This window comes from Toxotes jaculatrix, chromosome 21 (assembly GCF_017976425.1).
Source record: "Toxotes jaculatrix isolate fToxJac2 chromosome 21, fToxJac2.pri, whole genome shotgun sequence".
Lineage (NCBI taxonomy): Eukaryota > Metazoa > Chordata > Actinopteri > Toxotidae > Toxotes > Toxotes jaculatrix.
The window spans coordinates 6,130,125-6,191,072 of record NC_054414.1 but is presented as its reverse complement, the minus strand read 5'-3'; the positions used below and the strand labels follow the sequence as shown (position 1 = coordinate 6,191,072).

General features: G+C 40.6%; 3 protein-coding genes and 1 pseudogene across 9 annotated transcripts; 1 reads left to right on the top strand and 3 right to left on the bottom strand.

Moving 5' to 3' along the window:
• Window positions 1–1,203: 1,203 nt before the first annotated feature.
• Window positions 1,204–6,050, bottom strand: lrrc18b (leucine rich repeat containing 18b). Of its 3 annotated transcripts, none has more exons than XM_041066459.1 (4): window positions 5,057–6,050; window positions 4,292–4,367; window positions 3,163–3,424; window positions 1,204–2,432 (listed from the first exon to the last, which is right to left on the bottom strand). In XM_041066459.1, the coding sequence occupies exons 2-4, from the start codon at window positions 4,309–4,311 to the stop codon at window positions 1,986–1,988; spliced, it is 729 nt and encodes a 242-aa protein (XP_040922393.1). In that variant the 5' UTR covers window positions 4,312–4,367; window positions 5,057–6,050; the 3' UTR covers window positions 1,204–1,985. The 3 variants fall into 3 exon arrangements, with proteins under 3 accessions (XP_040922393.1, XP_040922394.1, XP_040922395.1); XM_041066460.1 differs by having other exon boundaries at window positions 3,163–3,421; XM_041066461.1 differs by lacking the exon at window positions 5,057–6,050 and adding an exon at window positions 3,751–3,785 and having other exon boundaries at window positions 4,292–4,358.
• vstm4b (V-set and transmembrane domain containing 4b) lies at window positions 6,045–44,403 on the bottom strand. Of its 3 annotated transcripts, none has more exons than XM_041066457.1 (15): window positions 44,385–44,403; window positions 30,149–30,202; window positions 28,942–29,049; window positions 28,710–28,747; window positions 27,460–28,461; window positions 27,059–27,146; window positions 26,127–26,217; window positions 25,761–25,916; window positions 23,577–23,984; window positions 16,023–16,076; window positions 15,663–15,770; window positions 15,543–15,576; window positions 15,276–15,400; window positions 14,150–14,214; window positions 6,045–13,397 (listed from the first exon to the last, which is right to left on the bottom strand). In XM_041066457.1, exons 8-15 carry the CDS (start codon window positions 25,810–25,812, stop codon window positions 13,272–13,274), a joined length of 972 nt encoding a protein of 323 aa, XP_040922391.1. In that variant the 5' UTR covers window positions 25,813–25,916; window positions 26,127–26,217; window positions 27,059–27,146; window positions 27,460–28,461; window positions 28,710–28,747; window positions 28,942–29,049; window positions 30,149–30,202; window positions 44,385–44,403; the 3' UTR covers window positions 6,045–13,271. The 3 variants fall into 3 exon arrangements, with proteins under 3 accessions (XP_040922391.1, XP_040922390.1, XP_040922392.1); XM_041066456.1 differs by lacking the exon at window positions 44,385–44,403 and adding an exon at window positions 32,663–32,733; XM_041066458.1 differs by lacking the exons at window positions 27,460–28,461; window positions 28,710–28,747; window positions 28,942–29,049; window positions 30,149–30,202; window positions 44,385–44,403 and having other exon boundaries at window positions 27,059–27,174.
• On the top strand, window positions 36,708–46,065 carry LOC121200946. 3 transcript variants are annotated; one of them, XM_041066452.1, is made up of 4 exons: window positions 36,708–36,846; window positions 36,926–37,030; window positions 37,540–37,584; window positions 38,435–46,065. In XM_041066452.1, the coding sequence occupies exon 4, from the start codon at window positions 38,568–38,570 to the stop codon at window positions 44,883–44,885; it is 6,318 nt and encodes a 2,105-aa protein (XP_040922386.1). In that variant the 5' UTR covers window positions 36,708–36,846; window positions 36,926–37,030; window positions 37,540–37,584; window positions 38,435–38,567; the 3' UTR covers window positions 44,886–46,065. The 3 variants fall into 3 exon arrangements, with proteins under 3 accessions (XP_040922386.1, XP_040922387.1, XP_040922388.1); XM_041066454.1 differs by having other exon boundaries at window positions 36,752–36,846; window positions 36,929–37,030; XM_041066453.1 differs by lacking the exon at window positions 37,540–37,584.
• A 1,143-nt stretch (window positions 46,066–47,208) lies between these two features.
• On the bottom strand, window positions 47,209–49,728 carry LOC121200947 (annotated as a pseudogene).
• Between the last annotated feature and the right edge of the window lie 11,220 nt (window positions 49,729–60,948).

Genomic DNA, 60,948 nt, shown 5'->3' with positions numbered 1-60,948 from the left:
GCACAACTTGCCTGGAACAAGTTGCACTGCCCCCAAGTGGACAAAAAAAAAAAGATTAATATAGGTTTAAGAAATTTGCATGATAATAATAATGTCAACTTAATTTTGAATTTAGCTGGATATTTTTAAAAGCCATTCAGCTAATGATGGACGCACCATGGATGTCTTAAAATGAATGTGGCCATTACTTTGTTGTACTTTAAATGACACAAATAAAATATTTCCCCACGTAAAAATATAAATGGTAGAAGAATACTGACTTGATGGAAAGTCCCACAGTGACTTTCCATCAAGAGCTCCAGGTTTCATTTCTAATAATGTAACAAAGTCCAAGAGCCCTCTATCTCAGCCAATAACGGCGCCTGGGCCATGCAATCAAAATGAATTAGGTTCTATTTGTGGCCATGTAGCTTTGCCTCTACAGCGTTTCTGTTTCATTCATTGTGCCTCCCTGTGTGTGTTTGGGTGATTGATGCCCAGCGAGAGAGTGGGGGGATGGAGAGACCGATGGAATGGCTGAGCGAAAAAGCAGCGATAAACAAAAAGACAGCACATCTATATATGTGTGCATGTGTGTGAATTGATTTTCAATAGTTCTGACCGTGTCCATGAGTCCAGGAACACTGGGCAAAGAACATTAGACTGTTCAGCTGTGACGGACCTCCAGCTAGCTGCAGGAGCCATTTAAATAAAGATCACACTAACAAACCAAGTGGAAAATAGCACCATGAAAAATAAATGAATACACACATACATACATTCCATAAAATTGATGCTGTTTAGCTATAAACACAATAGCAGAAGCAGCAAGTACTAACTATAACATTGTCTGTTCAGCAGCATGTTTTGCGTGTTGTAAATGGTTTAACTGTCACATCCATCACAATCTCAACGCTCAGGTTTATTTTTTAAGAAGGAGCATGCTGCTTTCTGTCCTTTACATTTGCCTATAACACTCGGTCTCACAGTATGGCTGAGTCAATACCAGGCGGGTATTGCACCTTAATGAGTCTATCTGCTGAGATCTTAATCCAGTCTACTCAGCACTCTTCAGCTCAGCGAAGTGGTAAAAACAGAATGACATAGACCTCTGAGGTTATTCCGTTCTCAGATTGTATTGACTTTCTGTGCACGTATTAAGGCAGATGACAGTGGAGTGAAGAAGAATTGATTGAATTGTGACCTGGTAATAAGTTAAAGGGGAAAAAACAGAGGGCAGAAGCTATAGCCTTCATCCTCTGGGCTTAGCGAAAGCAAGAGCCTTTTTTTTTTTTTGTTTGACTAGAGTAAAATTTTAAATTTGTCCTAAATGTTTCAGAAACTCATAGTGGTAGAATTAATGCTGCAGTTTAAATGTAAAAACAAAAGAAATCCAGATTGAATTTGTAGTTATTTACAGAATAGTGATTTTAATCAGGTAGGATAATAATGAATCAGTGGTGCTTCACACTGCTCTGACTAACATAACATACTTCACTTCCTACAATGCATTTAAAATCTGCATGTGTCACAAATGAAACCACCGTAAATGAGAAGATCAGGGAAGTGAAGGTTTAGGTAGGTTGTCTGTGATCAAAGTGGCCCACTGGATGTTCAGCTAAGTTATTTTAATATTATTTTTAATTTTGATAGTTCAACTATAAGACTGTGAAACTGTGTTCACAAGTGACCATGTCCCTCTGCTGTCCTTCAGCCCCTTACCAGCTCCATAAAAGACAGCTCATAATAACATATATAGTACACTGTATCTTACACCTGTTTGATGATCCTGTCTGTGAAAACAGCAGATGGTGCTGTGGTGTAAGTTAAAGCTGCTCAGTTTATGGGTCCTGTACAGTGTGAAATCATCCCAAGTGTTTGAGTTTATGGAGAGGAAAATAAAAGGAGTAATAAATAACTATGTGACATTTCATATATGCTTTGGATGAATGTGTGTGTTTTTTTTTTAAAGTAAAACTATCTCTACATCTCCCTGTCTCCCTTAGTTACCAGGTGAGGCCCAGGCTGGGCTCTTCGCTTTTCACCACATCCTCCATCTTCTTCCTCTCTGTTTGGCACTTACTCAGGCAGTCCTCACACAGGAAGCTCTCTTTGACCAGGTAAAGCCTCTCTGTTACCATTATTGACTCATGGCTGGGCGTCTGCTCAGTGAGGATGGGGTTCCTGTCCAGGTTGACCTTCTCCAGTTTGTTCAGCCTGGAGAGGCAGACGGGGACGCGGGTGAATCGGTTGTCAGAGAGGCCGATGTAGCGGAGCTCCTTCAACGCTGCAATGGAGGTGGGAAGAGCCTCCAGCTGGTTGACACCCAGATTCAGCGTGTGGAGTTTCTTCAGCAGGCCAAGCTCGCTGGGGAGGCTTGTCAGACGGTTGTTAACCAGGTTTAAAACCTGCAGGTTCTGGAGACGGCCGATAGTCACAGGGAGCTGCTCCAGCTGCAACACAAACAGGGACACATTCTGTAATAGACGACAAAACCATTTCATGGAATTTGTAATCTACTTTTTCTTTCATCTTACTCTGAGTTCTTGTGGCACATATTTCGAAAAATGCATTCATCAAGTATCCACAAACTAAAAACGAACCCACAGAGGCCCACAGCTCATTTTTTGCCTTCTGTTACACCGCCACTTGGGATAAATATGGAATCCATCTCCTGCATGTAACATTGTGTGGCACAAAATAACACAAACCATACAACTATTAAAAGATATGTCTCATGACCTTCAAAGGCCCCAGGACACCAGTTCCATTGCACTAGACTAAGTAAAAAATAAATTTCAAAATAATAATATTTATTAACAATAATAATAATAATAATAATAATAATAATAATAATAATTGCAAATAAGTACAGTGTTTCCCTTGATAGGTCAGCCAAAGTCGAGCCAATCCTGATCCTGATTCTTAGATTTGACAAAGCTCCTTCAGAGCCCCGGAAACAACAGACCTGGTATCACTCCACATGACAGGTAAACTGACCTTTATGTGTAAAATTGATGCAATGCTCCTTTAAATAAAACCCTGGTTCAGTGTTTAATAGAAGAGGTTACAGTTTTGTTAGTATTTTGGTTCAAGTTTTACACAGAAACAGTGACAAGATCTAATAAATAAACCACAGATGCTTCCTGGAGCTTCGTTTTCTCAGCTTCCTGTCATACTTACGTAGTTGCTGTGCAGATCCAAAACACTGACGTTGATGAAACAGTCAATAAAGTCTGGAATCTTTCCAATCAGGTTCCTGCTCAGGTCCAGTTCATCCATGTCACACAGCTTCTGCATGCACTTTGGCACCGTGGTGAGCTCCTTGAAACTGAGGTCCAGACGTCTTTTACCGTCCAGCGTCAGCTCCACACAGTTCTGAGCCATTTTCAAGGTGATTGTCTTTCCCTTAGACTGTTTGCTCTTCTTTCCTTTGGCCATGCTGCTGCAGGGAGACAGAAGACACAGTGGACAATGACAGAGTCTGTAGTTAACAGTGTTCAGCACCGTGCTGTGACAGAGGAGCTGACAGCTCAAACCAGCCAGCTGTAACAGTAGACAAAGTTTTACCTTTCTCCCGAGATAAAATATGCATAACATTATCACCCATTGTTCCATGACAAAGCAGATTAACTAACACTTTGCGGGGGCTTTACTCCACTGTAAATACACTCAATGAACAGTACTGTTTGAAAGTGTCAGAATAATTTTCATTTTGGAATATTTTTTCTTATTTAGAAATTAACAATCAAAGAAACTCCTTTTCCTTACCAGCATTAACAAGTTTGCTCCTTAAAACCAGTGCACTGAATCCCAAGAAAAAGACAAAAAGGATTAAGAGTCCAGATACTGTGTCTTTTGTCTGTCTTCCTCTTCGGCCTGAGGACAGTAAACTACATCAAAACGCCCCCAAAGAGAGTTGTAAATAAAGACTTCAGTCTGACTGTAGCTGTTCGACAAGGAAGGAGCTGACATGTTGAGCAGTAGCTGTCTGTCAGACACGTTGGAGTTGTGGCCTGGACTCACTTGACTGAACATGGCATTTGTTTTCATTTGTTCCCAGGCAACTGTTGTGTGAGCTAAGCTTTCTGGCTGGGAGCAGCTACGGCAGGACACTTTGTTCCTCTGGTGTCTGTACTTAGAAGTGATTTTAAAAAATTACAACAACTGTTTCTAGGCTCTTTCTCTTTTAAATAAAAATGATATGACAATGTGTCAGTGTTGCTCACCGGCTGTATACGGCAGTGGAGGATATGATTTTCCTGAACAGACTCAGGGTTGCCAGGTGTCTAAAAAAAGCAGTGAGACTTACCCTGCCTGTCCATGAAGCATTTTGTCTGGGTCTCAGTGGAAGGTTTCCAAGGAAAGTTCAAAGATGCTCAGAAAATCTGATGAGAACAAAAAAAAAAGAAGGAAAATATTAGATTCTGGTTCTTTTTCTTTCCTCTGAAAGGGCCAAATTAAATATGATAATCTCTTTAAAAAATAAATACTTGTTAGAAACACCATAAACTGACTGAATTTTATTCTCAACAACGCTTGTCCAAACATTTTCCTCCAGCAGGCATTGAAAAACTGTGCTGAAACCCCACACATTACATAACGATACAATATACTGATAATGTATTGAAATGTCACACAAAAGAGAGATTTAACCTTTGACCTTTAATTCCAACTTCGGTGTTTGTAAATAGTTTTCCAGTCTGACCCATTTCTCAAGCTTTGATATGATACAGCGGTCACACGGCTGCAATGGTATCTCCCTCTCTCTCTCTCTCTCTCTCTCTCTCACACACACACACACACACACACACACACACACACACACACACACACACACACACACACACACACACACACACACACACACACCACACACACAGACTTCTGTCAGCAGTGAGTATAGTGTATCACATACTGTAGTCTCACCTCAGACATTACTCAGCTGTGACATGACTAAATTTAGTCTGATGCATTTCATATGTTGCACTTTCCCTTTGTGAATATCATGCAGTAACTCCGACCTGCCAGTAGGTGGTGTTATCTCTGCATAAATCACAGCATCATGTTGCTTTACCTCAAAATCAGTGCAGTTCCCAGTCATCCTTGAAACAGACATCCCTGAAAAGGCTGCAGGGCAAAACATCTCTGAAATCAGATTTCTTACTGCTGTTTAGGAAAAATAGAAATACATTTTGTGAATCATCGTCCAATAAGGAATAAGGAATAATAAAGAAAAAAAGAGAGAAATGTGAGTAGTTCAGGCATATGATGTTTGTTACCACATTAAGAAGAGAATATCATGTGCATATAAACACTGACTTGAATCATTGCAGTAAATACGATCATGCTACAGGAAGAAGAAAATCTGCTTGGATTTGATGTTAGACTCCTCTGTGGCCGTGGTATTGTAGAGTGGGGAAAAAGTGGCCACAAAATGCTGTATTTTTTTGTAATGTTAAACTACAGACAAACCCAAACCCCTTTTACTTCCCAGCTTTTTTGCCCCTGTCTTCCAGTCATTTATTTCTCCTGGAACAGTGGGCGACAGCATGATATGGTCTGTTAGCCTGAGTCATTTCCCTCTGCAGTGTGATATACAGGTCGGGAGATATGCAGGTCACACTGGAGGAAATGGTGCTGACCTAATTGAGTGAGGTACTGTACACAGCAGTTCAGATTACGTCTAATGACGAGAAATGTGAGCAGTGTGTGTGTGTGTGTGTGTGTGTGTGTGTGTGTGTGTGTGTGTGTGTGTGTGTGTGTGTGTGTGTGTGTGTGTAAATGCATGTACAAGCAATTGTGAGCTTGACAGACTTGGAGAGACAGGGAAGAAAAGAAAAGAAAAAGAGATTTAATTTCAGAACATATGTAGTTTTGATTTATGAAATAGATCAAGAAAATGTACAAAGGGGCAGCAGTTTGTCTAATGTGATGAAGTGTTGTGTAATAAAATATTACAAAGTACTTACAAAGTAGCTAATGACAATAGATATGATAACATTTCAGTATGAAATTTATCAAATTCTACTTATTAGGTTGCGCACACACACACACACACACACACACACACACACACACACACACACACACACACACACACACACACTTTCATGTTACCCAATGTTCATTCATGTTACTAATTTTTTTTTGCTAAAAGAAATGAACCATTTAAAAAATATGTTTGGTCCATCATTCATCCAATTGTTTAATAAATTACATGATATAAAAATGTATAAATGTTGGTCTCCTTCTAAAGGAAAACAAAGGAATTTGTGTTTTTAAACACACAACAATGTCCATATATAACTGCTTACATCTACTTTATAGTGTGTGACATACATTTAATATTACTGTATTATATTAAATGTATGTCTTCAGTTTATCAAAGAGAGAATCAAACATACAGGGACAGAAACAGCAGCAGATAATCAAAGATATATAGAAATACTAATAATAAGGACAACCCCGGCACTGATGTCATGTGTCTACATCCCGGTATTTCAATTTACTAACTTAACAGCAAGGATTTCCTGTTTCAGTTATTCATTTCCTTCCTTCCTTCCTTCCTGTCGTCTTTCTCAGCTGCTAGACAGCATTTTCAAACATCTGCCTGTTGGTCACCAGCATGGTTTCACACATAAACACATCATCCATGAGTCTTGTTTCAGTTCATATTATTACTAATACATTCATAATAAATGTCTCTAAAGTTTCCTGCTCAGACTTGTGAGTTGAACTTGTTCACTTTTCCCAGTTCATGATATAACTAAGCTTTGGTAAAAGCCTTAAATGCCCTAAATGGTTTTTATATGATTCAATAACATGGTTAAAAACTAAACATAGCACACTGACCAAGGTTGGAAACATTTAGCTGGAAAGGCTGATGGTGTTTGTCAGGTTTAACATCGTCACTTCATATATAACAAATTATTGTTTCTGTTACCTGCAATGGATTGAAATAACTTAACTGGAGAACAGTCATCTATAAGTTTCTAGTTGGGGAAAACAAACCAGAAATTCAATTCACTTCTTAACATCCACTAAATCCCCCTGAGCCAGACACTTGATTTGAAGTTTGGAAATAAACTGATACTGGACAGAAACCACCACACTGACCAGAAATGCTTATTTCTGTCCAAACCACAAAAAGAACAGAATGGTCACATTGCATGCATGGTGGCAAATCGTCACTGAATGCTATTCAGTTTTGTTGTGGTGGCATGTTTTCACTTCATGTTTTCATGTTTTCACTTCCCTTTAAAACTGCTGCACAAGACCAGTCTGTGATCAGCACAGGGAAACAGTTCCATGAGCTACAGAGGACACTAAATAAGTGTAACTGTATGAATTGTTGCTCAGTCATCCTTTACAGGATGCAGACAGCATGAAAAGCAACACATAAATCCAGGCAGAAGGAAGTGTCTTTATCCCTCTCAGGATCAGATAAATGGGATGAACCACAGCGCTGAGTTCAGGCTCCAGGATTTGTTACAGGGACTTTGTGATTCCTTCCTTTCCAGCGTGCTTCTGCATACTTTGTCTTCTTTATGCACTACTGTTTAGGCCTTCTAATTCAAAACAAGGCCAAAGCTGCTTTTGTGCAGAGATGAGTAATAGCTTGTTGGACATGTTTAGGAAAGCTGGCACCACGGGGGCAGAGGCATTCATGTGTTTATCTAAGCTTTGAATGGATGTGGCTTTTCCTTTCGTCTAACTATGTGACTGTTGTGTTGTTTTTGCTTCGGGGCTGGAAGTTCAAAGAACTCCTTTCCTTTTTATCCACGTCTCACTTGGGGAACAGGGATCTGATGAAAAACTCACTTAGCGTTTGAGAAAGTGTTTCTGAGTAAGTCAGTCGTGTGGTAGCTGATGAATGTGTTGACTGGATCGGGATTTGTTTTATTGGCGCTGTTTACACAGAAACGTCTGGCTGTTTCAGAGCCTAAATCAGAAGCCATAAAGTCATCAGTCATTGGGTATGAGGCTTCAATCATTTCCAATCATTTCCACTAACTTGCCTGTTGTTCAGTTCAATTTAAAGACTGTAGTCACTGACTATGCAGATGTTATGGTTTTAATTAATTTCACTTCAGTGCACACAAGAGCCAGTGAATGCATCACTGTTCTCTTGTCTGCAACATCCCGTGTTCATTCTGACTGTCTTCAGTTCAGCAGTATATCAAGTCTGTCAGCAGTCTGAGCTGTCATGTACAGCTCAGTACAGTCACAATATCAAAGTTTCAGTTGCTCGTCGGCCTTTCTTTCTTTCTTTCTTAGATTGACCTGAATTAATAGAATAGATTTTCGGCCACTTGGGAGCAGCACAGTATCTGTAAACCACATGTTTGACATATTATAACCTCAAAAAGACGGCAAAACAGTTGTTTATTTCCATATTGAGGAAACATGGAGCTGTCAATGTCTTTTATAGTTATTTTGCTCTCCACCAACTCCTGAAGTAAATATCTGGGTGTTGAGTAGGTAAATGCTCCACCATGTTCTCTAACTACTTGCTAATTTCTTCTGTTTGCAGTTTCATTCCTGCTGCCTCCACACTATGAGAGCAGTGAAAGTGGATCAGAATCCCAGAGACTTACTCCTAAAAACCAGAACAACAAGCTAAAAGGCACTGAAAAGCTGGCTGTCCAGAACTGAGGGGATTCCTCCACAGATTTGTTTCCACAGGTGACACCTTTCACTTTACTCTTTAAATTCCATTAATATACAGATACTCAGTTTTATGAAAAATACAATCCACATTGAATTACAGCCACAGGTCACAGTTTAAACTCCATAGTCAGGGGGAAACCTCTTTCTGACTTCACTGGCTTTATCACTGACATCTTTGCACCCCCACCACTCTCTCCTCACTGGCTGTTAACAACCCTGAAAGCCATTGTAGTATGAGATCATCCTTCTGGGGAGCTCAGAGGGGTGACAGGCAGCCAGCCGGTGAGCCCGAGACTGGCTGTTTCTCATTAGCTCTGCTCGGCCCACAGTTCCACTGAGCAGCAGAGTGAATCATAGCACTGAGAGATGACAGTCATGCTTGCTGCAGACTAATAAATCCTGTAATGAAATGCCCCATCGGTTACTGCACGTCTGTCAAACACATCCAAAGCGTGAGACGAAGATAAAAAAGCTGCTGGATTCAAAACAAGAGCCAGGCTGTTGGAGTTTCCAACAAGCTGTGATGAGCTATTATGTTTTTTTTTTCTTATGCATCTCACTTGCATTACAACTTCTGCCAGTTCTTTTTTCTTTAACATCAGAAACTCCAAATGACATAATCAACTCTGATTTTCTAGAGACAGATGCCAGCTTTAAAAATTATATTTTTAGGAGTAAAAAGGAGTAAGCCTGCCTCCCTCCCCATTTTCAGAGCTACTTTATTTGTTACCATGCAGGAACAGAACGAGGAGAAAAAGCCTTCCTGATGTTTTCTTTCCTCGTCATCCTCCAGGAACGTGGAAAAACACAAGCAGTCTCCTCCAAATTTATGACCGGACCAACACAGTATGTGTTTTTAACCTCACTGGACACACTGGACAGTGAGAAACACAGGTTAACTTGAGTAAATAGCTGCACAGGCCAGTCGAGCTCTTCTTTTGAGTCTGCAGTTTGTTTCTCAACAACAGTCCCACAGTGCACTTGACTGTGTTTTCTGAGGGCCTGCAGGCACTGCCCCAATGGACCCGGGTCAAGACATGACCTTAGAGCTCTGCTGTGTACTTACAGAAGGAATCACAGAGGACAAGGTCAGTCCCCCGACATGGACTGACCGTTCAACAGTGGACAGTGGATACAAGTTGCTTATGGGACATCCAGTTTGGTGCTTTACTCTAATTCCTACTTCCTGTGATTTCCACTTGCTGAAGTCTTTCATTATGTTCTTTTTTGCCCTGAGGCCAGCGTAGCTATGCATTACTGTAACCTCACAGGATATGATGGTTGTAGACTGTGTGTTTACTATGCATTGTATTTTCTATGGACTGACATGATGGCATGCACACACACACACACACACACAAGGATTTCAGCTCTAACAATAGGTTTTGTTTGGCTGTTTTGCTGGTGACATCAGTTGTTTCTTTTTGAGGAAGCGTCTGCAAAGTCTGCTGCTTTGTGCTCAGACAAGCAACTAGCATCAATTCATCCCACACCAAAGAGTCTATCTGCCTTTCTTTTCCCCACACAAAGGGGGAATTTCTCCTTTTAAACCATCTTTTCCTCCTTTCACCTCTTTCCTTTTAAACAATCCCACCCAACAATCAGAATTCTATTTACTTTACTTATTATAATTTGTTGCTTTTGTACCACTTCCCCCAAAATCAAGTTACCTACTGACCTGTGTTTTCTTTGTGGGTGAGACAGTTTTGTAAAATCTCTGGGGTTCGTTTTTGTCTTACGCACACAGGGAGCTTTCCCCTCTCTTTTCCTTTCGAAAATAATTTGGAGGCTGCGAGTAAACTAAACCCAACATTTAAATCTCCCCCTCTCTCATTACTGCGCCTCCCCTGCCACAAGACTAGCTGACACCCATCCAGGCTCCTAGATGCACCCCTCTCACGTCTACTTTTTATGCCAACATGGAGGAGAAAACCAACTAGGACTGGGAGATCTGAGCTGAATCACAGCATAGATCCTCCTAACAATCAGTACATATTAATAGCATGTGGAAGCTTGAGGATCACAGTTTTGTAGGATCTTCTGCTGTTGGGTTACGGGCCCTGAGTGCAAATATGATATATATATCAGTCAGATATGTTTAGTGGTTGAACTAGGACCATACTTCTTTCATGGAGTTAACAGGGCATAGGACAAGTAGGAGCCCAGCTATGTTACTGTAATATATATACACACAATATTTCAGCCTGGACCACAGCAATGGAATATTTTCATCCAAAGAACCACGCGGCTAGCATGGCTAGGAACAGCTTTCTGGCAGCATGCTGCTTACATCCACTTTTACAGCATATTTATTTCACTTACTGAAATGTACAAAATGAACAAGCGCAGAAAAGCGGGAATGTTGATGAATGCAGAGGTCAGTGGTAGGCAGAGAGAGAGAGAGAGAGAGAGAGAGAGAGAGAGAGAGAGAGAGAGAGGAACAGAGAGAACAAGAGAGCAGAGGCACCATTCACACATGGTTCTAGTTAGAGGACTCCCATTAAGGACAGTGTGGTCTGGAAGAAACTTTACATTTCACAGTTTAAGGGCATTTTTAAGACACTCCTACCCACCACTGAAAGGTCACTTTCAGTCATTTTATATAGGGATAATGCACACTGTGCAACTGAAATGAACAGAAGAGGACAACAATGGAAAATTGGAATGCTAACAGATGCAGAGGTCAACAGTGGCATATGATATACACAGTGAGGGGAAGGAAAAATGTCCAAGGCAAAAGCTGCAAGCTTGCTGTAGGATTTTGTTATAAATTTGCAGTGGCAGATGGAAAACTTTGTCCTGTATTGCATTTGTTGGGCTTCTTCAAGTGACAGGCAGCTGTATTGTTCGTCAGCCTTTGTGCTACAACGACTGATTGAGGCTACAATCATACATCTCTATATCAAAAAGACAAGGATAATCTGTCTTTTTGGTGACAGGAGACGGAACCAAAAGACAGATCCACTGAATTTTATGTGCAGATTAGCTGTGAGCTAGATAACCATAGTTGATACCTACTTTCTTAGAAATTGGTTAAGTAACTCTGAAGCAAATACCACATATAAGTTCATTCTTAAATGTTCTACATAGGAGTCAAATTATTTTACTCGAGTGACTATATACGCTCTCAAACTACCACATTATTTGCAAGTTTAGCTGATGTTTGACAACTGAAAACAGGGCAAAACACCACTTGAAGGTGGATTTCAGAGGGACTTAGGCAAGAATGCTGAAGAAAGTGCGACTTCTTCACTGGTAGGGCTCCATCTGCATGGGTAGCTCCACATAAGATAGTGGAAGTCTTGGGGGAAGGGAGGGATCCGGTGCCTTTGTGTCTGGGTTTCAAGTTCACTGTTTAAAAAACTCTCCTTTGCTTTTTCCATGCCTGAATCCAGAGGATCATTAAATGGAAAAAGAGTCCTAAGCACTTTCACGCTAAGATTCATGGAAAGTGAGAAAGCAAGGAGACCGTAGCAAAGGTATGTTGGATTACAGCCGATATGGCCTCTGGCTCTTATCTCATCTCAAGCAACAAAATCACCTTAAAATTTTACGTAAACTGTGACTTACATAAATGTGTAATAGCCCAAACACAGGTCTTAGTTTGTCCCTGTTTGTGGATCAGGTGTCACAATTGTTTGCAGCTTTTTGGATTTGCAGTATGTGCCTTTGTGTGTGATCCTAGAGGAGTGAGTGTTGAGCCTAAATGCAACTCCACCCTTGCATGTATGTATACATATGTGTGTGTCACTAACAGCCTGTTAAGTTGATGTTGGCACCAGATGAAAGGGCTCGCATGGTCTCACATACTTGCCTGTGAGGGGGAGGTCGGGGGGCTAATCGCTACTTTAATATCAACTCTGTGGAGTTGTGGTCATTATAAACTGCAGCCTGACACACAAAAACAGACAGACTGAACACAGATGTTGTGAGGCAGATAATGCTGGGAACACACTAGAAGTAAATCACATTTGAAAATGCAGTGGTTCACATTCATAACAATGGATGTCTCTAATTTATTTAGTCTCTTGTTCATAAATCTGCTTACTCTCGATGGGGTTTCCCACAATTCACTGTTTAAGTGTGTGTTAAAGAAATGCGAAAGAGGATATCACAGGAACCAGTATGTTGCTATATCATTATATGAAGCGCAACACTTCCACTCTTTATGCTAAGCTAAGCTAATAATCTGCTGACATCACATTGCAAATATTGACTAAAGCATGTTAGATATAATCAGACAGGCTCAGATTAGCCTTGTAAATTCAAATCTTGAGTCTCCCTTTTGACTGTGATGATGGATAAATCTGATGTAAATCAGCACTGTAGTCTTCTGTTGTGTTCCCAGTTTGAGCTACACAGGATACAAACGTGTGCAAAAAAGAAAAATACCACCAGTATATAAAACGTTTCCCTTTTGCACCTTGGTCTCACATAAAAGAAAGTTATATCAAAGTTCATATAAAATTATATCTACAATTTTGTTATAATTTTGAGACGTTACACATTTTGTCCTTCACAAACCATCTGAATACAAAACAATACAGACTATAAATAGACAACCCTTTTTACATTAGACACAGTTACTAGTGGTATGTGTGTGTGTGTTTGTGTTTCTTTCATAGCTGCTGCTCTCCGAACAGTATCTGAGCGTACACAGTGCCGCTACGTGATGCCTTGGTTTCTGGAATTGGTTTCACCAGATCCAACTCTGCGTAGGTCAGATTCTCCTCCACTATCCTTGGCTAGAGATGTGGAGACAGAGGAGGGAGGAGGGAAGAGCAAAATAATGATGGAGGTGAAGGGGAATGGGAAGTGGGAAGGGAGGGAAGTGGTATTGGTGGTGAGAAAAGGACAAGGAAGGTTGGGATAGATTTTTATGCAGAGCTCCATTAAGTTAATTACAGGACTGAAGATGCTGTAGATTTATCCTGTTTGCTCAAATGACATTGCAGTGTCAGATATGAATACTGACAAGAACACTTCGAAACTTCTAAACTCTCTTTGGTTTTCTTCTGATTTACAGCTTCGGTTTGGTAAATGTGAGCAGGATGCGTGCAGACATCACCTTACAGGACTTCTGGGTTGAGGCTGCCAAAATTCAATTACTTCATTTAGAATTTGGTGCCATTAAAATGCCAAGTTGCCACTGAGCCATTTTATTCCAGTGACAATTATGAAAATTAAACCTGGGTTATGTGGCACATTTTATGACACTGTCTGGTATTTTTGCCAGGAGGCATTGCTGTCACATGTTGGCTGCTCTTCAGTATATTTTAGACAACAACAATGGCACGCTCACTAGGAATGCCTTGCTTTCCTTGCGTGTTTTAAGCTAAAGGTACAAATGTATGTGTACTATTAGAAAAGTTTTCTCCAAAGTGGAATAAACTACATGTACATTTAAGTTACAGAGGCATGAAAACAGGTAAAATGATTACTCGGTAGGTTCCTGATTACTTGACAACAATGAAGGAAAGGAATGGATGGTGCTCACCAACACAACTTTCCTTGGCTGTGGTTTTAAAAGTTTGGGTTTCCTTGTTTTGTCTCCAATGGGAGCTGTGGGGACAAAACAAAAGTTAGTGGTTTTGCAGAGATGTGTTTATCAAATATAATGTATATATTTATGTGTACAACAAGAACCAGACCTCTCCATCACAACCACAAACTTAACAGATGCTCCCCTCCTTCACATCATCTTTAGCCAGACAATTGTGAGGATAATAGGACATGTATTTTTATATTAACCCTGGATTAGAAAACTATGTGTCATATGAGAGGGGTTGCCTCCATAGATGAGCCCACAAAGAATTATCACCCAACCTTGTAGTTCCTCTCAGCTGTTACAGCGTTTTGGCTTCTTTTAGGTAATTGTTTTGGTTTTATGGCCTGAAACTAAAAAGAACAGTTGGACATTTTGGGAAATACACGTATTCACCTTCTGACCTGAAGTTAGATGATACCACTGAAACCAGTGAGCTTAACTTAGTTTAGATGAAGACTGGCAACAGAGGGAAATGGCTAGCCTGGCTTTTCCAGCGCTTCCAAAGCTCATTAATTAACATGTTTCATCGGGTTTGCTTCAGCCATACAATGACATGTGAGAAATGTTTGCCTTTTTACAGGGATATGAGCTTGACTTTTTTTTTTTACTTTTTATGCTAATAGTATGTCAATACAGTGTGATGATAGGATGGTAATAAAGTCACTATGACTTTTTAAAAAAAAGTCTTTTGCTTTCAGTTAAAAACGATGATACATTACACTCCACATGCTAATTAAGAAGTGGACTTGGTGTGACTAAGCTGTGGTTTGTTAGGGGTGAGAAAGTTTTCCCAGTCAACTTCAGGAAACATCCTCATAACTCCAGAGTTTATATGTGGAAGCGGTGGATGTCGACCTCTAATGCCAGCATGTCTTCATGTTTGGAAAGCCACACAGAACAAAATGAACCAAGTGTAAACCTCAGTTTGGACCGATGCTGTTTCTGCTGGTGTTCTTTATGGAAAATAAGTAAAATATAAATACATGTAATTACAACTTAGAGGAATTATAATCTGCTTTCTTTTGAGAAAACCTTTCACCTTTTGCAACATGTTTAAGACCACAGAAAACTTTACCTTTGGCTGGTATCTCTGGTGGTATCTCATCTTGATAGTCTCTGCTCCTTTTCTTCCTGTACCTCCTCTCCTTCTGAGGCAGTGCAGGAGACACACTAACCACACTGGTAACTGTCTCTCCTGAGCTAAAGTGAAAATAGATTACAAGAGGTTCAGTGCAGTAAAGAACACCTGATTGCTTGTTTGCTTTTTTTTTTTTTTTTTGGTTATTAGGAATTATAAAAGAATTTTATTTAAATGTGAAGCTGCATTGCCCTAAAATCTTACCTGTTCTGAGGGCTTTTAACAAGGTGGTAATTATCTGCAAAGATATAACACATTTAGAAACGTAACAACTGGTGCAGTTGATGATTATCAGTGGGGAGTGATCTTGACATTGCCGCTAACCTTTTAATCTCTGCTTCTTCTGTATGTACTGGCAGGTTACCGTCACCGTGAACATGCACATGCACAACAGGCCCACTGAGCAGATCAGCACTGCACACAGGTACACATCTGAAACACACAAACACGTACACACACACACATTAGTCCACCAGCACAGCAGCCTCGTGCCACTGCTTCACTGCACACAAAAATCTGAAGGAAAAAAAAAAAGTACATGAAATGCTGAGCTATTTAAGGCACTGTAGTATATCCTTTGGGCTGGGTTATTTTTGCCTGCCAAGGACGATACAGTGCCAGTCCACCACAAACACACACATACACTAACACACTCAGACACACACTAAAAATACGACGACTTACCTTCAAACAAGCTCCACAGGCTTTCTTTGGCCTTGGTGGCCGGTAGGACATGCACTGCATGGAGAAAGAAAGAGAGAAGAGAAACATGTAAAGTCTGCAGTCATCACTGTGGCTTCCCTGCTGCCTGATTACACACCGGCAAGAGTTTAAATAAAGCGAAGTCTAGGAAGACAGAGAGGCGAGGTGGGTCTCCTCCCTGCCTGATCCGGTCTCAGATTCACTGTCCAAAGTTGAGAAAAAGGCTAAATAACTCATCCACATTAGAGCAAAAAGTTGGTTTAAAGATATGCATCACTGTAAACTTTTACCTCACATCCACCCGTTCTTTGAGCCCACCCATCTCCTTCACCTTCATAACAAACTGTTGTGGTAAAAGAGGGCAGCCCTCCTCGGGGGACATGCTTTTTCTATCTGTGACGCCAACAACATGAACATTAAAAGGCTGCCAGGAACATTCAGATCATCGTCTTTTTGATTTACCGGCCGTCAAGTTTCCCTGTTTGCCATGACAGTAAATAAAGAAATATGGAGAAGAACAACATAAAACAAACACTGGAAAAACAAATAGCTGGTCTAATTTACATTCTTGAGGATGCCTCAGTTGCTTGTATTTTTTTTAGAAAGAAGTGAGAGGTGAGACATGCAACAAGCTAGGTATTAAACTGAGAAACTTGCAAGATAAGCACCTTAACTATTAGGCCACCATTCACATGCTGTAACCCTGTGGTAAGAATCACATGACTTTTGCCTCAAGACTTCTCATTTCCAGTTGGTGACTGTTTATATGGCAGATTTAAATCACTTTGTCATGACTTTATCAGCTGTAGCTTGCTCCTTTTCATTCTAACTTAGGCTTATGAGCAGCTGCTCATAAGCCTGCAAAGGGTCTTAAATATGCATTTGATAGCTACATTCATGATCTTTGAAAACCCAGAATTCAGACTTAAGATAAAATTTACAGCCATAAGATAGCATCCTCACCAACTGATGGTGAGAAGGATTGTTTTTGTACTGTATTTAGGGTAAAGGTAATTAGTCTTACAGTACAGTGAGAAACCATATGACACCTCTGCTGTGACTTGTTATGGTTGCTAAGCTTGACTGGATGATTACTACATGGGGAGGGATTAGTGAACAGTAGATTTAAACAAAACCATAACATGCACAAATTACAAGAATGAGGAGAAGCTTATTAAATTGAATGTGACTTAAATTGGCTTTTCAGAGTTACTGTATCTTAGATAAGATATGGCTCACTGTACATCCCAGAGTAGAGCAGTTATGCCCCAAAAATCAATTATGAGCACCAGTGGGGGATCAAAGGCCTGTGAATGCAGCCTAAATCTGTAATGAGAATCCCAGCTAAAGGCTGCTTGTATCTAAAATGACTGAGAATGTATTTCCCATACTCAACGTGAAGTCTCGCCCCACACACTCACTCATTTCTCCACCCCATCTGACCGCAGTCGTCTTAACACCACTGTACTCTTGCTGAGCTGGTGGCAGGAAGCTCGTGAAGTGACACCCACCGGGACATCTTGAAATACCCCAAACCACCAGCAGCTGACGACGAACAGGCTCGCCACCACGCCGGCTGGAAACTTTCCCATAGGCAGACTGGCTGCTCTTATGTGCTGACTGACTGACTGACTGCCAAACCAACAAGCATACCTCAGATAATCCAAACACACAGTTTATCTGCACACACAAAAAGGACCTTTATCTGTAGGTAAATGAAAGGAGGAGAAGGTAGAAGCAAAGACTGCAGGTCTGAAAAAGCTAAGATGGAATTCTAGAAAGCATTTTCTGCAAAATGCTGCATCATGCATATACTTCTACAGTCAAACCACTCATTTTGTTATAGGGTAACATTTATTAAGGCTAAATTTCACTGTGCAAGACCAGAAATAACAGGGCACCCTCATTCATACACAACATCTTTCACCAGTTCACTACGCAATATGTTTAGTGAGTTTAGCCAGTTTAGAAAATGAAATGCACTAAGCAGCGTTGTTTGCATTCAGTTTAATTACTTACTCTTATACTGGTGTTATCAACCACACATCGTTTTCATAGAATTTAAGTTTTTTAAACAATGTAAAGCAGCCGATTTACATGTTTCAGTACTTTAGGTTAAAAGCTGTTCATAAGTAATAGCAATAGTCCTCACACTGGGACTGTTGGGAAGATACCTTTGGACTTTGTCCCCATCTGTGAAACCACTAACCCACGCTGACCATATGTGACCTACATTCTGCTGTTTGGAAACACACTGCTCTCAATCTTTTTTAAATGGAAGATAGACAAGACTTGGCTGTAAAATTTTTGCCGTATATTTACTTTGCAAATCTGAGCAGGCTTGCAGGTTAAATGGTTTTGGCAGCACTTTTATGTTGAACACCTGTTTTATCAGCATGAATCTGTCAGAGCCACTCGACTTGATGCTGGGGGCAAAAAGTCTTTGGACTTGAAAAAATTGCCACCAATCAAGAATTTCTACAGAAGGCATGATGAATTCAACACACAAGTAAAGTTTCGTATCTGTGTTAAAACTATGGCAAATAAATCACTGTAAGTCTCAGCCCATTATTTGAAACAGACTTTCTCCGTTTGTTTCAACTGGCAGATGATTCAATTTAAAGCCCTACCCTTCGTTCACAGTAAATTTATTCACAGCATAAATCTTGATAACATCTATGACGTTTATGTGGTGTTTTTGCCTCAGGTTCTGTGTAGCTCTGTCAGTGAGGCAGCTGTACATGTTGGAATAATCAGAAATTGGACACTGTGTGCCATAAAACTGCCTTTTATCCTCATCTACAAAATGTCTTCTTTTTACAGCAACTTTTGAATGGCAGAAGACTGCATCTGACTAAGTGGAAACATTCAACAGACTACTTTTTGTTCATCGCATCCACAGAGTTGCATTCAGTTGCTGACTGTATTTCAGATTTGTGGCTATTTTGGTGCCCCAACAAACCCCGTAAACATCAATACACAGACGTGGACTGGAGAGAATAATGATCCTCTGTGTCTTCTTTATCCACTGAGTTAGTCAATGCTCTAATTTGCTGTATTATAAATGAGTGGAGATGAATGTATGTACACAGTAGTGTTGTGTGTCTTGACAAAGCGTCAAATAATCCACCCTTTAACTTCCTGTTGCGTCTCTGCATCTTTTCTTCTAAGAATTAGCATCTCTCTGTACACTTGTTCACTGTGTCCCTTTTATGGACATAAACATAGCCCGGGTTTATTGGTTTCTTATTCATATGTCCTCCTCCTTTTTATGCCAGTTTCTCTTACAGGAAAAGCTCCTGATGTGTGTGGCCTCAGAATTGTGATATTTCTGATTTTCATTTTTCCTTCTAGAGCTGCCAGTAGAGTACCCAGAGGTCCATGTTCTTACTATATTTAGACCCATGCCACATCCGTACCCTATGTCTTATAAACACACTTGTCAACTCGAAGTCACCCACATATGTTATAGAAATACGTAAAAGTTTGGTTTGTTTATGCCAAGAGGAGGCTGTATCCACACTGGGCTCTGCCCTCAGTTTTGCTACCAAACCCTCTGACCTCTCTGGATGTGTTTATTATAGCAGTAGTAAGTAGAGTAATCAGAGTTTTTTGTGTGAGACAGATTGTGGAAACACCTGGTTGCCTAATGTTATCCGACCACAAGAATTCCATCAGTTTGACGTCACACACACACACACACACACACACACACACACACACACACACACACACACACACACACACACACACACTCACACACACATTTGTCTCAGCCATCTGCTGTGTCTCATTTGAAGTGGGGACCAAGAGCAATGGTCCCACAGGGGCTTTAACCCCTCAGATTTGTAGCTGATGTTTATCATAGCTGTCAACCGTTGGTGTGGACATTTAGAAAAAATACAAATGTAGGATCCAGCGTTTGTTGATGCTTGACTCATACGAAGACCTAAAGGTCAGGATGTCTTGGCCTCCGATTTTGACCTCAAATGGCCAAAATGTTGATTTTGACCGTTTGTATTAAATAGGTAGCTTACACTTTAAACTGATTTCAACTGGATCCTTGCATCATCGATTCCTGTGTCTGTAATCTTTTAAAATTTGTATTGTTTCTTACCTTTCAAATTAACTTCACTAACTAATCTATATGGTTTTTCAAAACTTTTCTAATTGGATTTCAATAATAAAGTTTGATTAAACACGTGTATGTGGAGTAAATAATCAAATTTGATACTATAAACTACAAACTATGGTTGCAAATAGAAAATAAATCAAAATCTAGAAATAATGTGCAATATCCATATTGTGAAAGGCTACAATTTTTTTTTTTATGGTAATTGTAACAGGCTGCTGAACAAGGGACTTATTCTGGTCTCATCCTAAATCTCTGGCTTTGCTTCTTGTCACCTCGACTGTGTAATGAAAAATAAATGATGTAGTTTTATTTTCTACATCTATTGCCATTCGTGTCATGATTGCGGTATTCATCCAAAAATGTTGCGGTAGGGTTTTTTATTATTATCACTGAAACCATAATGGGCCGGTACTTCCTTGGATGAAAATAGCTCTCCACATCCCTGACCACTAAAGGTTGAGAGCCAGACACAAGCCAGCTGCCCACTCGACTGTCACTGCACACAAACATTCAAACTTTACCTTCCCCAGCACAACTATCTCTTGTTGCAGTTCTGCTGAGTCTCTCTGGATTCTCACCCTGTTCTACTTTTGGGAGGGAAACTCCTCGTCAGGGCCAATGTCAACAGCTCTTGGTAGGGACTGTGTGTCTGCCTGAGCCCTGACTTGGCTGTGGACACCCTGAAAGTCACAGCCTGTCGGAACGCTTCCATGGAAAATGTGGTGAGCAACGTCTACTGTTGTTCAAAGTGGAGAGGAACACTAACAGTACTACAGCAATAAATTTAAAGATGAATTGTTTTCAGATTCAGACTCACTCAAGATAAAAAGCAGCAATATGCAGACACAGGGTAAAGCCACCGATCATTTACTGAAACCCCTCACCCAGATTGTGCAGCCTATTCATATCTTAACAATATACTGTGCCTAGTTACCTACCTATAGGTTTGTTAAGCTTTGAATCTTCTAAGAGCTTGTGGGGTGGGGTTATTTTTCTAGCTTCTCCAAAACTAAAAAATGCACTTGTTTAACTCATGTAAGAAACGGATCAAACTGTGTTTATCTGCACTAAGCTACAAATGTGAGTATGCTTGACTCTCCTACAAACCCAGTAGTAACCAAAGCCATCATTAGGTAACTATGAAAGTATTGAACGTATGAATGTATGAAAGCATGAACAGATACGTAAGATCAAGAAGCTAAACGGGGTTATGTTATTATGAATTAGCAGCCTGATCTTACACTAACTAGCTTTTCCCTATTTATTATTATTATCATTATTATTTTATTCTACGTGGACCAACAACAGAGAAAACATTGTCATCCAACTCATGAGGCCAATATTAGCTTTAATAACTAGCTGCAGCAAATAAAATCTCTCATCTCAACCGACACATCGATGGTCGTCAGCTACAAATGCAATGTCTCAGCTAGGAGAGAGAAATGATAAAGCTTTTAAAGTCTGGTTCTGGTTTTATGAAAGTGAAGAGATCTCTGTGCAGTATCTGGTACCAGTGGATGTGTCATCCGTTCCGTTGAGCAAACGTCTCTTATGCCAGTGGCGGCGCTGAAACCTCACACTCTCTCTGCTCTTTCTCCAAGATCATCTTCTCAGTCAAAGCCGCAACTCGATGCACTGGAGGATCCTTTTATCTTCAGGCTTGTTTCTAACCAATGACATTTCCCTTCCAAAATCAAAAGCAGGACAGTACATTTTTTTTCTCAGTGAACCAACTTCACCAATGCTTCAGACAGATGAATTACATCATCCAGTTGTGGTCAGAAAAACTGCTACTACGGGAGACACAGAGCTGCTTCCCTTTTTCTTCTATCTGCAGTGTAGGTTTGCACATTTTAATTTTACCTACACAACTTTGACTTAAACAGTGATTTATCTGGGGGCAATTGACAGGATTGGCACCAAGCATGTGATGGCACAAAGGGTTGGTAAGCCTCAAGCCTTTAGGTTAAGTTCATTGTATGAGCCCTTACTGACTGACAGATATTTAACAGGGCATCTGGGACCTTTTTCAAACGTCCAGCTAAAACCTCAAACAGTTAGATGTGTCCACAGCTGGGAGCTGCTCAGTAACAGTCACACTTTTCTGCTGCTGGCCATGGAATATCTCTGTAGACCAACCTGGCATCTGTTGAAAACTATCTGCGGTCGTACTATTATCAAAACAGCATTTGTCATTGCCTCTGTTGTGGTTTCAGAAATAGTTGTTAAGTCTCCGAGCTGCACTATTAAAGCCGGTGATGTCATTCTGTGAGAAACTGGGCTGCAGCTACTGGTGCCTTCTACCAAGAAATAATGGTGGTGGCCTAATGCGCTGGTTCCCAGCTTTTTTTTGGCTCAAGACCCCAGTTTTAGTTATGTCAATTCATAACCCCACTAATTTAAAACAGACATTTCTCTGCTATTGTACTGGGACGTGTTCCCCTCACTTTTTCTGTTAACTTTCTTACTAAAATCTCTTTCAACAGTGTTTTCTCACTGTCCAACCTCCACAGTGCAGATGAGAGAAGGTCTGAGTTGATAAAAGTGTTCATCAGAGTCACCTTCAATTATTGCCATGTGTCCAAAGCAATATACTTAATGAGCCGTTGTGAATGCTTTGCAAACTTTTTTTCCCCCTGAGTTTTGCCTCTCAGGCTAAATACAGACTGCTCGACATTAAAGACTCCCAGAGTTTTTGACCTCTTGTAGCACTAGATCCTACATAGTTACCAAGTCCTGAAGAACAAATCAGGACCCACCGGATAATTAATCACAAGCTAACGAGTAATTAAGAAGTAATTAGCAAATAATATTACTTGATAACAGCAAGAAGTTATGTATTTAAACAGTGTTAATGATCACTTCCAAGATATCTGTAAATCGGTGTATTGACTCATTTATAATTCCTGGTTGAGTCTGAACGACCTGCTAAATGACTCATAGCAAGTGAAATGGTGCAGCATATTAAGTTGTTAACTGCCATTGTTTCTTGATTAGCTTTGTGTTAGTGAGTCCTATTTTTGCCAAAGTTCAGCTACAGTAGATCCACTGTTGAACTGCTGAGTTTGAGTGGTTGGTTTGTGCAGATTGGAGAGCCCATGTCCTAATCTTTAGCAAGCTAAAAGCTGTTTACAGCTACCGTTCAAGTATGACTTTGGTTGGAGCATCCTTTTATGAAACGCCTGGTACTGGTCTTACAATTATAAGTGTGTGTACACTCTTTTTTTTTTTTTTTACCTGGCATAATCTTCAAACTGACCGCTCTAAGGTGCACTTAAACCACTTGTGAGCAACTTAACAAATGTCAAGCAAGGTGATGCTCATAAAGTATCCGTACTTGGCAAATCTTTCAGTGTTAAGAGAGTGGCAGGAAAAAACTGAATAATAAATCCAGCCCTCACCTCTGAGCTCAGTAGCAGCAGTGGAGTTGGATGAGGCCTTCCAGCGGTCCTGGTGCTTTTTAAACTCCTGCACTCGGCACATGTAGAGCCCCCGGTCCCCCTCTGAGACATTCAAGATGAGTAGGTCAAAGATCTTCCCCTGCTTTACCACTGTCAGCTTCAGTTTGGGCCACGGGAAGCTCTTAGTGTAGTTGCCATAGAAACGGGCCTTCCTCATGTTGACGCGGGCAATTAGGAGCTCGTCCTCCAGCCGGTCTGTGCCCGCTGGTAGGAAGGTCCATTTCACCACTGGTAAAGCTGTATTTCGGCGCCGTTGGGACACAACACAGGAGAGAGTGATATTTTGACCCTCCTGGGCCACGGTGAAGGGGGATGGGGTGATGGTGACGTTGATGGCCAAACACAAATCTGGAGAAGCAAGTTTTAGAGAATTATTTTAGAAAGTGTACTTACCTACAGCATGCAGTAACAAGACTTTTGGTATTATTTCTTAACAAAACTCATGTGACTCTGAAGCCATGTTTCTCATTACTGCTTTTGCGATAATGTTAACAGCCACATTCAGACCAGTGCCATCACTTCTGAAATATGGATGTTACATCTATGTTAAGTTATAATGAGTGCTAGGGACTGAAGAGATGTTGTGTGGACAGAGATTTTTCTGAAAATGGCTAGAAACCACAAGTTCAGACTATAATTTCAGGTTTACACACTTTAGTGTGGACATTAATTCTGAGCTGAATTTCATTGTGATTGTAATTTTAGGTTTAAAACTGCTTTAAAACTGACAAAAAGTTTTACAGTGTAAGTAAAACTAGTCTGAGTGGAAACAAGTCACAAAACCGTCGCCACTCAAGGAACTTTTGACTGTCTTAACAAGCATTATTACTTCCCATTTTTCTCAGTTTTGTCAACAACTTTTTGATAACAAAAAGTTCATTGCTGCTGCCTGACTTTCAACTATCAGGGAAAATAGGAAAGGTTGTCTTGTCATGGGCTTCAGTTTGGGATTCACTGCATATCTATGGAGTTTAGATCAATTTTTAAAGGTTGCTGTGTCAGATGTGAGGGAAAAACACGAATATAAGGAAAAGTTTTATCTAAAAGCAGCACTCTGAAGATCTGTATTAACACAGGGAATGGAAGCCGTTTTCATTCCCTTTCCAATTGGCCCTTGAAAGTCACATTGAAGTTAAATGCAGCATAATGGTTTAAAGATGGTACGCATTACCAGAAGAAGCAGCTAATGCCTCACTGACCGAGGTGAACTTGTCTCTTGATCACCAGAGCAGCACAAAAGAACGATAATCAGCGTAACAAATGTACTGAAGGTTTGTTCCACAAGTGGAAGCTACACATCATATCTGAGATGCATACAGTCCAGGACTCGCAGTTTAGTGTTGTTGCTCAACAGTCCACTTCCCTCTCGCGCTGACAGCCGTGTTGTTTTTGGAACGTGACGACATACGTGGGATGAATATTGAGGAATGAACCTTATTGCTGCATGTGTTGCATGACAACATATCACACGTCCTTTTTTTCCATCGCTGGGCATTTTCACATCCCGCACTTTGCATGACACGCAAGCATTTTTACTGTCACACAAGTCAGATGCTTTGAGCGCAGCACGTAATCAAAATCACTGCCTTGTTTACAGTTTTTGTCTTTCATTTGCTTTTGGAAAATATAGTTGAGAGGTTGAAAAAAATTGTTTTTGTTGTTGAAATGTGATTTTAAACACTAAACTGTTACATTTAATAATCTGTTTTTGACAGCAGAACACTGAGATCACTGTAAATAAATGCAGAGGTGAGACTGAAAGCTCTGTTTTGCTTTCAAACACTCACAGGACAACCACCAATTTTCACTTTGGAATCCCCTCTCATCTCTGCAAACATTTGCAAGTTTGAAAAACTTGTTATTTTCTTGCCAACACACCCTGCAATCTCTTGGAAGTGCATTTATTTTAGCAGTAACTGGAAACATTGTGTAGAGGTTTTACAGCAGTTTAAAAAAAAGCATCTTATCTAGAAAAAAATGTTTTTCTCCATCTCTCCTCACCCAGCACCCCAACATCCTCCTTGATTCTCAGATGTTTTCTACAAAGCGTCTCTAACAGGTAGTGGACACTGTTTTGTCTCTAACACATCCAGTCTGGTATGAAGCAAAACAAACTTTTCCTACCTCCAAACAGTGCTCGAGTCAGGAGAGCGAAGACCACAGAGGAGATCTTCATTTTCCACGGCCGTGAGCCTCCATAAACTCTCAGTTAAATGCCTCTGAAGAAAAGAAGCCCCAGGTTTCCTCCTCCTCCTCCTCTTCTTCTTCTCTTTTTCCCTCCTAGCAGAGGAGTGTAATATGAAACATTGGACACTCTGTTTCTACTCAGAACCTCCCTCCGCCCCTCCCCCCTCCTGTCACACACAGTGAAAACACATTTGGCAGACTCACGTGCGCACACACCAGCATTTGCACATGCACGCAGAGCAGACAGAAACAGACAGGTGAGCATGTGCGAGGACACACACACACATACTCACGTGAACACACCTCTGGTTCTGGCGAGGGAGTGGGAAATGTAATTTCCTGTGCAGGATGGAGGGGAGGGAGGAGATTGACGCCGAGCAAATCCCACTTCCAGCTGTGGAGGACAGCAGGCGCAGACCTCAGTCAGGGCTTTTATTTTGGAACACACACACACATGCTTGACACAGGGGAGGGGTGGGGGTTTGCAGCTCGTGTTTGTGTGTGGGCATATCTGTGGTAAACAAAATGATGGAAAATAACATTTTATATAGATTAATTTTGCATTTAAAGTTAGCCATCTTAATTGTCCCAGAATTTCCTTGTGCTAAACTGATGTGGTTCCTCAAACTGCTTCAAAATGGGTCCTTGAAAACTATGGTTAGTGTTGTGTCTGTGTACGTCTGTGTGTGTCTACATCTATCTCCCATCATCTCTTGTCTCGTGTAACAGGATCCCACAGTGAATCTTTGTGCGGCAGTCTGTCAGCTCTGGGTTTTTTGGGACACTTTTCTGGCTTTTATCAAACCTTAGAGAGCAGCGCTTTGGAGATCTGGGACACTTCTGATTTACAGATAATAGTGGAGACTGCTTGCAGGGCCTCGTAAGTGCTCCTAGTCTGGCGACAGCCTGACAAATGGCGCTGATCCCCTCACAAAGAAGTCGCCACTTTGCTAAAGCTCTATAATCTACAGCATTCAGTGCAAAATATGGTGTCGGATTTACCTGAATTAGGGCTCTAAGTCCTTGATCATGTGTTTTTCTTGTTTATTATTGTTTCTGCAAACAGTTTGTTCCTTAATGTTGTACATCAGACTAAAAAAACCCCCCAAAATTGTATTTTTAAGTTGCATGACCTGCATTAATTCAGTGACTATGCTGTAAACAGTAAGACTTAAACAGTGAGTACATCTGTTTATTATTATTAGTTATTATTCTGTGTTGGCATATAGAGTTACCAGTAAAGACGTTTTTTTATTGGTTCTTCTTTATCCATCTCTGGTCTGGAGGAGGCAGTCAAAGACACTTGGCAGAGCACTCAGATTCCTAATTAGGATGATACAGATCATATGGTACGGAGGTGGAACAGCGCCAAAACTCTCCAGCCTGAGAGCTAAGTGTGTTTGCAGTAACTGTAAAAGTACAATAAATTACAACACAGGACACTGGTCTAATAATATGTTGAGCTCACAAAAATAATGACTACATAAATTACAACTAATTACTCTTCTGTGGAAACAAGACAAGCTCCATCTGCTGATGAAGGTCATGTGATCAAAAGCTCCAGAACTGCTGCTAAATGGACTTTGTGGTGCGACTTTTTTTTTTTTTTTTTTAATCATTCATACACAGTTCTTACATTTATAGATGTTAGATCTCATGTCCCATCTTCAGAATGAACTGTTTTGGAAATGAAGTTTGTTTCAGTTCCAATAGCAAAATTAGCATGTTAGCAATGCAGCTTAAAAAGTTAACAAAAAGTGTGCACAAATTTGATGGATAGGTTGTCCTTTGTTTTAAGTTGATCATCGGATGTACAGATGTCTTCCAAAACTTGGATGACAGTTGAGGAACAGAAAAAGTTTTTGGGTTTGCATTCTCCTATGCACTTTTTAGATAGATAGATAGATAGATACTTACATTAATTTGTACCGTACGTATCCATGAAATGCACATTGTCAGAGTGAAGCTGCAGAATGTTTTCATGACCAGTGAATGGTACTTGAGAAGTTGCTTACTTAAAGGAAACGATCATTGTCATTATCCACATGTGATTAACTGTCAATCAGTGATAGATGTTTAAGTTCTGAATACAAGTAATTAAAGTACAAAGAATCATTATAAATGCTTCTCTGGTTCCTCTGTCTTTAAGGTAAATGTTGCCACCTTGTGGAAAATGTATGAAATGTTTGTTAGTCCTGAAGCTTTCTGCTGATTGTAGTGAATAATCTCTGTGCAGTAAGTGTGTCAGTAGAGCAGCTGGGTTTTTCAAGAAAAGAGCAAAACAAAAAGCACATAAATCTACATATTCAGGTTCTTAAATGACTGGAAATTTATATTCAAACTCTACACGGTCATAGAAAAACACAATTCTCTTCAGATGTACATTATAAAAAGCATAATGATACATGTTATTGAGGAACAAGTACAAGAGGTAAAACAGTTTTACACTGAAGTTTGTGCAACTAAAAAGTGAGGAGACGAGAGGCCCCCTGCATGACCTGTCACCCAGATGCCACTTCTGTAGGGTTCACATTGTCCTGTAGATCCCCCTGCCTGACCTTTAACACTGCATGTCAGTGGACTCTGTCGCCATGGGATTCTCTGATTGGCTGAAGTTGCTCAAAGTGAGCATGTGAGGCTGTGGTTGAGAGTAAATAAAAGTTATGGAAACCAGTGCATGTTTCCCTCAATTAACAAAATAAAAGAAAGAGATTAATTTTTTGTTTTTGTCATTGCAAAACATTTAGGGTTCATCTTCATGTCTTCTATGATTGCCACATATAAATGGGCAAAAAAAATCCCATAAAGTTTTGTGTTTGTGTTGATTGTATTATAATTATTATGTCAGTATAATGATCAAAACAAGTTATAAGGTTTATGTCTTACCTCTCTGGCTCTCTTTGCAGTACTGTCTGTATTAAAATCTGTATGTAGAAGAACAATTTGAGACATGGTGACATAAACATGCAAATCACATTTTCTGTTATTTACACATAAAGAGTAATTTACAAGACCCTAACAAGACAAACATAAGAAACAGAATTTGGAAATGTATTGTAAGTTGATGTATCACAGAGTTCTCAAATTACAAAAGTAAGTGACCATAACGTGACCTCACCTATGGTGTTATCACGCACTTGTTTCCTGATGATGCAGATCTTGATGATAATGAATACAGCAGCTAAGAACAGGCCGATCCCAGCTCCTATCAAAACGTACTTTATTTCTGGAGGAAAAACAAGCGGCGGACATGAAATGGCTGATAGCAAACAAGATGCGAAACAACAACACCTGCAACAGAGGAGGACATCAGTTTGGGCAATGCTAGCTCATGTTCAGCCCTCCTGATAGTCTGAACAGCACGTGTGTGTGTGTTTGGTGTGTGGGGTGGTGTGTGGGGTGGGCTTATGGGAGAGCGAAGAGAGGGAAGAGAAGATGTTTGGTTTCACAACTTGTTTACTCTGTGGAAGATAAAGGTCTCAGTCATGGTCTCATGCTCGTTTCTGCATATGAAATTGCGTCACGTGTTTGCAATTTGAATCCTGAACATCTAGGAATCATTTGTGGGGGGGTGGGGGTGGGGGGGATTACTGGTCAACTCATCTGAGCCGTCCTACTTACAAAGTTCACTTTACAACCAGAGCTGATTGGAAATCATTCCAGTGGTTTGAAAGTTGTCCGGATTCCAGCAAGAATGATGGGCATTTTTCACTATATTCTCGCATTTTATTCAGTGGACAATCAGTCAGTTATTACAGAAAAATGACTGTCGGATCAATTTAAAATGAAATTAATAATTGATTGCAGCCTTGCAGTTCTCCTGCGATGGAATATATGACCTTGCCCAAGGTCTTCTGTGTGAGATAACTACCTGACACAGAAAGAAATGGGAAAGCAATTTGATAAAACACAACTTTACAACCAATGATACAAACTAAATGTGCAAACTATCTTATTAACCTAAATAATTAAAGTCTTACAACTTGGATTTTGACACAGAGTCTCTCTACGTGAGCGAGGACACAAGATGGAGCGTGGAGGCCCATGTTACAGCTGGTATTGTACCGTAGTGGTGTAAATTCCTACCAAACGTTTGATTAATTAAATTGTATAGATTGATATAATGTGGAATGAACCTGACACTTTTTGTAATTCAAGCCTCGACGGTTTTGCTCTAAAATGTAAAAACTTTACACAGACTTTTATCACAAACACAAAGGGATTTCCAGTGGCGTTACTAAAATACCGTTGCTGAATGAGTGTTTTAACAGGAAGCCACCACCATGATGGGCAGGTTATGATCAGTGCATCTTCTGCTGACCCACCTAGTTTTTCTTCAGAATCTTCTCCATCTCCTCTCACACCCATCAGCAGAAACTCTGAAACACACAATTCATTATTTTCAGGTCACAAAAACAGGCTATTCAGACAGAGAGGAAGAATGCAACACCAGTGTGTTGTTGCTCACATCAGATAAGACTGAGCTCATAGACAGCACTGTTCAGTGCAAAAACTCTTGCACAATGCTCAGTCATACACCGGCAGTAACTTTGAAAACATTGCTGGGGCAGTGGAGAAGGAGGTGTCTTGCTCAACGGCACCTTGGTTTTTACCACTAGAGGTAAAAGTCATACAACAATGAGCCTAGAGTGGTTAACCTCTGGCTACTGCCTCAGATAACATGCAGTACCATGTACTGTTAGAGGCTTTATACCGGTGCACACACACATTTTTTTTAAAGCACACTCCCAATGTGAGGCACATAAAAAAACAAGAAGTAGAACAAGAATCTATTGACAGATGTTTTACATTAAGTCATAAATAACAATTAAGTGAGGCTTTTAGGATGTGTGTCTTTCAAAACATACACAACACACACAAGCGTGCACCAATAGGTCAACACATATGGTTCACATTCTTATTTTAGACCCCGCTTGACATGTGCCTGCTGCTAGGTATGCTGACAGTGTACTGGAGCAAGACTTTTATTTTAAAATAAAGAACAAAAGTCAGAAATGACCAAATTAAAGGACTTCATTGAAAATGTGGTCTTACAAAACACCACACATACCACCCATATAGATTTTAGATGAGATCAAACAGACTGGTCTTGAATCTGGACTTAGTGCCAGTTTTGGGTTGATAGAGAACAATCTAAACAGCTGGGACTGGAATATTCTAGTGATTTACAACATGTGTCTTATTTTGGTAGTTTTGGCCAAAATTCCTATCAGTTATAATGAAACTACCAAGGTCAATAAGAAACCATTCCCCCTGGCATTGGCAATATGAGTGATCACACAGGTTTGAGTAAGAAAGAGCAGCTTTTAGTCAGACATAATGATATGACATATCTGATTATGATGATGTTATCACAATCAGTCCTTGCTAGTCATTCACACCAGCAATTTCAGATCATCTTGGTCTGGTCATTTCTTGGAGGTGCATTCAAATGACTAAGAAGCTGTTGCAAATAGCTGCTGTCATTTGTGTTAGATTCGCTAGATCAGCTTTTGCAGCATGAGTGGAATTTTAGGTTTAAGACATGCAAGGGAAAACAGAGGAAGGAACCATCCAATTTTATGAACAACTGCCAAGAGACCCTTGAGCACTCAGCGGTCCCTGTTCAGAGGCCAAAAGACAGTGGAGCGGTACTGTGGGGGGTGAGGTATGACTGTAACTGAGAGTGGAGCAGGGTGTTACTGAAGCAGAGCATACATGCTCAGCAAGTGGCTGTCTTACATTTTTAAGCCCTCAGTGGCATTCCTCTGGCAGCTCTGGGACCTGCCCTGTTGTTGCTGTAAAGTGGGATCCTTAAAGAGAACTGCAGTAAAATGCAGCTTCAGCAGAAATCAGCCAGTCATTTTTTCAGACCGCATGTTATGGGAATTAATTTTACTTTTTTGTGTAGTGGCAAAAAAATAAAATAAAATAAAATAAAATAAAATAAAATAAAATTAAATTAAATTAAATAAATTAAATAAAATGCATTTCTCTTCAAGGACCAAGCAAGAACAGGTTAAGTACCTTGCTGAAGGACACAGGCAGGAATTTGATCACTGCAGTGTTGGCTGTTGCAGGTGCCGAACCTGTGACAAGTCATGGGACGATTTACTTGTTATGTATCAGTCTATGGTAATTTCAGCTTAACGCGTCCTGAGTGTTTGGAGATAAAGTTGCCAGTGACCAGAGTGTGACCTCTTACATAATGTGCCACGTCCAGCAAGCAGAGCATGGACGGTCTAACAGTCCACTGTGGCTCTAAATCCAAGACAAGGCATTAAAAATAAGACTTATAGATTGGCAATAAAAACAAGTTTTACTACAAATGAAACTGCATTAACAATATCGTGATATGGTACAATGGCTGAAAATGGCATCCTGACAAAAAATTCTTAATTCATTGCATGGCTTTCAATAAACTTTACTGCCCTGCTAACACACAGAGCAGTTTCTTTCAGAAGCAGTGGAATCAGGCTGGCTGGCAAACTGCCTGAATCATTGCACAGCACCTACAGTACATAATACCTGAAAACGCTGCACTAAGACACTGCACTAAGGCTTTGGCTCTTAACAGAATATAAGAGAAATATTCAGTGTAAACAAAATAATTCTTTCGATTTTGATTTTTTTCTTTCATTTCGATTTCCATTCAACTAGTTTGTTTAAGAAAATTACAATAATCATGATCATTATTATTATTATTTAAAGTTTATAAGAATTAAACATACGTTAACTTGACTCTCTGTTCTTGTACTATTCATATTTAGTATATTTCGTAAAGTTCAGAAGCATTAATTTCTATTTAATAACAGTATACAGATGTCTATTGTACTCACCAGTGAGGAGAACAGCCCTCATGACAGCTGACAAACACCCACACACCTGAAATGCTCTCATGTCTCTTGTTGTTTCTAGGGCAGTCACTGACTTCTTGTAGTGCTGGGAAACTTTTTTTCAGATTTCACGATGAGCAGTTTCCTGAACTTGTGGGTTTCAGAACTACACTGATTAAAAAGATTATGCGTCTATCTGACTGTTGTTCAATGTGCTTTAAGTTGTTATAATGCAGGGGGCCTCATATTTCTTGGGGTTTTCACATTAATAAATAATATAAAATAAAATAATTTAGTGGTGATAATTACAGCAGTGGTTTCATTACAAGGACTGTTGCAATAAGTTTGTTTCTCTTGTTATTTGTAGTAAGAACTTCTAGACTCCCCTATATATTTTATTTACACAGACTGTTTCTTGCCGCATTAAGTGGCTGGCACTGATACTTGCTGAAAAGATTGTTAGAGGTACTGATGTTGATGTTAAGGTGGAAAGATTCGTGGGCCAGATGTTGCCACAGCAGACATGATACTCCTCAGATGTATTTCCCTCAATAAAATACCAAAGGTCAAGTTCTCCACTCAGACTCAGACTAGACTGGATCCAACCCAGTGGGTTTGGACTTGGGATATCATGAAGCTGATACTGTGTTTGGCAGCTGATTTTTATGCATAACTATGATGACTAAGGTAACTGTTTTGATTGGTCAGCCACCTGCAGTTTCAGCCCCCCAGCATATCAGTTGTTGCAGTCCTGTCATCACGTCCCTCACAGAAGGTAAACAATGGTTGTTTATGTGATAGAGATATGTCATGCCTGAGCCGATGGCTGCATTCTCAGCTGCTTTTAGTTTTTATATCTGTGAAATCAGAAAAATATATTTCCTTTAGTTAGGTGAAAACATATTTAGCACTACACATGCATTTCAAATTTGCACATTCAAAGGGTTTCATTTCTACAGTGACCTATTTAACACTTTCATTTACCACTCACAGGAAACAATAGTCAAATGTGAGTTTTAGCTGTGATGTGAAAACATGACACAAGGGTTCTGTAACACAAAAGATTAAACTTCCCACTGATCAGGAAGCCACTCATTTGTGTGTTGTGTCTCATTATATGTGATTTTCTAAATCTTAATGTCTTCTACTGTATACGATCTGCCCCAGCTGTCCCAGACTTCCCATACCTGGGTTTACTAGCCTGTCAGTCCTTAAGGCCAGTTACCCCCCCCCCCCCCCACCCCCACCCGCCTGCCTGTCCCAGTTCGCTTGCTAGGTCTTCATGGTTCCAAAGCCAACCAAAACACATGTGGGTGTCAGTCATAATGGCACAAACAAAAGTTGAATCCTGTGTCTGCAGGACTGGACTTCATTCCTCAGTGTCTGCTGTCCAGCTTGTCTGCTCTCTGCTTTTGAAGTTGTTTTTTCTTTCTTTCTTTTATTTACAGGCCAAAGCAATCAGAAGTGTCGGTCAAACAATTTGTGAACGTAATGGACAATAACATGTTTGGTTCATTATATTATAGCCTGTTAATGTTTGCAAGCAAACTTAGGTTAACATTAGTGTATTATTGATGACAGAGGAACAGAGAGGAGATATAATCTGCTCTGCTGTCCATATATTGCAGTTTTGTTTTGGCCAAAATATATATAAATATACAAAGTCTGTCTCTCTAAATTTATGTCTAAATTCTTGCTCTGTCACAAGCACGTCTGTGTTTGCACTTTTCAGATCACCCTGTCCTGCTCCTCCACTGGACACAACCACTCTATTCTAGCTCACAAATTTTTTAGTCTAAATTTTGATCTTGTCTCAGACTTTCAGGCTGGGTCTTGTTTACTGGTCTGAATTATTACTGAGGTAATGGAAACACACTTTGAGAAAACAGCTGATCTGTTGGGAACGATAAAGAGTCTGTAATGTTCCCTGAATTAATACATGAAACAGACATAAATGCCATATTCTTTTCAACTTGTTTATCAAATGAGGTTTGACTGGCAGAATTAGCATCGCCAGCTGTTTATCTCAATGCACTCAAACTCTGATATTCACATGACAGGATTGCATGGAGACGTGCTCCCCAGAACTATCGAAACCACCACAGCCACACATATGTTGCATTACCAGCTCATGGTTAGCTAACTGTGTAACTACCTATGCCTAAATTCCAGCTGCTGCACCAAGCAAACATGTTGTGGATTTCTTTTAACTCCCAGTAAGACTGGAAACAAGCAATTCCCTTAAAATATTACATTAAGGGAGCGCTACCAGGATTAGTAAGTCAATTATTTAATTTTAAATTGTAATCTCTTATATTGCTCTTTAAGGAAAAGAGTAACCATTACTGCCCAACACTCTCCAACAAACTTTTCACAGCCACCTTTCAGGTTTTTGGTTTACAGTTTGGTCTGAATATGATGTTAACTCTCATTATAATATGCATTAGCTTTTTGGCTTGGAGATATGGAATAAGCACTTGAGTCTAACCTGCCGTTGGAGGGTTGGAGGCAAACAGAGAAAGGTGAGAAACAGGCTAGAGGAGGTGGAGGTTTGGGGGGGCGGGCATGTGAGGCCTTATTCTGGGCAAGACATGACAGCAGACAGTAGAAGAAAAGTGCTCTCACATACAGTATCTCTGCTCACAACATGATATTCCCACACTGCTCAGCAAGTAAGTCTATCTCTCCAAAACAATGCTGGGACTTTTCCCATGTTTAAAATAAACACACCATGTTACACAGTCTATCTACAGTGCAATAATTTTATGTTTTGGAAAACAAGACACTAATTGAATATGAATTTTGGAAATATTTACATCCACTGGTTATCAAAGGGGAACAGATTTAAGTGACCGTTTTTACCTGATTCACACACTTTGACTGACACAGTGTAAGTGTATAGTATCTGTCCATTCAGCAGAAATTTGTCTAATCTGTCTAATCTGAAGACCATTTTTGCACCAAAAATTTCATGTTGCTGCCTAAAGTTAGTCAACTAACATGCTCAAGGTTAGCATTTGACAGATAAGCTGAAGTGTGGAAGTTGCAGTCAGCAGAGAGGCAGACCGTTACCTTATGAAATACAACATGACAGAAATAGACTGGCTTAAATATGGCACCTTGATGGAGCACAGCCCTGCTGATGTTGAGGCCATGGAGTCATGGAGTTGCTGCAGGGGCCAAGGAGGGCTCCGTGTTAATTTAATGCTTTTAAAACTCATTTTTCTGGACTACACCCTCATGAAGTTTAGTGATCGTACTAGATATATTTCAAGAACAGTTTAACGAGCATGCTAACAACTCTCGTAATGAAAAAAGTAGCACATAATGCAGGATGTGCAACAGGGAGTAGGCAATTGCTCTCTCATGACATATAAAACAAGTTGAGCAACAGTATTTCTCAAACACTCCACTTTCTCCATTTAGGGAATGCATAGGGTCATCCTTCACATGTGACCTCATCCGCTGACTTCCTGTGACTCACGAGGGGCTACGAGTCAACAAAGTGCCCCCTCCATTTCAACTCAATCTCACAGCAACAACAGCTGTGTTGGTCCTAAAACTAGACTATCCAGTCACACACCTTCATGTCCACAACTCGGCCTTGTAAACAGAGCTTGAAAAACAATAATTAGACCAGCCCAGTCAAAAGTCAGCAGACATCTGCCTCCAGCTACCAAGCGGACCCTCAGGGACTGTCACGGTAATTCAGAGATGTGTGATGCAATGAGCTATATAAGAGTGCTTGTTTCCCTGGGTGACAAAGGCAAAATGAGTCAGCAGCTAAATGTTACCCAATGCTGTGGGCAACCAGGTAAGTACTCCCCGCCCCTCTGTATTGTCTCCACCAAGATTCAACTGATTGATGCCACATTGCAACTGAAGGCCCTCTGTCATCAAAGGTGCCTAACACTAAAGAGAGGGTTCATGTGGGAACCTATCAGCCCTCACTGCTTAGATACAAAAATAACCAATGACAGTGTCCATTTCATCCTGGTGGTCTGCCTTGCCCTGCCACTCGACACCCACTGACTCTTCCAATGTGAGCTAGCAAGCTGCGTACTGTGTTGCTGCTCAGTTTGGACACACCAACTTGTGCGTCTATTTTGGTATCTTCTGAGCTCGCCATCAGGAACCTGGCCGCACTACTGCATTTGAACATGGATCTGAGGGCTTGACTCACTTTGGTGAGTTTTGTTTCTTCAACTTGAAGAGGAAAAGTTTGTTTATCCTGAATGACAACCACTAACTAGAATTTATTATCAGCAGGTGGTACGGGATCGGATTCTTGGATTCTACATTGAGGATTTGTGTCTGACACCACAGTCTAGTTTGGACCCTTACACTCAGCATGAAAGATCCATCACCAAGGTGAGGGAGCAGCATTGTTAAACTGATGTTTACAAAGACAGGAAAAGCACTGAAGGGCAGTGAACAGAATCTAAGATAAAGTTTTATATTTGGTCTTAACTTAAATGTCCAAATAGACCTATAGCACAAGGACCACAGGACCTGTTAGCATTTTATTGATATAAAATCATTACACATAAATACTGTCACATCGTTTACAGTATAATTAGTGAAATACAAAACTATATTCCAATAGTTGTGCCTTTATACAGTATGGTTAACCAGGGTACCTCATTCCTTGGGTATAAATACACGAGCAGATGCTGGGAAAGTACCGTGGTTGCTAACTGATCTGTGGTTATGAGAGCTGTTGGCCACCAAACTGTATTGGAAAGCCAAAGTATTCTGTAAGTTAGGCTCGAGATACAGTAAAGTCACTAGGTTCTAGTAATTTTACTTGGGTTGTTAGTCTTAAGTCTTAATAATAAGAATAGTGATAATAATAATAATAATGTTTTTCTGCCTACCAGTGTTTTTCTTCAAACCCTCCTTGACCGCAAACATAAGGGCCGAGGGTGAGAGGACTGCTTGGCTACTACTAATATAATCTATAATCTATAATATACAAGATCAAACTGTTTTAATGCACATATACAATCAAATACACCACAAAATCATGGCATTTCTATATTTATATTTGTCTCGATCAGTCACATCTGCTTATAAGGAGATCCATGGTTGTGTGGATAGTTGAAGAGCTGAGTTATATGCCAGTGGCTATGCTCCCAGGTCAGGGCATATATATGGGTTAATGATCTATTCTAAGACCTCACCCAGATAGTTAAAGCAAGCTACAGTAGAGCAGCTGCTGCTGAGGCGCACTGTGACTGATGTGATGATTTACTAGCATTTCCTGTGTTCTGTGGTGTAAACCATAAGGCATGAATATTGTCTAGAGCTTTGCAGAGGAGTCATCTGTATATTAACCCAACAATTTCATCAAATGTGAAAAAGCTATGGTTGTATTTGAAGGGGACCAATGTGAAATGTGGGAAAAGATGAATGGAAACATTCATCTTTTCTAATATTGCTCCTATAAATGGAGGAGGGATTGTTCTCATAGTTACAAACAGTATGCTTCATGCTCACAGCTTAAGGCACCATACAGTGTTAAAAATAGCCAAGAGCATGGTATGAAGTGTTTGTCTGCTGCCTGCATGGTGACAGCATGGCCGAAGCCGGCACATGTCTTGTACATAAAGGTCATCAGTGCAACTACAGAGTTCAAAACCATTTATAGTAATCATGTCAATCAAACAACCTTTTTGCAAGTTTATAAATTGCTGGGATGTTGATATAAGTAAGTAGATTAGTTTAAAACCTCGACCTTTAAATACTGACACTGATTTCACTCTTGTTTTTTAGGAAGTTTACATTTCCCATCACCTGCCTGATATCAACTTGAGCCGGAAGAAAACCAAAGGACCTACAGAGCTGCAGCAGCTGTAAAGGAGGCAAGACTGGTGATGCACAAGCGAGAAAGACACTTGTTGACATCATGAGCTGTGTGGAAAAGCGACATATGAGCCATCGGGTGGGGAGCATGCTCCACCATCGCTTCCCCAATGGCTTCAGTGACTTGTTCATGGATGAGACCGATCGGGAGGTCAGCACTCTCACTGACCGAGCCTTCCGAAGTCTCTGTGTTGGAGATGACGCAGTTTATAATGATGAGTTCTTGTGTGGATACTCGCCTTTCAGCTGCCACAAACCCTTGGTGGGGGAGCCTCTTAAAAAGACTCATAAGGAATCTAAAAAGCAAGGGCAAAACAAAAGTGAGAAAACTGACACCCAGCCATGGAAACAGCAGCAACAGAAGAATATGTCCCATATGTCATCTTTCCTCAAAGCATTAAGCGCCACAGAGAAAAGCTGTGAGGGGATGCTGATCAAAAATGGAGGTATGACAGACTCTAATGGGGAATCGTGGGACAAGTCAGCACTTCGCAGCATCCAAAGAGAGCTATCGGAATTCTCCTCGGATTATCACACCAATCTCACAGGTGGACATTACAAGAACAATCATCGACATCACTCTGGTGATGGTTTATCAAACAAAACAGGCAAAGATGTTGCCCTTCCCACAGGGAAATCCTCAAAGATCAAAAATGGGAAATCCACTGTCAAACTCACAAAACTTAACATCAAAAACTTTTTCCTCCACAGTGAGTTCAGCCCTTTCCAAACATGGAGGGATTTTAAGCAGTTCCCCTATGGTCAAGAGGACACAGTCACATCTATTCTTCCCACGGATAATATCCCTAAATGGTACGACTTGCCGTTTTACAAGGAGCTCACAGAGGCACACAGAAAAGAGACTCTGCACACAGAGGAGATACAGTCATGCCAGAAAGCAGCAGTTGAGCCCCCTCCTCCCACTGCACTTAAACCCATCCCTCCCCCTCCTCCACCAAAGGTCCTGCCAAAGCCCTCAGCCACTCCAGCTGAGAAGAGGTGCTCATCAGATGGCGCGGATGGGGTTGCTGCCCCCTGGAGGCGCAACAGGTCCAGGGCAAAAAGTGCTATTCCAGTTAATCAGCCTGGAGTACCAAGTCAGGACAATTATTCAAAGACAGCAGATGAAAGTCTTTTGTTGGTCAAAAAGGAAGCTAGATCTGTGGAGGTGAAAGCAATAGAGGAAGTCAGCTCTTTGGCCTCTACTCCATTCAGTATCTGCCAGCTGATGACTCCCCTCATTCCCTCCAGACAACCAACAGAAACATCAGAAATTCTCCAAGCAGTCCTCTCACCCTCTGCCATTGACCTTCCGCTTAGACCACATTCTGAGGCCAAAGTGACCCCTGAACCCCCAGTCAAGCGGGAAAGCTACAAATCTCTTGCCTCCAGTATCCTATTCAACCTCAAAGACAACAGGAAAAGGGTTAAAAGCCGTTACAGCCCACCTAAATTCAAAACTTTAGAGTTGCCTGAGGGTGGCGTCCAATCTCCACAATCAGATCATTTTAAACCACAAGCTGGCTCTGAGGGCAATGAATCTGGCTTAAGCACTCCTGCCATTTTAAAAGATGGACAAACAGTTTGTAGTCCTGTATTGGAACCTACCGGCACCCCAACTATTTGTCTTACAAAGCACGATACTGACAGGCCTCTGTCGGATGATTACTTGTTATCAAATCTACTGCAAACCAAAAGGGAGGCTGCAGATAGTGGTTTTGGTGAGGAGAATCCCATCTCCCCCTTTATACACTCAAAAAAGAACAAGAGCCCCATGGCTAAAAAGCAAAACTACCCCTCTTTGAATTTGTACAAGAAAGCCAGCCCTGTTGACAGTGATATGAAATATCTTCAAGTCCCTCTGAGCAGCGGTGCTCCTGTGCACACAGACCAACCAGATGAGACAAATGAACTTTCACCACTCATGCTAAACAAAGAACTCTCCCCAAATGCACTGCCAACAAACACAGGGCTTTCACCAAATACATTAAATGTCAACAAAGATTTTTCACCCATAACTTCACCCCATGCGACTGAGAATGAGAGGTTGTCATCAAATATATTGTCAGGGAAAAGACCCTCAAATGTGCCAGACAAATCAAAACAGCCAGTGAAAGACACAAGAGAAAAAGTCTCTGGAGCGCAGACTGCTTCTAAGGAAAAAGATACTTGTGGCCAAACCACCGTGAGTACAATGGATGTGATCAGAGCAGCAAGGGAAGCAATTAATGCGGCAAAAAATAAAGCTCTATCTGCAGCTCAGTCAGAGAGCATCAATAAACCGATTTCAGACACAGAAGAAATAAAGGAGAAACAAATAGATGAGAAGGCTGTCTATTTAAAGGACAAGTTCAGCAGGAAGAACGAGAGTTCACTACCAGAAAGCAAGCAACCAAGTGGAATTGAATCAACTGGCGCAACACTGGTTGGCAAAAATAGTAATGTCAAAAAAGAGCCTCCACCAGTTCCCAAACGAAATTTTGCAAAGTCTGACATTGAATTTGCTCTTGACAAACAGCAAACACATAATAATGACAAAGCCACTAATGGCGATTCGGAGGACACAAAGGTAGATTTACCACTAAAAGAAAATGAATCTGCCTCAAAACAAGGCAAGATCAAACGTATATTCTCAGCCAGACAGAACAATTATATAAAACATCAGAGATATGCAGTGACGGATGATGAACAAGTAGATGAATATCAAGAGAGTGATGAGAATGTGAACACAAGAACGGAGACGGATGAGGAAATGATGTCAATAAGAGACAGTGAGCACATAATTAATGATTTGCATGCTTTGAAAGAGCTGGAGAGAGCAAGGCTTGGTGATCGTATTCTTGAGAACACGAAGAACAAACTAGGGGCTATTAACATAGATGAAGAGGCCAAGGCTAAGCATGATTTGATCTCAAGGGAGCTTAGAAACATAAAGAAGGGCATGCTGTCTATGAGAGGGAACACATCGACTAAGAGAGAGCTATTTGCAAAGAAAGAGAAGGAACAGAGAAAGCAGGAGGCTTTCACTAGGATAGACAGTAATGTCATTATAAACAAAGCACTTATAAATGACAATTATGACAAAGCCAAAATGGCACTTGAAGAGATCATCTCAGAAAGGCAGAAGAGAAGGAATATAGTCACAGAACAAGATGCAATTCCAGTATTTGATGAGAATGTAAGTGATGAGAGTCATGTAACAAGGCTACAGCAACGTAAAAAAGCTATGAAAGATTCTATGGTGGGGGGCAAGGAAAAACAAAATGGCAGCACTTCCACGCCAAAAGAGAAAGAACTAAAAGAGAGGTTAGGTGATCTGAGAGACCACAATCACATGAGGCAGATTCTGTCACAAACTGAACCAAGATTTGGTGAGAATCATAGATCAGGTGGTTGGATAGCTCTACCAGGTATGGACAAGGTTGGCAGTGAGCTAGAAGCACTCTTTAAATCTAAATCTAAAGCTAAACTTGTTAATGATAATAATCCTAGCTATGAATCAGAGGAGGTGAATTTCAGACATGTAGCCAGGCAGGTTTCTGAAGACAGCACTGAATATCAGATTAATGAAATTAGAAGCAAAAAGTTAGACGCTCCTCCTGTTCCTCCAAGGAGCAAAAAAGGAGGCAATAGAAGCGATGGAAGCATTACTAAGGAAATACATAGTTTGAAAGATGCAGCAGATGAGGATGTCTTTAACAGTGATGGGAAATATGAAAGTGGTGAGGTATGCTCAAATGAAATGAGGACAATAGGCTCAGGAAAACAAGAAGTAGACAGAGACCTGTTCACAAAAGACGCTGTGCCCAGTCAAAGTGAAACCACTTCTGATAAAGAAATGTGGGTCGTGGTAAATAATGCAAAGTCAAAATCCATTACTGCCCCTGATGCTGTTACATGTGAACCCACCTTGCCTTCAGATTACCCACAATCTGAAAATAGATTGTACTTTTCACCAAAATTCAGGGGAGATGAAAATGAAGCAAATAGCTGGCAGACAAATATGAGCCCCACAAAGGAAACCACATTTGAAAGCAGCAATGCTAAGTCACAGGAAACATGCAAGATAAAGCGAAAGGCTCCTTTAAAACCAGACCATTTAATCACACCAGATGACAGTGTAACTAAGAATCTAGTAGGAAATGAGCTTGACAAAATAAATAGACCTACTGAGGAAATACATGCGGATACAGAAGGTCCCAGTGAAATGCACAGGAACATAATATCACCCTTACTACTTGTAAATGGCATTAGTGTCAATCAGAGCCCACCTGATCAAGCCAGCTTGTCCTCAAAATCTTCCTACTTCTCTGTGGAGAGTGCACTGCACAGAAATACTGAGACTGAGTCAAACGTTTACCACTCCCTGGAGAACCTGATTGGAGAGGTGGAGGAGGTCGATGGGGGAATGCGAAATGATTCACGAAACACGAAACAAGATTCAGACAGGACTGAAGTGGAATATTATTCTTTAAGTGATCATGAAAGTGAGCCAGAGGCTGTAAAGCGACTGATAATGTCTCCTCACAAAGACACAGAAGTGCCAAACAATGACAGCAAAGAGAGAGAAAATACCACTACTGACCAAAGCTTAACTCACGATGAAAGTAATCAGACACCATTGTCACCCTCTAACACTCTCGCACAAACTTTGGGGATCCCTGCCTTATTTAAAGTCAAAGACAATACTTGCAATGTTAAGTTGAAGAAGACTGTACAACCATGGTCACCAAGAGGGAGTCTGAGTGGTTTAGAGAGGGAAGAGGAGGAATTACATCTAGTTAAGGAAAACCCAGAGCTCCCGCTGGCTAATGAACCTACCATCAGTGGTAGCACCTTAATTCCAGAAGAAATCTTCAAACCTAAAAAGATTTTATCCAACCAATCACCCCCTCTGCTGCACTCGCCTTCAAATCTACAAAATGAAAACCCAAAGAAACCCCAAGTTGGACAGTTCCTCACTGTCCCACAGGAGGAAGACAGATTTTCTGGAGTGAGTCCATCATCAGAAGGAGTGGAGAGCTTAACAACCAGCACAGCTGATACAGCTGATGAGATGGGAGTGAATGTAGGAGCACCAAAGGTTCCCAGCGAATGCTCGGGATCCACCTACAGTGGGAATGAGAGCCAAACAGGGCTACCCAAACCACCGGCTGTCTTACCCAAATCTGAAAAGGCTGTTCTCAAAGCCATTAAGCTGGCAAATAGAAGAATGAAGAAGGAGGAGGCCCAGAAGTCCTCCCACAAGTCATCTCAAAGTAGCAGCAAACACAGAGCAGAGAGACACAAGGGTGACAAATCTGAGCAAAAAGGAAGCAGCAGCAGCAGGAGCAGCAAGAGCAGTGAGAAAAAACACAGAGAAAAAATGGAGGACAGTCATCATCAGATTGAAAATCACCATCATGACAGAAAAGAAATGAACCACAACACTCGGAGACAGAGCCACGATTCAGTGGACAGCAACAACCAGAGCAAAGAAACACTACCCAGTGTTGCGACAGAAAGACAAGGCCGCAGCAGCGACAGGCACATTCGGGATAAGTCAGACAAAAGACATTACAGCACTGATCGGGTCATCAGTAACGTACCTGTGTACAAAGCTCACGTCGGCGAGAGACCCATGTCAGACAGGCCATCCCACCGATCACAAAGCATTGATAGGTACTTGGGAGATAAAGTGGAACGCAGGCTTAGCGCCGATATGTCAGTCAGCGAGAAGATCGAGCCGAGGAACCAGCGCATTGAGAAATCCATCATGGATGAGCTTCAGCAAAGAGGCCGACCCAGAGACAAGGTGAGCAGAGACAACCCTCTGAGAAGAAGTCACAGTATTGATGCGTACAGCGCTGGCGTAACTCACCCTTCAACTCTGTCCCGCCAGTCAAGCCACACCAGCCAGCTTTCACACCAGTCCAGCATCGAGCACGCCATTGTCACACAGTCCTTCCCTATCACCCAGCGTAAGCTCCTCCAGGATCCAGACTCAGGGCAGTACTTCTTTGTGGACATGCCTGTACAAGTCAAGACAAAAACCTTCTTTGATCCTGAAACAGGAAGCTACGTGCAGCTGCCAGTCCAGCCACCAGAGGGTGCTATCCCTCAGGCATCCCCCATTGAGGTCTTGACCCCACCTCTGGTTGTTTACCACGGTTTTGTCCCGGTGCCTCTGTCCCCCATGGCTCAGAAAGCTACCATCCAGGCTCCTCATATGGAGCCAGAGGAGTTTGAGCAGAGACACCTCGAAAGGTCAAGGCAAATGCACTGTAAGGAGGGACATCAGTATTTAGAACCTGTCTATGGTCAACATGACCACATGTTAGGGGAGTTCGTGGGCACTGAGGAGCTGGACTGTCCAAGCTGATAGGCCATGAGGTTTGAAAGGAAAAATCCACCCTCTCCATAAGCTGTTTTGTATCATCAAACTGTGGTGTTCTTTGCATTCCAGGAATTATTTTGTGATCAAGAAATTAATTTTCTTTAATCAAAAAAAATATATATTTATTTGATGGATTATTTGTCTGTTGAATGTTGGTACAAGATGGCAACTCCAGAAAGAAGCCCTCTGTTTTTCAAGATTTTACACTGTTTCACAGAATGTTGTTTTGTTGTAAACAAAATAAGACAAATACACCATAAAAAAACAAAATGGACCCAGAAATGCAGCGTACATCGCGTATACCTGTTTCATTTTCAACAGTGTTCAAGTGTTAAAGGGTGGATTTTTCCTTCAAGGTTAAGTGTTTTCTCCATAAAGATATTTGATCCTTGTTTTGCTTCACGTGCCTTTAAACTTTCATGCAACACAGAAGCTGTGCAGGCTTTGTGAAGCTTATGAGGCCTCTATTTATGTGTTCATGAAGAGGTGTGAGTTTAACCTGAGTGTACACTGACGAGGGATTTACTGAACTTATGGAAGAATGATTGTTGCTGTTGAATGCTGTTGTTTGAATGTGGGTTGAAGGATTTGTGTAAAGATAATGTGCAATTCTTAGAGACCGATAAGGGGACATGGATGATCCATGTACATAATGTATTTAACTGTAAACAGAGAGGATAAGCTTGAATATAAATGTGGAATATTTCTTGTAAATGCTGAGTTTGTTATATTGAACTTCAGTGGTATGTGGGTCTCTGCTACTTTTCAGGTATTGTGGCTTTTTGTTTTATTACCTGCAAAGTTTGTTGCCTTGAGATTCTTCTTCCACCAAACAGTCACGTTATTATCATCAGAGAAACCTGAAAGAAATAGAATTCACTCAAAAAATGATTCGTTATTGATTTTAACTGATAGTGTCCACACTACTGAATTTTCAAATATTTTGCATGATAAAGCTGAAATTGCAGTTACACCTGTTGATTATGTTTGATACAACACAGAGGTAATTTATACTGTCTAAAAGCTTGAACTGGCATCATTGCAATTAATGTTTTTTGATCAGCAGAGGACGTGAAGGAGAATTGGTTTTGCAAGTTTGTTGCATTGGAGTTTTTCTAAACTAGAACAAAGCAGGGCTGTATTGTGTCTGTGATCCATTCCAATAAAAAACAACTGTTTTTACAGACTTTATGTTACTGAGTTCACTGCCGTCTTTCTTCATTTGATACTCCTTGATTAATTGAAAATCATTTATTTATTTTATTACTATATATATATGAGTGAACTATTCTTCTATGCAGAATTACAGCTCCAGTGACTTCTATCCTGCCATCTGTTGATCAAATCATATGCAGACAGTAATGAAGTAGATGAGAAAGTGTCTGACAGCTTGTCTGTTGCTTTTATTTACTTACCTGAACTCAGTGAATAAGAACATAAAGACACAAGATGGTGTCTGTTTGGAAGATGAAAATGAAATTTCTCAGCTTACTGTTCTTGAGCGTTCACAAGAGCATCTCCTCTTGACTGTACAGCTGTTTCATCCTCCTGTGATAAAACACAAACATTTAATACAGTTTCTAATCTAAGTTAAGACTGCTTAGGCTATTATATTAGTTTACATCCTCAATAGTTATACTACAGATGGTCAATCGATTAATAGAAATAGTTTTAATTTGGTTGTAAACTTCATATTTTGGGGGTTTGAGTGTTGGTTTTACAAAAAGATACATCACCATTTTATCATACTGCAAAGACCAAACAATTAAGTGGTTAAAATACATATAATAATCAACACATTAATCAATAATGAAAGTATTCTTTTATTGCAGTCCTACTGAGATGCAATGTCAAAATACTGACAGCATGTAAAAAAAAATACTAAATTTGAGAGAAAAAGTAGATTAATACTTTATGACTCATACTAGCATGGGTGTCTCAGGACCATGGACAGTGTCACCAGACTCAGAGAGGTGTCTGATCAAGTTCCAGGGACCTTTGGAAGTGAAGTAGGCACATGGGGCCTCCCCCTCCCAACCTTTCGCAACCAGTGCAATGCTAATGTATGATCCAGCTAATCTCAACTAAGGACCATTAGAACAGTATGTGGTCAACAGCAATATCCTTAGTCTAATATCTTTATACTAAACTAGACAAAGGCTGATTAATAGTTGAGGAATAATTGTTTTATTTCTCAAAATAATACAATATTTAAACATATGCACAAAAATACAGCATTTTAATGAACCCAAGCAAACCATCATCTCCCCATCCCTCATTGTCCCAGTGTTAGAGAGTGCACAGCCAGTCAGTGACAGCCGCAGCTTAATGCCACCATGTCGTCGTACTGCTTCAAAACCACATTCTCCTCATCATCAAAATATAACAAACTGATGGACTGGAGTCTGTCGGGCACACAGCAGGGAGCTCCCACTTCATCGCTGGAGAGCTTGAGCGCGTGCATGATGGAGCGCACAGTGGCGTGGTTGGTCGCTCTGAGGCTGCCCCCCAGCGGGAACGGACAGGAGCCTTTACAGTGGTAGGCGTTGTATCCCCGGGGAGAGATGATCCAGCCCGACCAGCCGATCTCCTCAAAGTCAACAAAGAGGGGAACCCGCTGGCAGGACTGGGAGAAGCTGTGGGGTAAGAAACTCGGAGACGCACGTCGCCTCCTGCTGCGGTGGTCGTGGTGCTCAGGTGCTGGTGCTGCAGGTTGAGCTTGTCCTATGGAAAGAGGAAGATGATCACACTGGGTTAAAACAGTATCAGCTTTTTGGAATATTTAAAACATAGATTAATTTGCTGAATTCAAACAAAATGTCAAAATGTCAACCAACCCACCTCTGATTGACACAAATTCAGTAGAAGTCAATAGAATCTACAGGTTTTATTCTAATCCCAACTCTACATCACATATTTCATTATATGGTTTCCACTCTTCTCCTTAGTTGTAATGTAAGACTTTATTTATCCGGGGGGGGGGGGGGGGGGGGGGGGGGGACTATTTGAATGAAATTAGTAAAACTAAAGCATATAACTGAAAAATGTAATAATAACAATATAGTAACAATATATTATAATTTTATTGTGATATAACAGTGATATAATGCAGTGTAAACTAGTGATGCGTTCTTGCTTCTTGTATTGCTGCCCCTGTGGTTATAACAATGATAGTATTACTTAGTTATGGCCAAGGTGCGGGTGAGTAGCTGTGCTGCATTCAGTTTGGCTGCTGCAGTGTTTGGTTGGAATAAAAACCTCCTGCACCCTCTGAGGCTGTAAGGACTACGCAACTGAAATGCAAAGTAAACACAAATACACGACCCTCTCATGCCCATAGCTCATGTTAATCACTTTTATCAACACACCCACACAACTACCACCACCTTACCTAGGTATGACTGGTTCGATGCTCCCATCCTCCCGTCATCTGAGAATATGACCAGGTAGGAGTTAGTGTCTGTCAGCTCTCCATTCTGTTTGGGTGAGGACACCACTGACTCCATCCAGTTACCAGAAGGAAGAGTGGTCACCACCAGGATGCCGTTATTCTCCTGGCTGTTACGGATCCACTTAGATACTGACATTCAGATCAGGATTGAACAGGTTAAACATGTTTTGTTGTGAAATATTTAATGTTTGATGTAAGTTATCAGTCAACCCTTGGGTGATGATGGGGAAACAGTAAAACGTAATAAAGTTTTAAAATTGGACCAAAACTATTTTTTAGAAATAAAAAGAAATCAAACAAAAACAGGGAGGCTGTTACCGTTTGTGTTACGTTGAAGATTTCCCATCCCTGTGTGTAGAGGGGCACCAGTCTGGATGTGATGAGGTTTCCTCTCCAAGGCTTCACTCGGCTGTCCAGCACCTCATACAGATCCACCTGGACAGTCAAGACACAACAATGTCATCAAAACTTCCAAATCTCATTTAATATCTGTAGCCATTAAAGCAAGTTACTCTTCTTATTTCTGGCAAATTTGACACCAAACAGCTCAGAATGAGAAGCTGTCTGTCAGATTAATCTTTGGTCAGGTGCTGTTTGCATTTTTTTCCCTCTAGAAGAACCAATTTGCACAAAATGTATAACACATGAGACATAAGATAGGACACATGATGTCACATACTAAGAATTGTACCTTATAGAAATGAGGCCCGTTGTGACTTTCCGAGGTAAAACTTCTGCTTCTTTCTGAACCAGCGGAACTCCGCTTTAATCATTCTCTCCTCTCTGCCGAAAGACGACAGGTTGAAGAAGTGAAACCTCTCTCCCGCACGACCTGCAGGCGTGGAAATATCAAACACAATCTTTAATGAAACGATAAAATAATCCGTTCTTCATTAAATGGTGCAAAGTCTTTACTATTATTTGTTAAACAGACTCAGAGCTGTGCGTAATTCTGCGCGTGGATGACATTTACGCATTCTAATCCATATATTTCCAGTATTTAGAACTAGAAAACAATCCTATCTCATGCAAGAAAGTCAGTTTGCAAGGCTTTTGCTTACCTTTATCTTCGAAGCTCCGCACTATGTTTCCTTCCAGAATCTCCTTCTGGCTCTTTGGGGGTCCCGTCCGTGACTGACCACCTGCGTTAAAAAGATCCAGCATGAACTGAGGCGCCTTCTTGTGAGGAGCCACCACTGGACCCCGGGGTAAATCCTTCAGATGGAAGAGCGCGTCCAGTTTCTCGCTCACCGTCTCCATCGCATCCAAACCGTCCCGCCGCCCTGCCGTCCCTCTGCCCCGCGGGATGGTGAGCAGGGTGACGCATCTCAGCTGGAGAGCGAGGACGAGCCAGAGGCGCAGAGCTCCTGCTGTCATTTTAGTGAGAGTGGACTGAGCGCTACACCTGTGGAACGGCGGGTGATAAGGGCGACCCCGACGCCTTTGATGACAGGCTGTCCCTGTATTCAGCTAACACGGGGAGATGATTGGGCCGTGATTGATGATGGTGGGAAAGAAAAACACAAAGGAAAGGTGAAAATGACCCGAGAGTCAGCTATAAAGATAAAAAATAAATAAATGATCTCCCTTCATTTGCATGTCCAGATTACTGCGGATTAGCGGCCATGTGGCTTATTAGTCCCTAAGATATTATTTTAGTTTAAAGATCATTTTTAAAAGTGATAACCCCTTCTGATAGGAGTTTACCATGGAAACTACTATAAAATAATGTTTTTAAATAACCGCTTGACCACGCACGGAATATGGATGGTGTTTGTATTTTTAATAAAGGAGGAAGGTAAAATTAAGTGAAATAAATACATCAATCTAAAGTTGTAGCCTATAGAAATATGTCAGCAATATGCATTTAAATAAAACTGAAATGTTATGGATATATTCTAACTGTGGATTTTTTTCTTATAAAACGGGAGTCGTTTTATAACAGGGGCCAATTAGTCGACCAGCCAAACAAAGTTATCCCATTATGATGTTTTGTCGCCGTTGCTCCACATCATGTGTTTCTGGGCCCAGTTGTCTGTTATCAGTATGAGGCCAGTTGCGAGAGAGCAAACGAAAAGCCGAGCCGTGACGCAAATGAAGCGCGTTTTCAAAAGCTGCTGTTAATGCGCACGTTTCCACAAAACGCAGCCGGTCACCGTGCCCGGCCAACCCCCCCCCCCCCCCCCCCCCCCCCACTCCTCCTCCGTTACTGTTTGGACAGTGACTCAGAGTTAACACCGAAATCAGCGTGACGTGTTTATTCCTCCGTTAAGATGAATCCGGGATGATCTCCAATCAATCAGGTCGAACAAAAGGGATCAAATTCCCAAGATCATCATGCTGATCAATGGCCCAGTCTCTCCCCTATTGTTAATCAAATTCATGGCGATTACGCAGGAATGATGATCCCCTCATTTAGGGGCCATTACTCACGTTTAAGGCCCCGTAGTGAATGGGCCTTTTTTTTCTGATCTCTTGTACCACTTAGTAGCCATGCTGTCAGATAAGCCACAGGATAGATTATAGCTATAAACACTGTAAACAACAGGATACCAGGAGATCAAATGATGATTGGATTTAATGAAACAGAAGTTGCATTTTTTTTCTAAGGACAAAGTTAAAAACAGGCCATTCTGTAAATCAGGAAATAACTGCCATGTTTTCTTGTTCTGTATGTAGCATGTTTTCGCATATTTTTGGTTGATGAACCTTGCAATGAAAGGTGACGGCGTGGAGGCCCTTACTTAGTCCTGTTGAGGCTGGACAGACAGCTGAGCTCTAGGATCTGAGGCTTGATAACTCCCACAAAGGCCCATAACATGCATCTCCCTGTGATGGACATGATGTTTGTGTTCCTCTGCACATGTGTGCTGTCTGTGTGTTTTTGTGTGACATCTTGGCACGTGAACGTGTATGACACAGCTGGGTGGTGTGGGATGTCCTCGAGTGTTTGCACTGACCATGTGCTGATCACAGATAGACTTAAAGGGAAGCCCTCTGATGTAGATGCGTGCAGAGCTTCTCCTCACAGCTCAGGACAGAGCACAGCGTGTCACATATACAGCTTATTTTAAAGCTATACAGTGACCTCTGGAGCTGGAAATCATACAACAGAACATTTATAGAGAAAAAAAACGGTGAAAAGATAGTGTAATGTGTATTGTGTATTTATTGTGTCAAAAATGTTCAAAGTGCCAGTCAGTTATTCATTAGGATAACCAAACCAAAGTGTAGTAAGAAGACTAATAGTCTACAGTGACTCGAGCAGCTCTGTGGTGGTATTTGTTCATAAACCAAAGCATTGGACACATTTCAGTTTTGAGCTGATGATGGTGATAGATTAAAAGTCAAGGGATCATCAATATCATTAGAATTTATACTGTGAAGAATAAAGATATCTGTACTACATTTCATCGTCGATCTATTCAATACTTGTGGAGACATTTTAGTTTAAACCAAAAAATAAAGTAACCTCATGGTGGCACTACAAGAAACATCAAGGAACCATTAACATTAGTGGGATCTGTCCTCACAGGACATGAATATTTGTAAGACATGTCATGCTAATCCATTTAATCGTTGTCGAGATATTTCAGTCTGGGCCAAAGTGGTGGATCAGCTGACAGACTGGTATTGCCATCGATAGAGCCACATCACCAGAGTGGTTAAAAATATGAATACACCAGATTAAAGTGTGATAAGAGCAGAGCTCGATCTCACAAAAGTGGTGCGTCAGTTTCACTCTTCGCAGATCAGTCGCAACTTAAGGACCGAAAATCCAGGCACCACACATTAAAGCAGCAACAGTATCAGCAGCTAAATAGCAGAGTCTGATTATTTGATTATATTTTGATTTGATTTTTTTTTTTTTTTTTCACTCGACTGGCTGAACTGTCTGGAAGCAGAACTGTTTACAACCGGTTTCACGGTTTAAGCCATTTCTGTTTTACTGTAAATGCATATACATTTTACTTAGGAAATTTACATTCTCGTTTTTCCAAACCAGTTGTCCAGCCTGAATCTGGAGTTTGGGTGCTTCAAAAACTACTTTTAAATGGAGGTATTACTTTGATAAATGTGAAAAAAGAGGCTCATTGCAGACATTTTGACTTGTCTTAGTGGTAAAAGCAGGAACTCAGCAAGCAGCTTTACCTGCTGTGACACATCAAAATGTCTTTTATAAAACTGTTCCACTCTGTTATCAACACTCGTCACATCCACACTCCTCTGACAGTTCACCTGCATTTAAGTTGGTACCACAATCTCAGCACTACTTTGCCAGTTCTTGAGCAAACTGGAGACTAAAGTCTGTAAATCTACTGCTTGATCTTTCTGCTTCTTATTAACTGCTCATTACTGTTTCTACATGCAGATGGATAGGTGGATGCAGTGTTCCTAGATGAACAGCAGATGGGGCTATTGACTTAGGCATGGATAGAACTTTTATTAATGATGATTAATGTGATTACAGAGTAAAGTTTCATAAACTATCATATTTCAGTCTCATGGTTTTAATAACATCTCACTCTTTTCTTATGAAAACCTCATGGATTTAGTTTCTGTGGCTGTTATTGTTTGTTCTCAGTAGAAGGATTCGATATTCTCAGAACTCACAAAGTCTTAAATAAAGTTGCACTAGATAAATACACGGCACTCAAGTTAACAGCAAGGTTTATTTTAAAGAAAAAAAAGGGCTTTTACTCGCCAATAACCTAAAAGTGATGCTATATTATGTCTAAAGCAACATAATTAAAATGAAAAATGTATTCGTATATTCAGATGTATTGTATAACTGAATATTTGTGCTCTAAATCCATTAAAAGTCCCCTATTGTTGAACTGTTAAGACTTTTACAGACTTATATTAATATTTTTCACAAGTCACATTTTAGTAAATGTTGAACTTCAGGTATTTTGGCGAGGAGCCCCTCAGATTTCGTCTTCGGGCACGGTGGATGTTGCATGAGCTTTAGTGTGCTGTTGTCTACTCTTTCACCCAGGGCTGCCTGGCTCCACATCTGACAAGTGTGTCCATGTGTTAATGACTTCACCTCATGTTAAATACCTCTACTGAGGCAATTAGAGACACATGGAAGTCATTTGCTACAAGTGCTGGCCGCTGCTGCAACTCTTTTTGAATGAATAATGAAGAGGAATACAATCACAGCAAAAGTGGAAACATATGACAAGGGTGTTGGACTCAGCCACAATGTAATGTGATTTTTTTTAAAAAGTGTATCTCTATTGACTCTGACCACAAACAAGCAGGGTCAGCTGTCCTTTAAGAGTCTGAAATGTCCATTTTAACCAAGAGGCTCTGCCATAGCTCTCTGTGTTGTTACGGGGGCACCACTATTACTAATATTGACATTTATTGATGATTGGTGATGAGCAACTGCACAGTTATCTGCCATATTATATACGTTAAGCTTAAAGGAAGTACACTTGTTTTTTTTCTGGTGAGTTAAATGAGCAGATAGATATCACTATCATGTCTGTATAATAATTATGCAGCCAGAGCCAATGAGCAGTTAGCTTAGCTTTGAATAAAAACAGGAAACATGGGGAAACAGCTAGCATGACTCTGTCCAAAGGTAAGAAAAACACCTACCTTCAAATCTCACTGACTAACACAAAGTAATTGCTGCTATTCAAAAACAGTTCCCAAAAAACTTTACAAAAATGTATATCACAGCCAGGCTATCGGGGAGGAATTATCTTATCATGGCAAGGTAACACAAAACCAACACAATCACTGAATTTGAGACCCAGCAGGGTTGTCTACCCTGTTGGAAAAAAACATATTTATAATGGTATTTATATTTACAATTCCTTTTGAGACCTTTTTCCAAAGGGACATACAAATGAGGTACAACCTAAGATGGGGGAGAAGGCTTCTGTCTAAATCCTCAGTCCCACTTTCCACCTGACACAAGTGGCACAAGGCTTGCAGGTGCACTAAGTGTATACTGTATAACGCAGTCTCAAACACACTGAATTTTGACATCCTATTGTTTTTTAAAAATCCTTAAGAACACAGAGGCTATTGATCGAAAGTAACTGAAAGCTAAATGTAGAATTTAATTTCACTCTAGCATCCAGGATTTGAGATTAGAAGCATTTACTTGGAGTTACTTGATCATCTATCCAGTCAGTAAAGGGACACACAAATCCTGTGAGTCAGACAAAATAAAAATACCTGATTTTCCCACTCTCCCACTGGGTGTATCATGAACAGCAAGATACGGTAAGACATATAATTTATTTGTCTGCTCTTATATCCTATATATTTTCCTTTCTCCTTTTTCTCTACTTTCTCCATTTAAGGTCAATCTAGACATAATAATTCATAATTCATAAAAACATCAAAATGTGTATTTGGCAGTAAGATGAGCTGAAAATGAGAGGATTTAAAGAAAGACACACCAAACAGGACTAATGAGAGAAGTGATAGACATCGATTAGGGATGACAGAAAAGGGAGACTGAGACAGAGAGAAAACACAGAGTGAGACATAGAAAACTGAAGATATGCACTAAAGCAGCCAGATTTCTGAGACAGAAGTATTAGATTAATACTCCCCAGAGCCATTAGTACGACTATAGAGGATTTCCTCCTCAGCTCCAATAGAGCTGATGAGAGTAGGAGTGTATTTGCTGGTCAGGTAGTGGAGACTAAAGGACAACTTGCTTGATCTTGTTATGAATGAAGAATTGGCTTGCATTTAAATATATAATTTTCATGACGGAAAATAAAGTAAATGTGAATGCTCGCTGGAGTAGGCCTGGGGGGTGATTAGCCTGGCTAGAAACTGGCTCACTCTAAAGTTTTAAAACATGTTTACCAGCAGTTTGACAGGTTTTGTCTTGTTTGCTCAATATGTACACAACAGATAAAAAAACAAATAACTTTTTTCTTCATTAGAAGAAAAGAAGTGATAGAAACAAGAGTTAACACTGGTGCTGCTCTCCAGTGCTGGAGGCAAATCTTGGCGAGTAAAGGAATGAAGTTTGATGCTGAACTTAAAAGTAGGTCCTTTAAGAGAAAACCAGGCTCAGCTGTCCCCCTCTGTTTCCAGATTTGATGCTACATTGAGCTAACTGCCCCTTGGCTCTAGCCCCATATTTAGAGGGTTTTTTTTTTCAGTAGTTTTTAGCCTTCTGTTCTCAGTTTCCGTAGCATTGTGTCTGCTTATCCAGAATCTGAATTCAATCTTTCATCTCATTCAAATCTCAGCTTTAATTTGGAGAAACAGAGAGAACATTTAGTCTTGGCTCGAACTCCAGAGGCAGTGATATTGTATGTGGCTGTGGACCAGTTATGTTTTTTTCTCCTCCTACACACCACCCCCTCCCCTGCTCGGCGTGGCGACCTCACCTTTCTGTCATTAAGTCAGCCAGACGCTACTTCATCTGGCAAATTATTGTGGTTTAGATGATATTCCTGATCGCTGAAACCTCCACGCTCTGTGTTCATTTGTCTGATACGTGCAGTAGAAAGTGCCTTGTAACAAGTACCTGTTCCTAATTATGCTGTTTGTTATCATGGTCGGCCACCTGCATGGTCTGTGTGAGAGTTTTCGTTCAGTAATACATTCATATTTGATTGCATGAGTGTTTCTACCTCTGTGAATGTGTAGCTATGAGGCTTGTTGAAATGGTAGCCCTGGAGCGATTTGTTTTTTTTTAATTAAATCTACATTTTTACAGCTAGGTTCTCATCGCTGTAGGTTTTTTTTTCTTGCTGATTCCCATTTGGTGAAACAGTGTAGGTGGAGTCACGTTTGAAGTAAAAATAAATAAATAAATAAATAAATTGCGTGTTGACAACAGCAAATGTTCCAGTGCCAATGTCTTCATCCAGACTGGTGCCAGTGATGGAGGCCAACAGCAAGTAAATTGGTGGCAGAAGGATAAAAGGAGGGAGAGAGAGAGTTGCTTAAAGGCAGAATGGAGTGGTTAAAGCCAGGCTGAACTATCAGTATCCAAGTGTCAAGAGTCTGTAGGTTTATACAGCAACCAATCATCACAGCAGAAGATTGTATGCATGTAGCCAGATGGATGGATGGATTACTAATGTGCCAATGAAATGCTTAATTTGTGAATGTTCTCTAAACACTGATGAGAAGTTTTAACAACAGAGCAGAGAGACAGAGATGAAGCAAAATGTAGGGGAAACAAGTGACAAGTGATAAAAGTAAAATGACAAACATACGTAATTAGGGAGACAGGTTTAAGGGTCAGAATGAACACATCTGGAAGAAAAGCGAAATAATCTGCAACTAAAGGAGAGGTGAAAAAGGGAAAAATGCACTGACTGGTTAGAAATTGTTATGCACAAAAGAGTGGTACAAAAATGTTCCAGTTCTCCTAAAACTAAAACTATTTGGATTTTCACATTAAAAAAAGAGAAAGGAAAATATCAAAATCATGAACTCTGTAACAACCACAGTGTACAAACACAAAATACAGAAGAAGAAGTAAAAAATATATATATATAACTACTGGTAGTGCTATGGATTTGGTGCTACTACGACTGGGTAATGAAGCCAATTCTCCCATTTCATCATGACTTTAAAGCTGAATTATCAATGCTTCCTATATTAAAAATGGATCAAATGTGTAATGTGTGATGTAAATGGGGTCACTTGTAGTAACGAACCCACACAGTTTCTCTCAGCACCACAACGTTTTACTGATCTCTCTGAGCTCATTGTTGTGATTTCTGGGCCAGCAAACTTCCCTCTTTATTAAGATCTAATTTTCTTGGCGCAGGCGACTGTTTCAGTGCAAAAGAATCTGATAAACTCACTGTGTGTTATCTGCCCAGCAGCAGATGACAGATAAGACAAAGTTAAAGGCTAGCTGGTGAACAGAGTGTGTGAGCATTCAGTGGAGCACTGAGCAGCTAGAGAGCCAAAACACAGCTCAAATGAGTTAATACTAGACATGTGTTTGTTAGGTGGCCGTAAACAAACTGCTGAATGATGCTGCACTGTGTCTGCTGAACGTGCAAACAAGCAACTGTTTGCGTTCACTCTTACATCTTAATAAAGTGATAATATGGCAATGGTGTGTTGCTTCTTCTGCTGCCCCCGTGTGCCCAAAAAAATGAATCAGTGCAGGTTTAAATGTGACTCGTCATTTTTTTTCACAGCGATGCAGATGAATCATGTTGAACAGAAAAATGGAGGAATGGGAGGTGTTGAAGGGACGGTGAGCAGGAGGGAAATTTCTCCACTTCTCTCTCCCTGTTTTTCATTGTGTGCCAACATCCTGTGGCTCCTGCAGCTCCACTGATGTAGATTAAGGTGGACTGGCCAAATAGACTGAAGTAGCACAGTTGTTGTAGCTATGGCTCCAGCGGCTCCAGGGAACCAGGCACGTGGAGTAGCAAAGGGTAATGTTTGTTTGTTAATGCCACATGTTCTGTACTGCTGAGTGTGTGTGTATGCTTGGATATCATATATATATATATATATGCATGTGTGCGTAAGCATGGATGTGTGTCAAGTTTCCAGATGAAGTGAGGGTTTATGTTATTTAAATTGGCTCATACATCATGCTACCAGCCCATTATGACGGAGGTCTGCTATCTGAACCACACATCTCCTGCTCTCTTTTTGTCTTCTCTATTTGCATAAACTGGTCACTGGTTTGAAAAATGTTGATCCCAAATGGTGCGAGGAAAAACTGGCGCTTTGCCTATCTGCTCCAATTTGTTCTTTTCATTTTCTTTACCACAATCTGAGACTTTAGTCGGAGGGAAAACACAAGAAAAAAGTCACTCCATTTCTGTCTTTCAGCAGTCTCACTGCTATAGCCCAGAAAACCTGACCAAACCCACACTGGATCAAACCTTCAGGCTCAGCTATACTGTAGATTACAAACCCTATAGAAGAGATTTAGGCCACAGAACAGAGGGCTTTCAGTCACATTACAGATCTAGAGCCAGCGTGTCTTGTGCCTTCATGCACGTTCACTGGAGGGGCAGCTGTGAGAAATACTAACACAACAGCATTTTCAATGTCAAGGCTTAAAGAAAGCAATTACTGTTGACAAAATAAAATACAATCCAAATCCATCTGGAGATTAATGCACTTAACGGCTTATCAGACACAAAACACTGCACTGTTTGTTATACTGTCAGGATGTTAGTCTGGACAGTTATCACAACAGCAACTGTTTTATCTTTCGTCACTACGATCGAGAGATGAACAGTCAAAATACAGCATTCACACTACAAAGAAATCTACCACAAATGTGCTCATGTGTGCATTTGATTGGCCAGTGCTGGGACTTAGTGGATGATGCAGTGTTGCGTTGCAGCTACTGTCCGTCTGAACACTGCCTTAGGCCAAGAGATACCTAGCGATATGAGGACTGAAGTATATAGCAGCTATTTTGTTGGCAATCAACAACTTTACATGAGGCTTTGGCAGGACATGTTTGTCTCAGACTCATGGGAGGATCCTCACCAGGTCAACAAACATAACACAAGCTCCACATCAGACTTAAATCTTTTCAGAGTCTGAACCCTGCTACCTTTCAAATGCTATGCCAGTGTTTCCTAAACTAATTGCACACAGTGAGTAGTTTGAGGGAGCCTGGGAGTCTGGAGCATCAAATACACAGAGCTGCAGCAACTCTGCCTGTTTGAAAGCTTGACAAATCCACAGCCACAAGGCAACAGAGACTGGCAGTGATCAGCAACACTTGCAAACCACCACTAATATAATGATTATTTTCTGCATTAGCTCCAACAAAATGTTAGATTGAACCTTTAATGAGGTGAAGAGTCCAAAGAACATGCAACGTAAATACAACTTAATGCATGAAAAGCAAATACTTGGTGTCAAATGGCTATCAGAGCTGAGCTACTATATTTAATATTGTGCTTTTTAAGGTCATGGACTCTTAGGTCCAGGTGATTAAACACAAGTGGACTGATCACGTCTTTGCATCTAAAAACATGGATGTGCTGCTCATTTGCCTTTAGCAAAACCTATAGCATTCTTTGCATGTCATCTTGAATAAAACTATATAAGATGTAATACATAAAGGTCTGATGGCAGAGGATAAAGAAACCCTAGATGCTGATTTGTGGTCAGTTTTTTTCAGCTTTCTTACTGATGGGCTAGGATTGGGATTTAGGATGGGGAACCTGATCCAGGTCTGTTGCTCCCGACTGAGAGGAGTGCGGCATATGGAATTCATCCACCACATACATCCATTTTTCATCATCACCCTCCTCTCCTTTCTCCATTGTTGTGCTGAGTTTCTAATGGGACTGCTGGGCCATTTATATGCCAAATGCTCTGCACTCTTTCATCCTCTTCATTCCCTCCCATCGGCAAGGCCTGGGAATGGCTCCTGTCTTTAAGTGTCTTTAAGCTACGCCAGATTATAGCTTTAAAAAAAAAAAAAAAATCAGGTTTCAAAACCCAGAAAAGATAAACTCCTTTTTTTAACCCTTAGATGTGTGGGTGAGTGTACAGGAATACCTTTAATAGTGAACTGCACCTTTACTGTCCTTAACATCACCACTCAGAGACATTAGTCTTAATTTTAATGATTTGTTCATAGTATTGCAACGCCAATCTAGGCTACTACAGCTTAAATGGGGAAGGAATCACTGATGGGGATAGACTTTTACATCTCATACGAAGAAAACTCAAGGCTATCACTAAATGATCATGTTTCTTCAAAGAGCTTACTGCTGCACCACACGTGAGGAACTGACTGGAAGGCTGTCCCGCCATCAACAAAGTTCAGTGAAGCAAAGGAAACTTGTGGCATGTCAAAAGCCACAACCCAGCCTAGACAGGTCAAGTAAAAAAAAAAAAAGCCTGATCTGACCAACTAAAAATGAAATGTAAACAAAAATGCAATTTATGGAAATGAGACAATTATCACTGATGATATTAACAAGAATTACTGATACTAATAACATTTCTGTGTGGGCTCCAAAGACCTGTGCATCTTAGTTAAAGCAGCACTGCTCGACTTGTGCATTTACAGCATCACTTGCGTGTAAGAAGTGGCAGAAAAATTGACAATTAAAGCATTTAAATACTTAAAGGTGCTTATTTTGAACAAAGATATATTGCAGAGCATTAAATTCTTTGAATTATTAAACTATATGGGGATCTATGAAGTAATTTTTTTCCCCTTAAATATGCAGTTCGAATGTTTAAATGAAAGAACATCTGAAGCTAAATATTTCTTTTGTGTAGGTTTTCCCTCTTCAGACAAAGGAGAAAAAAAATAGAAAAACATCATGGCCAAGGCTCTTTACCTCTCTGGCTTTTCGCTTTAGGCAGATTGTGGTTTTGTTGCACAGCTTCCATGAATTATCTGAGACAGGGCTCATTTATAAATAAGTGCCTCAATTGCTTGGAGCTTGAAGATACTGTGTATGTGTGTGTAGACACTCATGGTTGGAAGGATTTATAAAGTGTTTATATAAAGTGTGAGTAGGGCAGATGATGCCAAATGTAGAAAAGGATCTTGAGTTTCAACCAAAATGCTTGTTTGAAGAGAAGCTGATAACAGTTTGGTTTGACTGCAGTTACATTTAATTAATGACTAAAAAAAAA

Coding starts and splice junctions, on each gene's coding strand:
- lrrc18b (XM_041066459.1), bottom strand. CDS start 4,311: ATGCTTCATGGACAGGCAGG. Junction 3,425..4,291: donor ATGCTTCATGGACAGGCAGG/GTAAGTCTCACT, acceptor GTCTCCCTGCAG/CAGCATGGCCAAAGGAAAGA. Junction 2,433..3,162: donor TGGATCTGCACAGCAACTAC/GTAAGTATGACA, acceptor TTTGTGTTGCAG/CTGGAGCAGCTCCCTGTGAC.
- vstm4b (XM_041066457.1), bottom strand. CDS start 25,812: ATGAAGATCTCCTCTGTGGTCTTCGCTCTCCTGACTCGAGCACTGTTT. Junction 23,985..25,760: donor GACTCGAGCACTGTTTGGAG/GTAGGAAAAGTT, acceptor TTGCTTCTCCAG/ATTTGTGTTTGGCCATCAAC. Junction 16,077..23,576: donor TGCTGCTACTGAGCTCAGAG/GTGAGGGCTGGA, acceptor TTCTCCATGCAG/TGCATGTCCTACCGGCCACC.
- LOC121200946 (XM_041066453.1), top strand. CDS start 38,568: ATGAGCTGTGTGGAAAAGCGACATATGAGCCATCGGGTGGGGAGCATG.